This window comes from Thunnus thynnus, chromosome 9, assembly GCF_963924715.1.
Source record: "Thunnus thynnus chromosome 9, fThuThy2.1, whole genome shotgun sequence".
Classification (NCBI taxonomy): Eukaryota; Metazoa; Chordata; class Actinopteri; order Scombriformes; family Scombridae; genus Thunnus; species Thunnus thynnus.
The window spans coordinates 1346099-1418187 of NC_089525.1; the positions used below are offsets into that span (position 1 = coordinate 1346099).

Genomic DNA, 72089 nt, shown 5'->3' on the forward strand with positions numbered 1-72089 from the left:
TGCAAAGAATGCAGTGACAACTATTCACAAGGTTACACAAAAGCTACAGTCCCTCTCTCCTGATGCCCCCTGTCTCACCCTTGGTGACATCAACCATTGTAACCTGAAATCAATGAGCAACTTTTATCAATATATTTCTTGCCCTATCGGACTGAACAAAACTATTGACCTATGTTATGGTTCAGTCAAAGGTACCTGTAAGTCTGTAGATTTCCCCCCTCTCAACTCTTCTGATCACAACACTATCCTTCTTATCCCAATCTAAAGGTAAAGTAGCCACCAGAGAAGTGGAGATGTGGACTGGAAAGACTGTTGAGGAGCTCAAGGGAGCCTTTGAAAGTGCAGACTGGAACGCTTTTAATAATTCTGCTACTGATCTTGATGAGAGGGCTGAGGTGGTATCCTCTTTTATTCTTTATCTGAAAGACTCAATTATCCCAACTAAATGTGTGAAGGTGTTTCCAAATAATAAACCCTGGTTAGATAAAGTAGTGAAAGATGCACTGCACAGGAACACAATGCCTTTCTTCATGGTGGGGTTAAGGATAAGGTACAAGCTTAAAAAAGAGACCAGATATGAAATGAAGAGAGCTAAACTCCAATATAAAAGTAGAATAGAGTAGAAATTTTATAGTAGTGACCTAAAGGCAGAGTGGGATAGCATGAAAGCCATGACGAGCCAAGACAAGCTAGGACAACAAGAAAAATAGGTCAATTACCATTTATGGTTTTGACTCAAATCTAAAGCTTGAAAATGCACTGAATGATTTTTATTTATGCTTTTATGATGAATATGATTTTACAAATGTGCACAGTGATCTGTTTGATACAGTGAGTGACTGTGCTGCCACCTCTCAGCCTACAATCAGTGCCCATTCTGTCAGATAAATGTTCCATAAATGTGATATAAGAAAGAGCCCTGGGCCTGACATGATCACTGGCAAATGTCTTAAAGTTTGTGCAGATCAGTTATGTGATATTTTTACTGATCTTTTTAACTCATCACTTACCCAGCACAAGATCCCAAAACTGTAGAAGAAATCTATTGTTGGCCAAGAACAAATCCCCAAAAGAGCTCAATGACTTTAGGCCTATGGCCCTGACCTCACTAGTGATGAAGATTTTTGAGCGTTTGGTCAAACAAATCCTGACTGATAAGGTTCAGAGCTTCCTCGACCCGATGCAGTTCACATTTCGGGTTATTAGGGGGGTGGATGATGCAACTACTACTTTATTTAATCATCTGTACAAGCATCTCGAGGGTACAAAAACTCATGCAAGGCTTTTATTTGTAGACTTCTCCTTAACTCTGGTGCTCTATCCCAGAAGCGGTTGTCATCCACAGGCTCACCCAAGAGGTGTGTCCTATCCCCATTATTGTATATTCTTTATACAAATGATTGTAGGAGTAACTACGATGACAGGCATCTCCTGAAGTTCATAGATAGCACTATCTTAATCAGTCTGCTCCAGGATGGAGAGGTCGATCATGGGCCAGTTGTGAAAGACTTTGTAGAGTGGTATGACAACCACTTCCTGAAGTTAAATGTTCACAAAACTAAAGATTTGCCCATCGACATCAGGAAAACCTCCCACTCCACCTTCCCTACTATAATTAAGGGCTCACTTGTTGAGATGGTTGAGTGCCTCAAGTACCTGGGAACAGTAATTGACAAGAACTTGAACCATGACCTCACTACATCGGCAATCTACAAAAAGGGCCTGCAGAGACTTCACTTTCTACGCAGAATGAATACTTTTAATGTGGACAAGACACTGATGGCTTTATTTTACAAATCCTTTGTTGAGTCCATTTGAACCTTTTGTTTAATTTCTTGGTATGGGAATCTTACAGTGCAAAACAAAAATCTGTTCAAAACAAAAACAAAATATGTTCTGTCTGTTCAATATTGTCAAAGTAGCCCGCAAAATAATTGGCACACAACAGCTTTCTTTAGCAGATATCTATGACAGACAAGTTTTGCGAAATGCACGGCCGATCTCGGCCATCTCTAACTACCCACTCTTAAAAGAATTCGTTCTTCTCCCTTCTGGGCAGAGATACAGGTACCCCAGGGTAAAAAGCAATAGGTTTAAATTTTGCTTTGTTCCAAGTGCAATAAATGTGCTTAATTTGCACTTAACCTGAACTGCACTGCTAAACAGCACTTTATTATGACCACCATTCCAATGGTTTGATACTTTTAATGAACAGATATCTCCTTTTTTGTTGTTGTTGTTGTCTGTTGTAAGTGTCAAGATTAATGTCCTATGTCCTCTTGTATGTTGTGTTTGTGTTTTTACCCTCTACTGCAAATCAAATTTGCCTTTGAGGGACAATAAAGATCTGAACTGAACTGAACTGAACTGAACTTGTGAGTCTCCAACTGCACACTATTATTTGACATGTTTTTTTTTTGTCCTCCCGAAAACAGATCATCTTTAAAGTATTTGTACGGAATAAATATTTGTAAAAAAACTACAAAAAAAACAAAAAAACACTATTTTATGCTTTTCTGAACACCGTATTTGGATTTGGCTCCACCCCTATCACCTTGATTGTTAACATGACAGTATGCAACAACATCACGCATTCATGGATACACAGGCTGCTAGCTTTTAAAACTCCCGGCAGCCAAACCAACTCAGAGTGTTGGGGGCCCAACTAAAGGGGTGGAATCAACAACAATACAAACAGGCCACAGCAGCCCCGCTGGTGCTGTTTGCTGCATAAGACGAGAATTCCTTGGCAGTGGTGGCGGCTCGTCTCTGCTCTGCAGAAGTCACAGACATGGTCTGAGTCTGACTTTTTTTTATAAAGCACTCAAAGAAACTTCATTCAAAATATTCAGCTGATCAGGTAGATTGGGCCTGACTGGACTTTGTAACCACACGTTGATGCACATGCATATGTATGTGCTTATGCATACATCTTAGCACACTTATCTAGTACACCTTTCAACACCATGAACAGCGTTTACAAAAGAAATATGTTTTGTCTCCCAAAATCTACCAAGGTATTTGTCAGTGTGCATAAGCACAGGTTGCTGGCTGAACGGCCAACTGACACATTCCCAGCTTTTTTTCTTTTTTTCTTTCTTTTTTTTTAAACAAACAAGGTATAAATATCTTTGTGGCCTATAAATAACTATAACATAAAAATAACTGCAACTTACATCTTCACAACACTATGCCACGAGCTGGTGGCAAGTTTACAAAACAAGTTTACAATCGCTACAATTGTTTACAAAATGTAAAAATGTAAAAAAGTGTTGAAATGTCAAAACATTAAATGCACCTCATTAATAACAAAATCTGAGAAAGAATCTTTAAAGAACGTTACCTTTCAGAAGATTAGCAGGTACTGTATGCTTTGCAGTCTGTCTTCTTAGTTAAGAGTTTCTTTTCTGGAGATCTCGGCTCTCAGGGAAACCACAGCTTATATTTGGCCATCTTAATATGATCTTTTATATGGACATTTCCATCGTGCATGACCGAAAATGTACTCTTGCAGTGTGTGCAGAATGCAGCATTTTGGTACTTTACACGGGAAGGAATAAGCTTCCTGGGGCTCTTTAGAAAAGACCAACTCTCTCTTCAGCATGACAGCTAACTGTTAGCATACTGACAGGCTCTGTCAGAAAGAGCTGCAAGCGTCATAGGCTGCAACAGCCTTGACAACAATACATTGATTGACTGACACACATACAGACAAATCAGTGTTGAATTCAAATCCTAATTTCAGTAGTGGCTTTTCCTGCTTTGTGACTCTAATGTTCAAAACCAAGACTGACACTGTCATCTGTAGCTTTGTATAATAGTACCTTATAAAAAGGACTGTATATATAACTTCAGTATTGTAGGAGAAGTGACTGAAGGTTTTTGTGGAATCCTGCTGAGTGTTGATCATTACAAAGCGAGGAATTAGAAAAGTGTAGCTGGGGTCTGAGGTTTGAATGGCAAATTTTATATTCTGCAGGGAGTTTTTGTTTTAGTCAATTGCTTCAACATGTTAAGGCCCTCTTTTCTATATTGAGTTTCTTTTTTGTGTCTGACATGATGAACAGTAATGGCCTTTTAAATAGAAGCATCCAGCAGCGTTTACTCAGAGAAGAGGGCTGCTGGGATCAGACCTTATTTGAGGCGTCACCTCCCCTGTGTAGATCTGACAAGCATCTGAACCGCTCTCTTCCTAATCCCATAAAAGTCAGCTGAGCTCCGTGCTCTATCGCCAACAGCCTGCTTCACATTCATACAACACACATTCATACCAGGGGTGCTGGCCAGAGGTTGGCAGGGCCCTGGAACATGGCAGGGATTCTAGATATTTTCTGTTTTAACATCATGAGCAAGCTGCCCACTACAACACTGGCTCTGAATATTCAGCGTTTTTGCTTGATAAATGACTAAATAAATATCTGGTTTTCCAGATTGCTGCAGATGAATCTAAGATTGATATATTCATGAACTAATTGGAAAGGAAATGGTGCATCCTGTAGCACATGATGATAGAAATGGTTGCCATGATTAGCATGTCAATTTCATGTTGCTTCTTTCCACAAATGAGCCACACCAGAGCTGGATTGGAAGCAGAGACTCAGCCTTTTAGACGATCTGTTTAATGGTTGTTTGATCCGAGTAGGAATGACACCAGACTCTGGTCTCCTTATTAGGTTGTAAACAAACCAAACTAAGCAGACAAACACTCCAGATTCTGTCAGTTAACTGGTTAGGCGTGATCACAGTGTGCCATACAGAGTTTCAGAGACTTTCCCCTCTCAGTTAAACTGCAAATGGAACCACTCAGTTTTTTAGGGCACAAAAATGAAAACTGGTCAACATACAGAGAACTTACTGCCACTGTCTTTTCTGTCTCTGCCAGGATGTGTCTTGCTTGTGTGGCCCCCAGCCCTGTGATTGCACAGTCCACTGTGAGGCCAAAGGGGGTCCACTGCAGTTGCAGTGGATGTATTGCCTTCAAGGGGCAGCAATAAGGCCAATCCAGCCAACACTCAATGACATTGTTGGACAAGCTTCACAAAGCTTGAGTATGTTTTACAAAAGAAGAGATTTGAAGGATGACAAACTGGGCAACTTTTGATGAAGAGCAGCTCATAGCTGCTTCCCTAATCCTTTCTATGGGAGGTACACAGAACCGTCTCCTACACAGTGGATGAGACAGTCCCAGACGGGGCTAGTCTGACATGTGAAGCAAGCACAGCAAAATGTTTTGATCATAGTGATTCCAAACTTGTTGCTCAAATTGTAAAGTTGGTTGTTATATCGCCATCATCTGGCCAATTCTGTAATATTTGTTGCCTTGGGGAAAATAAGCCAGACAGTTTGTCTGCTATAGGAAAGAAGCTGTCAGGGACTTGTATACCAGCTCTGTGCTCTACCATGCAAAGCAGACACTCTAATCAGACAACTATCTCCCTCATTTCTTGTAATCATGCCACCTCCTTGTTTGCAGTGCTGTAGGTGGAACATGACATGATAAAAGCTCTCTCTGTAGAACAACTAAATGCCAAGATAGAGAGAGAAACACTGGTACAAATATTCAAGTAGAGAGAGCGAGCGCTGTGAGATGATGAAAGAGAGGAATGAGAGTGAAAAATGAGAGGAATGATAAAAAAAAAAAACACAGTGCGAGCTGTGGCAAGCTCTAAATCATGACAAAGTTGGACAAGGAGGGGAAAAAGACAACACAATTAAAGCTCCTAACTGATGTGCAGCTTAGCAACAGGACAGTTGGATGTTTTTATCCAAACAAACAAAGAAACAAGAAGCAGACAAGGGAAGTCTCGGCAAGAGTTGGAGGGAGCTGATAATGAGGACTCGCCTGTAAACAAAAGTTGAAACACTTTGAATTTGATCTGTGACATACACAGAGGGGATACAGACACATTCTGTTAATTAGAATGGCTAATTAGTGGCAATGCAACAATAATTAATTTAAAAAGCGATATTTAAATTAATTATTGATTACATTAATTAAGTCAGAGGGGGTAAGAGGGGGTGGGGGGGGTAATTAAGATAAATGTTAAATGTGTTGGTAATTAGGTTGAGTTGGGAGCGAGATGATGATGATGATGTAAAGGCAGGAGGCCAAGGGAGAGAAGCAGCCGACTGTTCATCATCACCGCACTGCTAGGAGGAAGAGATGGAGGAAGACGGATGGATAGATAGACAGGGGAAAAAAGAGACACACTTCCATTATTCAGAGGCTTCTTGCGGATCAGCTGTGCACTGTGTGCAGTGTTTCCGTAGTGTTCTTACTAATGAGTGCCTATTGATTGGTCTAACCTCACTCCCAGCCCCACTCACCTTCTCTTTGATCACAGCACTGAGTCACTAGTTAACACTGGACTGCTGCTGTATGGACACAGACAAGCTGCTGCTGATAATTACACAGAGAGCACACACAACACTCTACCCTCTGCCGCCTCTCCAAATCAAGCACAGGAGAAATTCTAGGGAGCCTGAGACCACATGTGCACTGTTTTATGTAAAGAAAGGATGTTATAAACTGATTTCTCACAATTACAATAACAATAACCTTAATCCTACTGACTGGGTTACCCACAGACCCCAGAGGTTTACTTTTCATCATATCTCACAGGTGCTTTATGCTGTCAATCAATATGTTCCTAATGACTTCATGTCATTGTTTTCTGTTTCTGTTTCAATTGGTGCTTTTTAAAAATATCAATGTATTGGGGTCCTGGGGGACCCTAGTCAAAAGAACCCAATTCCGCCTATAGATGGATCTATTTATTGAGTTCAAGTTTGCCATGGGTACTAATTTTTAAGTATCACACACTAACAGGATGGGGTAGGAGCATTCTGTCAGTCATTTTGAAGGAGACAGACACAGATGCAGCAGACACAGGTTTTCTCATGTGCTCTGTCAATGACCCTAATTTTTCATTTTAGACAATATGTGAATTAACTGTAACTTTCCTAAAATAATAATCTGTTTTTTCAGGTGACATTAATTACATAACTATTAATGTTTTTAAAAGAAATAAGCAGAAACTTCACAGTTATTTGACATGGACGCAGGCCAATAGAAAAGAGCAGGCCAAAAAAACATAGCTATCTCACAATTTTTGAGCCGTTATCATGACACTAATATGTTTTGCACTGTGGCTGTGGCCAATGTAGCTATGACACATTTGATGTGAGACTGGGTTGTCCACAAAGGTTGAAAGTTCTTTGGTCCATCTAGCAGTTCATTAAAACATTACAACATACACACACACTCATAACAACACTGCCAGCATGAATACTCCAAATACAGTGGTATAAGTAAAAGTAACAATACCACTGTGTACAAAAACTCTGATAAAAGTAAAAGTTATGCATTCAAACTTTAAAAGTAGAAACATATTAACATTAACACCAAAACTAAAGTTTTCATTATGCAGAACGGCCCATTTCAGAATAATGATTATTATGTTATTGGATTTTAATAATTAAAGTATTAATTATTGTTGTATGTATTGGATCAATAAAGTTGATCTTTTCTTAACCTATATTAATCTATCATAATTTATCTGTTGATTATATTTAGTATTATTAATCTGAATCTACAAAGTAACTAGTAACTAAAGTTGTCAGATAAATGTAGTGGAGTAAAAAGTAACATTTTTCCCCTTTGAATTGTAGTGAAGTAGAAGTATAAAGTAGCAGGAAATGGAAATACTCAAGTAAAGAACAAGTACCTCAAAATCGTATGTATATGTTCTTTGTATACAGAAACACCCTGTGTTTCAGTCTCCTAGAGATTATGTTCATACATGACTAAATTGCAACTGCAAATATGTTCTGCTAGAAATACAATGCTGCTGAATTACATTTTCCCCCAACATAATGAGAACATGTTGTTAATTAACATATTTGGCAAGTTGCAAAAATATTGATCTGAATATATGAGTGAAATGTTCAGAGACAACCTATTTAATTTTTTTTCAGCCAAAATTTCTGATCTTGCAGCACAGTCTCTACTAGTAGAAACTACAGCAATATTAAACTTTTCATGGTTATGTTCAGACTCAACATCAATCAATCAATCAATCAATTTTTATTTATATAGTGCCAAAACACAACAAAAGTCAATCTCAGGGCACTTTTCACATAGAGCAGGTCAAGACTGTACTCTTTAATAAATGTAACATGTTTATTAATATTTAAGCAATGTCACAATCTTTCACTAACCTTCACCAAAATGCTTTTGTTGTGTAAACCTAACCACACACAGGACTGGGGTTGGCTCCAATGCATTCTGCTGACAGGCTGGAGAGCAGCCACGTGTTCCAGATATGCCAACATCTCATTCATACAAAAGCCCATATCATCTCCATATCTGTATAAATATCTATAAATATGTATAAATAATTTAGTAATCTGATTACTTATACATTGGTTAGGGAATTTGTAATATCGTGGTCTTGCCTTGTAGAGGCACCCTGTGCCAAAATCCAGTTTTTCATCTAGTTTGCATTTATTACTTCAGTTTCTATTGTGATCACATGCTGCATATTCCTGAATAAAGTTGTATTGATCAAGTTACCCCAAATTACCTAACATGCAAAAAATCTGGGCCAGGTAGTGTTCCAGTATAATTACTGGTTGGTCTCTTTAAATATGATGTGCTGTAAGCTCTGTGCTTGATGGGAACTTGGAGGGTCCACGGAAGTTATTATTTATAAAGAATATTTAAATATTTTATTTTACATGTTTTACAAGCCACCATAGCAAGAATTCAGATACAGTTGTTTTGAGTGATGCCCTTACAAAAGCTTTTGTCTTCTTTTTTATACCGTGTCAGGTGACCAGGTATTAGGTAGTGGTTTCCCCATAAGTGGAGCGACCGTGGGGGCAGAGGGGGCGACTAACTTCCTCTATTCATTCTTTATGGTAGTTCTTATCACTATGGGTGTAATCCCCCTCTGACCACAATGTGGGTTGCAATAGCAGATGACTTTATCAGAAGGGCCTCTTGCTGCGCCTGGGTTTCCCAAATGCACTGTGTGTTAGTTAGTGGCAGATGACTCCACCATTCTCTCTCATCTTTCTCTGTCACTCAGTCGCTCTCTCAGTCTACCTCTTTATATTTCTCTTCTATGGTACATCTTGTACAGTTGAGCACACCTCCCTACAGTTTGGAGTGCGTTAGCTACACGCACATGTTCAACAGTACCCCAGGAGTTGCCTCAGCATATGGGATAGATTTTTGATCCTAGCTCTCCCTGTTGCTTGTTGCCTGCAGCATTGCCCATAAATTGCAGAATGTATCACTACCCTAAGCTCAGCCAACATCAATAACGAAGGGAAATTTATGCTTTGTTAGCTAAATCTAGATATTTTGCTAGTGCCCTTTAAATATAAAAAATAAATCAAATGTATTTTGAGTCCAATATTATATATATTTGCAGTGCATGTTTGGTTAATATTGGCTTTGTGGCTTGCTAGCTTGCTCATGTTTGCTAGCAAGCTAAGTTTGAGCTTTTTCTAAGCTAGGCACGATATAAAAATATCATCATGTAATATTACTTTCAGATTGTTTCAATTTGAGCCAAAAAGATAGCAATGCTCATGAGTTTTGGCTGGTAGCATCCTAGCTAACTGTTATCTCACCTATGCAAGCTAATGTTACCTTAAATCCATGGTGGAAAACTGCTAATCTAAAAAGCAAATATACATTTTAATATAATCATAATATAGCTGTAGCAGAAGTCTAGTGTAAAGGAGTAAGTCAATTTTAAAATTTTCATGTTGGATGTAGCACCCTGTAATTTATGCCTCTTTGCACAGCCATTTTACCCTCTAATATATCTATTTTTTAATTTTGCAAGCATCGGCAGCAGGGCTCGCTCTGATGACATCACAAATATTGATTGGCTGAGGCAGTTTTTGGCCCAAAGGGGCAACTTCAACTACTGATGAAGGTCATGTAATTCAATCAAAAGCTCCTTAACAGTTAAACAAACCTTTTGGTGAGTTTTTTTTTCTCTACTGCCATTTCTAATGTCAAGGATGAAGTCATCATTATTCTTGCCAGTATCAGACAATCCACTGATAGTTTGATATGTGATAGCAAACTTTACAATATTGTGAGGTGAAACAACACAGAATAAGGTATCATTAGCTAACATTGGTCACTCTCCAAGGCCAGTTTCAGTTATCTACTGGTTCTCCTAAGTGTCATAGACCAAAATTAGCTCATGTTTTGAGATCTGACTTGGACTAATAACAATCAAACTTATCTATAAGACTAGTAACACTAGAAGGGAAAGAGAGTTCATGTGATTTTTGAAATCAGGGTCAACTGGCCCTTTAAAGATTTAAAGAAGTGGCATCATCTGAAGCTCAGAGGGAATAAATCTTGAAAACATGAAATCTGAGCCAAAGACATGTACAGTACATGCACCTGCATGTAGATGTGGATGTTGGTGGGTGTGTGAATACAGGGTGCTGTTTGGACAGGAAAGCGCTCTTTATTTTTGACCTTGCATGTTCAGGTTTCTGAGGTCTCCTCTGGTGGAAATGAAAGGTTTCTGTATGAGGCAGAGTCCAAGTGAAAATGAGGAGAACTTTGGAGGCTTCACCTCCAAATCTGTTGACAAGCCAAATGATAATGTGATGGAGCGAGAGAGACCAGGAGAGTGGGGGAGAAGGAGGGTGATCAGATCGGGTGGGAATAGGGAATAGATATGCAAGGTAACTCAATTAAGGGAGGCAATTTCCACCCTCCCCTCTTGCCCTGAAAGAACTAGAGCAAGTGAAGCCACTTACAATGGTGTCAGAGGACAAATGGAACACAGAGGCAGAAAAAAGGATCATACATTTAAAGAGAGAGGAGACAGAAATACAGCAGAGAGGTGCACAAATAGAACTATGTCTTGGCAAATGAAACCATCTTGTAGATTGTTGGACACTGGAACAGAATTGTGTTGTAGAAAGAAAAGCCCGGTAACTGCTTGAAAAAGAATAATTTAAGAGGAAAAAAACCCATATGATAATCAGTGAGAAATGGCAATTTCTCATAAAAAAAGCTATTTATCAGTCCTATTCCTCTCTGGCATGGAGCTTAATTATCATCCAAACACTATTAAAAGACATTACATTCTACATTTTGGCATAATGAAGGAAATATCAGGCATTCACCAAGACAGACCACCAGAAAAATGACAGCATTTGATGTTTGTTCATATCAAGACCCCAGAAACTGTCAGGTGTTTTTGGTGCAGTTGCAATGTGAGAAATGTCTGCAACATGATGAATACATTAAAAATAAATTATGTGACATGAACATACCCAAATGACACTTTGTATTATCAGAATTTCATTGTTTGGGTAAAATTCCTGCTCACCTAGCATTAGCATTAACATTACCACAGCTACCCCCGCTCTCCACTGCAGAACAGCTGATCATTTACTCACCTGTTCACTAAAATACTGTTCACTGTCTGAGTTCACCTTGAGAGGAGAAGCATTGTGATATTTCTTTAGTGACCATCTAGAGAAAGATTTAGATGACTGACATTAATCCTGGAACTGACTCATTCCTTCTGATAGCAGCAGGAAAAATATCTGATTGAAAGACATGAACTTGATAATGTTACATTAGTTTAGCTTTTTATAGATGTGGCCATGCTGCCTGCATCGTCTTCTAGTTTGTCAGCTGTTTTGTTGCTTCTTGTCTAATTCTCAGAGGATTGTGGATGAATTTTTGTTTCTTCCAAGAAGTACTCAGATAATATTACTGACAGAGACAAAATGTTACAGGATGCAAGATACTCAGTTCATACGGCTAAATCAGCCTCCAGAGATGCTGCAGCTCCTTCAATAAAACTTTGCATTAAAACAGTAAGAGTACCAGTTAAACCAGTTTGATTATTTACACCTGTGCCTGTCACATTTCAAAGTATCTGCTGTTAAAAAAGATGTATTGTGTGGGTCTTGGTGGATGATTGAATTTACAAAGTGTCTGTCTCCTACTGACAGTCAATATTGATTTTTTCCTTTCCTTAGTTTAGTTGTCTGACCCAAACCAAACCTTAACTATAGAGGTGACAGATCAGAAAACTACCATATGGGTTATCTTGTATTCTGGCTCTGACAAACCACTTATTGTCTTATTGATAAGGTATTAGAATTTGCCCCAAAAACATCGTAATTCATCCTCTGTGGAACATATCAATTCATAAAACTGATATCATACACACTTTACATACATAGCAGAAAGGCAAGGACTATTTTTTTAAGTTTGGTTTCAAATAAAATGATAATAAAATGTAAACTAGCATTTACATTAATCACCACTATCGCTACTGAAGGAACTAGGGGTGTTCAGTTACATCGCTATCTCAGTCTCTCTCCTCTGCTCTGCTGTTACATCTATCAGCAGGTCTCAATGAGGGGAGTCACATCCACCTGTTACATGACGCACATTTCCTAATTTGGACATGAGTCCCAGATTGGGGGTGTTCCCCAGAGATAAAGCTGAGCTACTGACACACAGGATGTGCTCCCAAGGGACTCTCCATAACCTGTTGTTCCCCTTCTCCTTTCCACAAAGTCAGGTTGTAAAAAATAGGCAATAAATGAAAAGTGCAAAGCAATAGTCACCTTTGAAGTTCTTCCCTACATGTCTCTGTGTTATAGGTGTATAAATAGGTAGAGGTCTGTCTGCAATGAGGCGATGAGTAAACTTTTAGCTCAGTATTCAGCGCAGTCGTCTGTGATCTGAGAGACTCCAGTTTAAGACTTGGTGTGGGGACGTCCTTCATAAGATAGCTTATTCATGAACACTTAATGTAACACTTCTATTTTCTAAAATTAAAAGTGTAATAAAAACAAAAATGAGATTTTTAAGCCTCTTTCCAATTTTATTCGAATACAAATACAAATAATTTTGCTGCCTCAACAAATACAGATACAGATACAAATACTGGGCCCTGTGCACATCCCTAGAAGGAACACACGCCTACAAATCTGAACAGGTTTCAATTTCATGCCTTCATCTGACTCACTCTCTCTCTCTCTCTCACACACACACACATCCTCCCATCCATCTCTTCTCCTTTCTCCTCGGTCTCATTTTCTCCTCTAAATAATGATGCAGCAAACTTAAATCTCTGCCAGTGAATGAGAATTAATTTCTCTGGCCTGCCTCACAGATGGAGCCTTTCAGCAGGCCATTCTATTTATGTTCCAATCCGATCCAGCCGTGACTCACTCACACCATTACATTCATTCAGGATTATTGCAGTATGCCTGTCTGCACAAAAATATACCTGGCTGAAGTTTCTAACACAATTTCAAACAAACTAAATGCATCTTTATGCTGTGCAGACGTCACTGCAAACACACACCTTTACAAAGGAAGAAATAATGACTTTAGTATACAGCAGTGAGCTGTCTGACTCCTCTGTCTGTCCACACAGTCAGACATAATCACAGGGTTTCACCTCAAAGAATTGTCTTCTATAATGAATATATCTAATCTAATTTCCTCTTTTAAATATTATTCTGCTAAATATTTCCACAATTCCATTTTATTACAACTTTGTGCTTACTCTTGCATTTTTAGATATTATTTCTATCAGTTATGATAACATTGTACAGACCAAAGTATTGCTAAAATGTTGAAGCATGAGGAGTGAGCTGATCAGGAACACATCAACATTTTATGCAAATTTAAATTTCTTTATTTGGAGGTCAAACTGAAGCTGAGTGTACCTGCATGTTGCTAATACTCCACATGGTACCTAACACACACACAGCTACCTAACACCTGTATTATTTTATCTTGATGAATCCTCATGTATATCTATTTTTACAACCTTTATAATGTCTGTTTATGTTGCATATACATGGTATATAGCTCATTTTTGAACTGCTTTAAAAATCCTATTCACAAAAACCATCACAATGCCAGCCGATCCCCCATGTAACTCTGTCTCCTAGAAATTCAACTCAATTGTAACAGCAAATATGTTTTGCCAGCTGAATTATGTTTTCTCTCAACATAATGGGAGAATGTTAATTAACATGTTTGGCAAGTAGCAAAAATGTTGATTCTGAACATATGAGTGAGATGTTCAGAGACAATGTACTTAGTTCTTCTCCACCAAAATAACTGATCTTGCAGTAAAATATCCATTAGTAGAAACTACAGCAATATACAACTTTTTATGGTTATGTTTAGACTCTGGCAGCACTTGATTAAGGTAAGAGACAGATCATGGTCTCCATTTAATACAGAAAAAAGTCCACAGTGACTTGAAGCATGCACAACATGTCTATTAACATTTAAACGACACAACGTTTCACTGACCTGAATCTTGATGAATAAACCTAAACACTAGAAAGCTTGCATATTGTTCGCTTCCCCCAGCCTTCTCCCTCTGACTTCAGGACAATATATACAGTGAATGTAGCTTCATTCATTCAAAAAAATGTTGCCTGTCATCATAATCCTGCCAGAGATTCTGTAAATGTTGAAAAATATATAAAAACTATTTATTGACCAGGAGACAGCGTTGCCCTATGAATGGCACTGGGCACTGAAGCGATTCTGGCATAGTGGCCACACTGGGTATTGCAACTTCTGGGTTCATCACTTTGACGCACACTGGCCCAACAAACATTTTTCCCACAATCACAACACTCACGATCATGAGAAAAGGAGTGGCTGTAAAATGACGAATCAAACCCCCTGAAATGACTCTTTTTATGAGTTTGAATGATATAATTAATGAAATTATAAACAGATTAAATTTTTTTTGTCCAGTCATGTATGCAGGGAGCCAACAGGAAGTCAGCCAGCTTGCTTTGAGAAGGACTCTACTGCACATGATCTATGGGACCAAAAACAAGGAACATCCGCAATTTTTATGCCTGAAAGCATGATTTTTTTTTTTTTTGGCGTATGCTTCACTGAGCAATTTGCATAGGAATGAATGGGGCTCCCTCTTATAATGTGGTATCCAGGTCTCCTTAATACATCCATGATGCAGGCAGAATCAAGATAACAAGATTACAGGTTGATAGAGATGCACTGAACTTTCCGTCATACATGATATCTGAAGAGCACTTGCCTGCAGTTGAAACTTTCTGAAGATTGTAAAGTTAAAGTGATTGATGTGAGACAGGCTGGCTCGGCCACTCTGATTCTGCTGCCTGACGTCCATCTGCGTCCCTGTCACTCCTTCTCCCCCCGTCCACGCTTCTCTCTCCATCTGTCCACTCCTTTCTGTCTCTCCCTCCGCTCGCCTCTGTCTTTCTCCTCATCCCTCTCTCTCTGTTGCTGTGGGGAGGCTCGTGTTGGCTTCACACCGTCTGCCTCTCGCCAGCTGACTGACTGACTGAAGCTCCCACTGCTTGAGTGATGCCACCATGACAGCACCATTCTGGACAGTGTGTGTGTGTGTGTGTGTGTTGTGCAGGCATGCATAGATGTTTTCTGTTGAGTTAGCAGATATATACAGCTGCAGCAGCAGATGAGTTGTTGACAGTGGCTATTGTTTTGATTGAAAAGCAGCCTCTGTATTAGTTTTATTAAATATTAAAACACCTGGAAGTATGCGTCTTTGAGGTGTCACATGCAGTCTATGAAATGGGATTGGGAGTGGGACTAAATGAGCTGAGGTGACAGGTGGAATCTGGGAGAGTAGACAAGCTTTAACAGCTTCCAGACAATGCTGTCAGTCTGTGGCACAGTGTTCCAGCTCCAAACGCCATCAGTTACATGATGCCATGTTCCACTTCTTCTAAAAACTTTCCCTTTTGTATGTATGCACGCAGGCAACACGCTGCCCTTGGTCTCTGTTGAAACTTTCAAACTTTGAAGAACATGCAGCCAGACTCGGGTTTGTTTTTCAGGGTGGAGGCCAGCCTGTCGAGGAGTGTATTACTTCAGCCCTTGCTCTTCTCTGCTGTTTATAATGCAGTCGCCTCTCTGTGAAAATGTCCATTGCATGCCTTTAACAAATGAGAAGGAGTTAATTCAAGGTTGACAAACAGCACTTTTCTCAGCTGCGACTCCTAACAGCCTTGCTTCAAGTTAACAGGGTATCCAGAGGCTGCTGGAGGTCACGCACACACCCAGGAACACACACACACACACACACACACACACACACACACACACACACACACACAGAGGGGAAAGTAGAAAATCCCTGAAAATGGAGAGGAGTTTAAATAATAACACAAAGACATGCTCTGAGCGCTCAGAGACACCAGTCCTCTATATGTTATTTACTCCACTCTGAAGTTTGGTTGTGATTTTTGCAGCACAGAATCAGTGAATTTGCAATAACTTGCAGTGGAAAAATTCAATCCAATTGGTATACCTTCTGTGTTGTAAATAAACTGTTGTCATGTCTCAAAGTTGCATAATGTAATGTCACAAAGTATATAATGACTCCAGCAAGAAGACTCTGTGAGGCTGAAGTGCTGTACTCACTCTTGGTCCTTTGAGCTAAATGCTAACATAACAATAGCATGCTAACATGCTCATAATGGCAATGTTACCATGATGTTTACTAGGTATAACATTTACCATGTTCACAATATTAGTATAGAGTGTTAGTACGCTAACATTTGCTAATTAGCACTAAACACAAAGTACAGCAGAGGCTGATGGGAATGTCATTAGTTTCACATGTATTTGGTCAGCATACAAAGCATTGGACAAAATTAAATTCTGACCTGATGATGGCGCCAGATGAGAAGTCTGAGGATCACTGATGTTGTCTGTGGAAAATGTCACGGCAACACATCCAATAGCTGAGATGTTTCGGTCTGGAACAATAATAACATTCCTAAAAACTGAAAATCAAGAGTTTTCGTGCAGGACCTTTCATGCAGCAGAGACGGTGGGGGTTGTAGAGAGAGATTGTGATATTGTTTTTACAGTTCAAAGCAGTAGCTTCCATCTTTTCATAAACATGTATTTAATATGTCTGATTCTCTGCTCTCTATATCATCATTTTCTCCCACTGTACTGTTTCCTTCTCTCAAGCTGACTCTCTTACAGTGCAGGTCCTCTGGTACAGTAATTGTTTTGCCAGACCAGTATTCTAGGACTAACATTTTGGTTGATTCTGCCGCTCATGATTTATGTCCACTGCCTGTCCACTGTCCTCGATGTGGAGATGTGGAAAGTAAAGGTGGAGAGGTTGGGTTGTGGATGAATGGTTAGCATGACTGTAGACTGTGGTTCATGCACCTGAAATAGTTTTCTTCTTTTTTTAAACTGTGATCATCATCTTTTCCTGACCTGAACCAACTGTTAGTTAGTTGCCTAACCCCAAACATACCTTAACCATGTGGTAACCATGATCCCTGCTTAACCTTAACTGTACCACAGTTTCCATGTGTGGACACTGCAGAAAGAAAGAACTTTAAAAATGTTAACATTGGATGTAAAAAAAAAAAAATGACTGAATGTAATTTTTGTAGAATCAATATCATTTTCTGGAAATAAGGATTTTCAAATTACAAGAAAGACTTAAACATGAAGTCCTGAGTTGAGAAATTAGGTGATTTTAAACTTTGTGATTTGGGCCTTAAACATATCATTATTAACCCTTCACCAAATTTAATGCCATTTTTTAAAAAAAAAAAGTGGATTTATTACTTTCAAATAGACTTAATAACATTGAAAAGACACAAAACTCAAATGTTGAGATGATGGTAAATTTAATGGAATAACAACATTTCAGTCAAGCAATCTTCATCAGACATTCAAAACATTTTACAGTAAAGAACTGATTTTTGTTCCTTGGACTCATCACTTACTCATTTCCTGCATAACATTTAAAGGCAGAAGTATCAGGTGTACCTTTATTTCAATGACATTATAACTGAGCTGAATGTTTGCTGTGTTGCTGTCAGTTTTTTGTGGACACAGCAGAGTCTTTGCATCTCAGTGTGATCATCTGTGATATCATCTGCTGCACTGATATTCTCAACTTCATGTCCTGCTGTCATCTGTTGTCAGGAAAAACAAATACTGCACAATTTAATAATATAATGTTATTAGTTATTCCAGGTCAAAAGGTTGAAGGCCAAGTGATGTCACAAGCCCTTGGTGTTAAAGTCAAAAGTGGAGTTTTAATCATCATATCAAATATCAAATATTTGGGGTTCTGTCAAGTCTAGAGTCAAGAGTAAAATCCATGACTGGAGTCCACTGTTAGAACTGTTAAAATGTCAGAGATAAATGACACATTCATTGTATACAGTTTGCAATCTGTGTGTTATTTGTCAGAGAAATGTAGCATGATTTATATCAGACTATATTGTCCCTCATGTGACCAGTCTGTGTTTGTCTTCCTTAAAATCTAAAATTACTTTGAATGTGACACCACAGGATGTGACTCCACTTGAGTGTTAATTGATAGTGTGCTTGTTAAAGCTAACAGGAGGGAGAGACAGTGCTTGGTTTCAGATTAGATGGTGCACTCTGGTCCCTGTAGCTTTATAACACATGATGATTACGGGCTGTTTCTCCTGCTCTAATTATCTTATGGGAGGGTTTGCTTTAGGGCACCCTTTTTAGATGCTAGACTTTTTTTTTTTTTTTGCCCGCTACAATATGTGGGAAACTTTTGATGTATGAGACAGCCGTTATTTTTACCCACCGAAAGACAGCAATTACTGGTCACTCTGTTGTTATTTTTATCCCTAAAAATGACTTGAGTAAAATGTTAGGAGCATGTAAATCGGGATAGGAGGACAGTTAGCTGCTCTTGTTTGGGTGCATCTGTGTGTGTGTGTATGGTGAAGTGATGTGCATGAGGAGTGATGACAGTAAAACAATCATGTTTATGTAGTTAAATCAGTTATTGTTCATGACTGTGTATGTGGTTTCTGTATCAGCGCTCACTCTGGATTACTGTGTGCATTTGCACATGCAGAAAGCTCTGATACCCTCCCTGTCCAGACTCACCCTGGCTAGCTGAGCAGACAGTGATGCATGTCTGACTGCACCACTGACTTGATAGGACTTGATTTAGAAAATCTCTTCTTGGAGCCAATTGATGTTTCTCCTCCAGTGGCCTGTTCTGTGCAGCTCTGACAGTCTGCAGACAAGGTGAATCATGCTCTTATGATGGTCTCTGTGTGTTTTACTCACTGCAGTTCATGGATGTGAAACTGTGGACACTGTGGGTTCCAGCACAGGAGACAGAGGCAGGCTGGAGAGAGGAGACCACACTGCACTGGGTGAAGGGTGTAGTGTTATAGTCTTTCACTAGGGGGAGCACTTGGTCTGACTTGAGTTGCTCTCCTCCTTCACGCAGCTGAACTCACACACAGTTACTTGGCTCAGAGCGAAGCATCAAATCTCCTGTTTTGTTACATACATAAGAATGTCTTATTATTCAACTTTTTTTTTTTTTTTTTTTTTTTACAACTCAGCACATAACAGAGCAACTCAGATGAGAATATTTAAAGAGGAAATAAATGATTCAGAAGATACAAATTTAATAAAGGTGAAAAACTCCTGAATGTGTTACCCCTTACTGCTGGTATATTTGCTTATTTTGTCTGATTTTCATCAGGTATATGAAGAACAATCCCAGAAGTTCCAGATATATACTGTAGATGCTGTGAATGAAACATCTTGAGATATATTTTCCTGTCTCTAAAACATCACATTGTCAAATGGCAGCTATGAGAAAATATTGCCAGTATTCACCATAAATGGGAATCTTTCTATTTCATCACTCGTCAAAATGATTATATTGACCACATCCATATAACAACCCAGACTGTCCGAAAGTAAAAAGAATCAGAAACATGTTTTTAGAGAATTAAAATGAAAAATGGGTATATAGTTTAATGGGCTAGTGCTCATCTCTTCATGTGTAGGTAAGTAATAACAAATAATTAATGAATGTAAAAATAACTATGCAATGTTGCCATGTGCACTACTGATATTATTAACAGAGCTCTTGTATATTTCTATACTTTTCATTTTCAACATTTTTGTTTCCATCTATATATCCTTATATAATGTTAAATAATAGTCTGCTGCAAGAATTGACTTTCCTGGTTGTTACTCAAATGACAGATAACATTCATCTGCTGATGATGACCATGTGATACGGTAAAAGGCTACAGAAGCCAGTAATGGACCTCAAGTTTTGCTGTGACTTTGTCCATGACTTAAACCATCCTGAAAGCCGTCTCTCTATTGCTTGGTATATGTAGTTAGTGTCTGTGACCAGGAGAATCTGATCTTTTTATTTTTAAATGTCTTTATTTATGTTCATCATTTTATTTATTTATTTGCCATTTGGAGCAAAAAGCCTGAGAAAGTAATTCACTTCTACACATTGCTTGATATATTATCAGGGATATAATGATAAAGAATAGAATGTTCTGGTTAAAGAATCAGACTGATATCTAAATCACACTTTTCATAGATAATAATAATATTATATGCATGTTAAAGTCAGTGTTATGTTATGTTCCAATGGAGGTGTGCTCAGTGAGTTTCAACAAAGATATCACAACTCTGCATCAGATGTAAAATGAAATATAAATACAGTGACAAAACCATTATTGAGAAAATTTAATCTCACATTGTGTCGGTCAAAATGCCCTTTCTAGTGGGTATGAAAATATAATGTTGGTAGGTAACTTCATTTCTGGGAGAAAGGTGAGAAAAATATTTTTGAGTAGAACAAAGTCAGTTTTTGAAGAATATTGGAGGTCTGTTGCACAGAGGTATAAACTGTATGACCAAACATATACGTATGGGGCATAGTTCCTTACTTCCTGAAGAGAATTCTAGTGGTTTGCTGCTCTCACAGAAAAGGCTGGCTGTCTTGTTTTACTGCATCCACCCAACCATCTATCCTCCAGCTCTAAAACAGCCTCTTATCACTCCAATCATTGGATTGATCCATCCAAAAAAATAACTCTCCCTATACTGTAATAACCAGAAAATGATGCTAAACATAATTTTCAAGCTATAAAAAGCTATATGATCCTGGGTTTGAATCAGACTATGATTTGCATTTAAACCGCTAGGGGTCGTATGAGGTCCGCAGATCTGCCGCTCTGCCTGACTCTCTGTCCCACTGCTGTGTGGCTGGAGGAGAGATAATAACGTTACTACTACTGGGTGTAATTATAGCGCACAGCCTTGAGAGCAGCACATGAATGGCGAATGATTCACTGCATACATATCACAACATTTGCATGCATTAACCCGGTTCGCCAAGCCTGTCCTTAGGCTCACACAGGCCCTGCCACCAAGTCAACAAGTCCTCCACTCACTCTAACCACACACTGCTTCATTAGACTAACATCAGGTGAGGGTGTAGTTAAGATTTAGCAGCTGATGGGTTAAAGTCATAAACGTCCAGTTTTCTCGTTCTCTCTTTTCTTTTGCGTCAGGTATTCTAAAGAGAAGCCAGTCCGAGCTCAGAGGGAGGTAGAGAGAGGTAGAGGAACAGTGAGGGAGAGAGACATGGGCCGAGCAGACGTTGACAGGCAACCCCGCTAGCCAATCAGGAGAGAGCTCTCAGCGTGATTTACAGCCGCGGGGGCTGCGAGGAGGAGGCGCGATGCGGGGAAAAAAAGCAAATAGTTGAGTGAACAGCATCAGTAGAGAGTGGAGTGGAGGAGACCGCAGAGAGGGAGCAGGGTGCCAAGAGGAGACACAGCCAGAAAAAAAAAAAACAAAGAGGACAAGTCTGAAATGTTCCTCCTGCTTAGGGGTCATCGCAGAAGATAACATGCATATCTTGTTTTTCTTGTATGGATTATGATTTCTTTTTTCAAACTCCTTTCCAGACTGCTCTCATCACTCCAGCAGCACTGCGCTTCATTGGAATGTGCGCTGTAGCTTCTCCGGGACGCATCTGAAAAGCAAGACAGCGGTGCGAGAAAAGAAAAAGCTTCAGCTGACATTAAAACTGTTTCAAAAATTCCAAAATGCCTCTTTTTTAATGGGACCACTTCAAGAAAATCGGACAGATTTCTCCGGACGCCTTACACATTTTTGGAGACTTTTACGCATTTTGGAGACTTTTGCCTCCGGACTTACATGGGTGATGGAAATTGATTCTTTCACTCACAGGGGATAATAAGGTTTATGATATTTTTTCCCAAGTGCACTTGTTTTTCCGGCGATGATTGTGCTTTTGATTGTCCTGTGCATCACGGATGGAGTGCTCTCTCAGATACGCTACTCTGTGCCGGAGGAGGCGGACCATGGCGCCTTGGTGGGGAATATCGCCGAGGACCTGGGACTGGACCTTACCAAACTGGCCTCCCGCCGCTTCCAGGTGGTGCCCAGCTCTCGGACACCATACCTGGAGGTGAACCTGGAGAACGGCGTTCTATTCGTTAGCGAGAAAATCGACCGGGAGCAGATCTGCAAGCAGAGCGCCAGCTGCCAGCTCAACATGGAGGTGTTTTTGGAGAATCCGTTAGAGCTGTTTCGGGTCGAGATCGAGGTGGTGGACATTAACGACAACCCACCCAGCTTCCCAGAGACAGACATCACGGTGGAGATCTCAGAGAGCGCCACTCCGGGCACCCGTTTCCCCCTGGAGAGCGCGTTCGACCCGGACGTGGGCTCCAACGCTTTACGCACGTATGATATCACCACTAACAACTACTTTTACCTGGACGTGCAGACCCAAACGGACGGGAACAAGTTCGCGGAGCTGGTGCTGGAGAAGCCGCTGGACCGGGAGCAGCAGGCGGCGCACAGGTACGTGCTGACCGCGGTGGATGGTGGTCAGCCTCCCCGGACTGGCACCGCGCTGCTGGTGGTCAAAGTCTTGGACTCTAACGATAACGTGCCAGTGTTTGAGCAGCCTGTTTACACAGTAAGCCTCTCGGAGAACGCACCAGTAGGCACGCTGGTCATCCAGCTGAACGCCACCGACATGGACGAGGGTCTTAACGGGGAGATAGTTTATTCCTTCAGTAACCACATCTCCAACCGCGTAAAGGACCTGTTCAGCATCGACCCGCGCACCGGGCGCATCGAGGTGCGCGGAGAGGTGGATTTCGAAGAGAGCAGCCTGTATCAGATCTTCGTCCAGGCTAAGGATCTGGGGCCGAACGCCGTGCCCGCGCACTGCAAAGTCCTGGTCAAAGTCACCGACCTGAACGACAACGCACCGGAGATCACCTTCAGCACCGTCACCGAGTCTGTGAGCGAAAAAGCGGTTCCGGGCACCGTCATCGCCCTGCTGAGTGTGACGGACCTGGACGCAGAGGAGAACGGACAGATCCACGTGGAAATCCTCGGTGATGTCCCCTTCAAATTAAAATCCTCCTTTAGGAATTATTTCACCATAGTGACCGACGGGCCGCTTAACCGGGAGCAGGCGGACTCCTACTCCGTCACTGTGGTCGCGCGGGATAAAGGTACGCCCTCACTCGCCACCAGTAAGTCCATCAGAGTCCAGGTGTCAGATGAGAACGATAATGCGCCCACATTTACGCAGAGCATATATGATGTGTATGTGACTGAGAATAATGTGCCAGGGGCGTACATACACGCTGTGACGGCTGTGGACCCGGACATCGGGCAGAACGCGCTCATCAGCTACTCCATATTAGAGTGTGACATCCAGGGCATGTCAGTCAAAACCTATGTGTCAATCAACGAGGAGACAGGTTATCTGTATGCACTCAGGTCCTTTGATTATGAGCAGCTGAAGGATTTCACATTCATGGTCCAGGCCAGAGATGCGGGCACCCCGGAGCTCTCCTCCAACGCCACAGTCAAAGTCATCATAGTAGACCAAAATGACAATGCCCCCCTGGTGCTGGCCCCCCTGGGGAAAAACGGCACAGCCAAGGAACCCCTGCCCCGCTCAGCTGAGCCAGGCTACCTGGTGACCCGCATTGTGGCCATGGATGCAGATGATGGTGAGAATGCCCGGCTGTCCTATAGCATCCAGAGGGGGAACGAGAATGGTATGTTCAGGATGGACTGGAGGACGGGTGAACTCCGGACGGCGAGGCGGGTGTCGGCCAAGCGAGACCCCCACCAGCTGTATGACCTGCTGATCGAGGTGAGAGACCATGGCCAGCCTCCGCTGTCCTCCAGTGCCAGTGTGCTGGTGATGCTGGTGGACAGCGTGGCAGAGGGCCGTGGCGGCGGGGACCGAGGAGGCGCCACCAAGGCCAAAGATGGCACCCTGGACCTGACCCTCATCCTCATCATCGCCTTGGGTTCCGTCTCCTTCATCTTCTTGCTGGTCATGATCGTGCTGGCTGTGCGCTGCCAGAAGGATAAAAAGCTCAACATTTACACCTGCCTGGCCAGCGACTGCTGCCTGGGCTGCAGCTCCTGCTGCTCACGGCAGAGCCGGGCTCGCAAGAAAAAGCTCAGCAAGTCGGATATCATGCTGGTGCAAAGCGCCGTTAACGTCAGCGGGGCCGGTACGGCTCAAGTCCCTGTGGAGGAGTCAGGGAGCTTCGGCTCCCACCACCAAAACCAGAACTATTGCTACCAGGTATGTCTGACTCCAGAGTCTGCCAAAACCGACCTCATGTTCCTAAAGCCGTGTAGTCCATCTAGGAGCACAGACACCGATCACAACCCGTGCGGGGCCATAGTGACAGGGTACACAGACCAGCAGCCTGACATCATATCAAACGGCAGCATTTTATCAAACGAGGTAAGAGTCCTTCTCATACCTACAGTGTAACCTCCCCTTCCATTCAAAGACCCTCAGCATGTCTAAAACCTGATTCATATACAGGACCCCCCTCCTCCCCCCCTTAGACACATGAAGCCTGCCTGTTTGATACAATTTAAATACATCTCTAAACGACAGATCAAATGTTTCATACATGAGCCATTTCCATCCCCTAAATTTGTTCCCTCAGTTCAGTGGCATGTCAGGTCCAGTGTCTGAACGGACCTCTTCTAGAAATGGCTGTTGTTGAGTGCTTATACATATGCTGCAACATCCTCTGACTTATTCCCGTAAAGGCATTAAAGCAAACACAATGATGAGACTACTGGTTGCTGACATGTTGCCTTTAGCAGTCCTCAGGGAGGTCGGCCCTGGAACAGCAATGATTGCATGTTTGTGCTGTGCTCCCAAGTCTTTGAAATTAAAAAAGATCAGAATCAGAAGCAGAGAAGTGTGTAAAGGTAATGTCTGGTGGCTCAGAGGCTGCTGGTTGCTGTGTGTTTGTAAGTGTGTGTGTGTGTGTGTGTGTGTGTGTGTGTGTGTGTGTGTGTGTGTGTGTGTGTGACCCAGTCCCCAGGGAGAGGAGCGTTCACATTAAGCATACTGGTCACAATGTTGCTGAGTCGCACTAAAACAAAGACGTGTCTCTTGGCTGTGCCAGCCTGAATAGGTACACTACTTCATCTTGCGCCTTGGCAACATATCTGTAGAGCCGTGCTCCCTCCCTCCCTGCCCCCCTCCCTGTGGGAAAACACACACTCCTCACCCAGTATGAGTGATATGTGTAATGGTTGAACACAGCTCAGGTTCATTTCATAGCTAACATCAACATGGCACTGTGTGGGTTGCATCATTTCTGGCTTGGTGGTGATGTTTTTTTTTGTTTTTTTTATCTGTTGCCTTTTCCTTTATGCTAATCATGTTACATAAGGTGCTTGAGCAACACATACTGAAAACCGCCCCTTCTCTTTCAGACCAAACATCAGCGAGCTGAACTCAGCTACCTGGTTGACAGGCCGAGACGTGTCAACAGGTAAATATGGAGAGATACTCTCACTGCAGTCTTTCTGCTGCTCAACTCTGTCACATCCACCTGTAATGAAGCTCTTATCTGCTGACTGCTTCTAGTTCATTCACTGATAACTCTCATTACTGTGATGATGCTCTAGATGATGAGATGGGATCACAAAGATTAGGAGGGGGGGGACTGTCTGTGCTATTAAAATAACTGATGTTGGTGGAAAACATCAAAATGGTAAGTGGAGCTTTGATTTAACAGTCCTCTTTTGTTGCAGTTCGGCTTTCCAGGAGGCAGACCTGGTCAGCTCCAAAGACAGCGGCCACGGAGACAGCGAGCAGGGAGACAGCGATCACGACGCCACCAATCGAGGCCATTCCTCCGGTAAGACGTGTCTCTGTTCTTTGCTTTTTTTCCCCAGAGAGCTCACTACAGTAGGTCACGATGGGTTTATTTGATTTTTCTTTAAAGCTGCTCAAAAGGGCAAATCGAATGTTCTCTGGTTTCTACAGGACAGGAGTAGTCTTTGCTGATTAGCATGTGGTTACTATGCAGTGTGGGTCCAGCAGCAGATTGCAGTGCTGAAATCTGGACTCTTCTTGGTCAGTTACAGCACATTGTGTCAGGCTGGAAAGATGACAACTGGTTTTAATTAGGGCTATCATCACACATGGCTGGAGTCAGCATCATCTGAAGCGTTTCAGTGTGTCTGACAGTCAGCTTGTATATGATGGTGTTGTCCTTTGAGACGTTCTGATTTCTCTCTAGTGGCACTGTGGCTCATGATTTCCTGTTCCTTCCAAAAAAAAGAAAGAAAGAAAGAAAGAAAGAAAGAAAGAAAGAAAGCGTAGGATGGCTTGTAATGGAATCCCATCCTGTCCCTCTGAGCTGTATCTCATATGCCCTTAATGGGAACCTGTCTCTCCTGTCTCTTAATATTTGTTGCTGTCTTTTCTGACACGTGATGATTTCATGTTGGCGGGCAGAAAATGAACCCCGGCGCTGTTGTTTGTAAATATGTGGCAGTGTTAATGAGGAGACTGCTCCCTCTGAGCTCAGTCACTCGGTGCTGGAGACCACTCGACGAGACGTGACAGGCTTTTTAATGAGGCTGCGCTCGCACCGGAGTGCTGGGAAGCGGACCAAATAGGTTGCGGCCGTAGCAAACAAAACAGGCGATTCATTCGTTCATTAAATTAATTAATGCATTCATTCATGCACTTACTCTCCGACTGCACTCCCTCTGTACTTTCCACCCCTCCTCCCTGACCACATTCTTCCATACCCATCCTTTTTTTTTTTTTTTTTTCTTTTTTAATCTCCCCTGCCTAAAGGAACCCATCTGAGCTTGTACAATAGGGCCCCACTGAGTTATGAATGCCTGTTTTATGTCTTCATTCAGCGGCAGGCTTTCTTTGGTGCGGGCCCTCTGTGGATGGAGCCTGTCATCATGTCTGGTCAGCCGCAGCAGGGGCCCTCGACATGCCAAATGGAGCTTGCCTGCCACTTCCACTGTCACTCCAGTAAGCCTGGACGGGTTACACAGACCTCAGTAAACAGAAAGACACAGGCCGCGTTTTAGCTCTAATAAGCTCAGAGTCAGACTGCTTCAGTTTGGTCTTTTTCACCACTGTGGAACATTTTTGTTCCTCGTCAGGCCTGAGCCAGCCAGCTGCTGTATGTGGATGGAGTTGTCCTATTTTGAGTGCATTAGCATTTCATGCTGCCAGCCCTGAGTTGATATTCTGTTATGAATAGTCTCATATTAGAGATTTATAACAAAACTTTTTTTTCTTTTTTTTTTTTTTTTTATTTGAGAAATCTAAAAATGTTATATTTTCATAATGGTGAAAGAAACCAAACTCAAATAGTCATATTAGAACTTACTACAGTATAAATGAAGTCTTAAGTGATTGAATTCTTTTGATTTAAATTAGAAACTGTTGGATCAAGAACAAAACAAAACAAAACAAAAGATGCAAACTCGGAGTACTTGACAGTTTTCGATAGTCTTTTTTAGGCCGTAGCGGCTGCTGTATGTGGATGCAGTTGTGCTGTTTCTAATATATTATCATTTTGTGTGAATTTCTGCTAGTTCTGTTTAACAAAAGAAACCAAAGCTCTTAACTGTTAAATGTTGTCTAAACCCAAGCAAGAACTTCAATCATTTCCACCTTAAAACTGTTCAATCAGGAGCTCTTGATGCTCTGCGCTACAATCAGATCATAGACAGAGCAGCATCATACAGTACACACATACAGTCCCAACGTATGACATGTTGTGTGTCCAGCTGTGACGCCCGACAGCTCTTAGCTGCTGACTTTGAGTACCCTTGGTGTGGCAAATAGGATACAGTTACTTTGTTGCAGAGTTATCAGCCAGCTTAGTGCCTTTAAACAGATTATTTGCCGTGCATTAAGTCTTTGTTTGATTAGGATAATTGATAGCCTGGCTTAACGTCCTGCAATTCTGCTCCTACAATGCTGGAAAAAGAACACAGGCTTTACTCTCTGTGTGCTAATTGAGTTTGTCAGCAGCGAGGGTATACTCGAACCGTGTCAGTATTAATAAATGCTAATGTTAAATAAACACATGTCTATGTCATCAATCACAGTAGCGTGTTAGCCTCTTCTCTGGGCGTTGACAGGGGACTTCATGAATACATCAGTCAGGAGGAAGAATTTCCATCTTTTCTCTTCTTTTTTTTTCTCAGACAGATATTTTTGTGCATGTCAGATTTGCAGGAGCATATTGGTTTTTATCTGGGGCAAAATTTGTTTAACAATGAATTAAAGTACTGATACATTTGCAGATAAACACTCCAATAAGATTTGTTTGAACCCGTTTGTGACTCCTGGAAAGATGGTGCTGTTTACCCTCATTGCCCCGTAATGTTTCTGTCCTCTTTTTTACCATCGTGGTTGTTTTATTTTTTTGTCGACACAGTGATTTGTGTCCTTTTTTTTTTCTGCTGCCGGCTGCATCGTTTTGCCAACATTTTCTGCTGCTTCAGGCTGTGTGCTCGGTTGTTCCCTGATCAAAAGCCACTCAGTTTCTCCTCATCAAGGACACACTTAAAGAGTCACAAAGAGTCCAGGAATCACCTATGACGAATATATGAACAGGCTGAAACACTGAAAAAAAAAGTTATTACAATATCAGGATTTTTATTATTTTTTTACCTCTGGTCTTATTTCACGGCCATTTGATAAACTTTAAGGGTGTTTTAGTTGAATTCTGATAGGTTATATGTGAGCAGTTTGGATCTAATATGGGGAACAAACCCGTTGCCGGGCGGATCAGTGCCAAGATTATTTTCAAGACAGTTCAGTGTGCGGTGGAGGATGTGAGTGTGGGAAGAGAGGGAAGGATTTGCAGTAAAGGTCAAAATCAGGATTCAAACGAACCAATACTGCACATTATGTGTGTGATATTTGATATTATTAATACTGTAACTGCCACTATTACCATTACTAGTACTACTATTGACTACAAATGTCTAATAATAACCCATCTAATGTTTATGGAGTCGAACAAATATGCCCATGATTGCTTCATTGTGTATTTTTTATGATATAAATGGTCAAAAATAAGAAAGAGAGAATGTGCCACAGCCCAAAGTATCCTCATCAAATAGATGAATTTGTCAAAAAAGCTGAAAGTTGTTAATTTTATAGTAAAAAATGACAGTGGTGAAAGAAATATTCACAACCTTTACTTAAGTAAAAGTAGCAGTTCACAATCCTGCATCTGAAATGTAATTCAAATAAAAATTTCACTACTACTTCACTCCTAATGATGTACATGTCTCATACATAACTTTTCATTTTGAGACATACAAAATGAACATTAGATGTGTAGATTATGCAAGATGATAATGTAAGTATGTAAAATCTGCACAGTATACTGGATGTATTTTACCCTCATCTTCACTCTTATGTTTCCTCTCATTTTGTACCATATACTGTATATATGCATTTTCACTTTTGAATGCATGTATATTAAATGTCATGTAAAGCTATTTTATATGATAAATAATATATATATATGTAAGATAAGAATGTATGTATGAATGAGCTGCAACCAGTTAGTCTTTGCTCATTTTACTTCATAAATGATTACTATGATTAGTCAATGAATCCAAACTGCCGTAGCTTTATTTAACGAATCATTTTATCTCAACACATTAGGATCTATATTTGATCATATAGTGTGTCTATATGTGGAGATTGTTGTTGTGGGTTAGTATGAGCTTGTAGAGCAATTGTTGGTGTAAGTGCTCAGAGTGAACTTGTGAGTTAAAGGTCACTCTATACATTATGTAATGGGCACATTTCTTTTTGAATTAAATCCCAGTGGAATTAAAGTGCTCCTCATATGCTGCCGGACCCCCTGAGACCACTCCAGCGGCCCCAGGAGTCCCCTCAGGGACCCCATTTCCAGTCCTGCTACCTGTGTAAAGTACATATTATCAATATAGCCAATGTCACGCACTTGGAGAAGATTGAGTCGAGGCGCTTATCCACTTTTCTATCCCCCCCCCTCATCCTTCAGCCTCCACCCCAACTCCACTCCCGTCTCTTCCCTGCTGCCGTGATGAATTCCTCCTTAGGCCTGCGGTTCACGTTATCACCGTGGTAACAGCTCGCTGATCAGTAATTCATTTTTCAGACCTCTGCATACCAATTACCAAATGAAGGTTATTATCGAGACTTTGCGTTTGCCCTGCGCGAGCGCCGTGCAGAATGCTAAGATGAGATGAGGCGCTAGAAGAAAACCAGGGTCAGCACGCTTCCCTCCCTCTGTCCTCCTTGTTGGCCTCTCTGCTGGTGTTTGGCTTAGTGCGAGACATGTTGACACAGTTCTTTCTCATCCCGTGTTGAAGTGGAGGGCAGATACTGTACTCGGCAGGCTGGACGAGGCCTCATAACTCACGCCGACTGTTTGCTCTGAGAAAACTGTTGGAGAACGACATAGTGGAGAGATAAGGGCATTACCCACGAGCTTTATTCACATTTTAAGCATGGCTCTGATTGTGTGTGTGTGTGCGTGTGTGTGTGTGTGTGTGTGAGTCTTATCTCTCTGACAAAGTCTAAATGCCACATTTCCCGTTCCCATTTTGAGAATTAACACAGCATCCATTTTGTAATGGAAGGAGAGCTCTTAGTTTGTGTGCAGCTCCCTGCATGTCCAGGTGCATTGATACAGTATGTCAGCGCGCAGCATACGCTCTGCTTGCTGCCCCATCAAAGCGTACAGTAAGTTGTTTCCGCCCCATGTAAGAGGCCGTATTAAAATGTAATGTGATGGTGTATTTATGGCATGTTGGTTAATATTTAATAAGAAACCCTCTCGTTAGGAGACTGGGCACTTTTCCAAGCTGTTAGTGACGGCAAGCCAAATTAATCCGCTTTGTAACAAAGCAAATTCCCCCTTTGCTGACCGCTACAGACACACACAACAGAACGCACACACGCACACATACACCCACTCTGCTTACTGGGACGGCAGCAGTCTTAGCCTAATCAGTCTGTATTCAGAGGGATTAGCAGCAGATAGCCTGAGCTGGACAGTTCAGATTTTAGCCCCAAACAGCGACTCAGACACACATACACAACAAGCGGATTTAGATTTTAAAAAAAACATGCATACACAGGATCCAGGCCCTACTGCAAAAAAAAAACATATGGGGCAATGAAAACACAATTTGGCTTAAGGCTTACACTCAGCCTAAATAGCTGCGCTGAACGGCTAACATTCCCCGCTAACTGTGTTCTGCTTTGCTCTCTGACAAAAGGTGATTTTCTCACAGAGAATTCCTGCCATTAAAATCCCTGACAAAGAATTGTTCCACATGAAAGCGAGCACACACAAACTGGTTTTCTGTCATACCTGCAGCCAGCCTTTCACACAGGACAATAGCTTTTGAAAAGGGGGTGAGACGCAGGGCCTGGGACACGGGGAGGCTGGGTAATCCAATACTATTGAGTTTGTGGTTTGGTTAATCTAATGCCTAAAGAGAGCACGGGCAGTTTGTTGGCAATGGCTTTGAAGACTGCACCCACCTCTCAACCCCTACAAACACACACAAACACACACACACACACACTCTCTTGCTTTATTTCCGCCCCCCTATTTCAAGGGAACTTTTGTTATTTTACAGTTGCTGTTGATGCATGTAAATGCCTGCAGCTCTCTCTCTCTCACACACACACACATGTATATTGTGTGCCAGAGTCTTGAAACTGTCCAAAAAAGAAGGTTAGGGGTTTTGACATTTTGGAGGCCATAAATCTTGATCTTAATCGGTCATGTTGTCTGTTACTGAGCTACAATTTTCTTAAAACAAGTTAAAGAAATCTGCCTGTTTTCGATGCAGATGAACTTGTTTCAGGGATCATTTTCTTGTTGCCAGACACTTTCCAGAACATTCCAGAAACAAGAGAACAAGCAGAATTACAACATCACACCCACTGGCTGAACTCATTCTCCTTTGAAGAAAAATAGGTCTTGAAAGTCTAAATGACTCGTTGAGAAAATGATTTTTGCAGCTGTTTTAAAACTCTTTGCTTCTGATGCATTTACTGATTAGATGAAATGTTGCACATGTAAAATTAATGCTTTTATTGCTTGACAAACAGATAAAATGCTCGGGCATTCAGCCTGCTATGAAAGGAAAGAGGTTGTCACAGTCATGTACAGTGGTGGAAGAACTAGTCAGTTCATTAATGAAATGAAAAGTAGCAACAGCACAACGTAAGAATACTGAATTCAAAACCTTACTTAACCATAAAAGAAAATGTGTACATGAAAAAGTGCACTACTGCCAGAAACTGATCATATGTTTTTTGATTTTTTTTTTTTGGAATTCGTCTGATTTTTTTAATTCGTTCCCTGACTCTCTGTGCTTCCCACCAAACGTGTGTGTGTGTGTGTGTGCATTTACGCAGGTATCATGTGTCCTGTTAATCTTGCTTGTTCAAGATCTGCTAAAGACTTTAAACACCTCTCGTGTTTTTCTCCTCCCTCCCTCCCTCCCCCTCTTCCATGTCCAGGCGCTGATCTGTTCTCTAACTGCACGGAGGAGTGTAAGGCCCTGGGCCACTCCGATCGCTGCTGGATGCCGAGCTTCGTGCCCTCCGATGGGCGCCAGGGCCCGGACTACCGCAGCAACCTCCACGTGCCCGGCATGGACTCAGTTCCGGACACAGAGGTATTTGAAAGCCCCGAGCAAACGGCTGATAAGTCATTCTCCACCTTTGGCAAAGAGACGCCTCTCAGTCACCAACACCAACACCTCCACCACCACCACCTTCTCCAAAACCATCACCTCAGCCACCACCACGGCTCCTTAGAGAGGAAAGAGTTGGAAGCATTTCTGCCTAGCTCCAGAGCACCTTATAACCCAGCTTATTTAAGTGAGTATTCTGTTTTGCTCCGGCCTAAGCGCCTGCCGCACTCTCTGATCTGGTGATCGAATTAAGTGAAAAAGAAAAGATTCCAAATTCAATTTTCTCCCTGGATTGGCTGTCGGAAGGAAGCGTGAAATTCATTTCAGGTCTGACCCTTGTTCTCTCAGCCCTCTTGTCAGAGTGTTTAACTAACTCTTCCCTCTTTCTCAAGCATCTCCATTATCTCCGACTGTGATGATCTTATCTTCCCTCACCTACCGTTTCAATTCATTCCTGCACACACACACACACACACACACACACACACACACACACACACACACACACACACACACACAAACCTCTGGCACTGATTGGCCTGTGGGCCTTTTCAAATTAAATATGCCAAAAGCAATTATGATCCGTAAGGTTGTTTTGATGTGGGTGGAGATGTTAGCATTAAGGAAGTTCTGTCTCATTATAGAAAAATGGCTGCAGTAATATAAGAGACACTGGCCCTTTCACACAGCCCTGCAAAGTAAAAAAAAAATGTCTGTTTTTAATCAGTGAAGAAGAAGAACGGCAGGCAGTGAGTTTAACATCTCATTCTCATTCGGGGGACATTATTGCGTCAGAGCCGAGGATCAAAAACCAGTTTTAGATAATTGAGGAGAAAAAAAAAAGCAGGGAAAAGGCGCATTTCCCAAGGAATTACTGTTTCTAAACTCTCATTCAAAGGCCACAAAGAGATACATCCTCAATCACTGCAATTTGGTGATAATGCTTAATTATAATTTTGTCAAGCAGCGCCTGAAGAGGCCCCCTCTCTCATCATCCGACACAGCTAGCTGGAATTATCAAACTGTCAGAGCCCCGCTGCTTCCCTAGCACCATCATTTAAAACCACAGCATGCTGTTAGGAACAGCAGGAAAAATGCTTTTTTCCCTTTTAATTAATGTTTTATTCATTTGCTATGCTCTCTCTCTCTTTTTTTTTTTATCCTGGATCAAAAAAGTCGTGTCGAACAATTGCAGACATTAGAAATTCTTTTTCTTTTGAAAAGACTGTGTTCTAGTAGAATGTGTATCATCAGGTTGTAGTTCAGGTCATAACTTCCAGGCAGGTTATGATAAGATTTTTATTGATTAAACGATCAACAAAGAGAACTATAATGGTGTTAAATAAAAGAACACATACAACACTTGTGGCCTATGAGTGGGATAAGCTAAGTTGCTCAGTAACAACTATATATTAGCACCATTGAATGAAATATAGAAATGACAAAAGCTTTCAAATGCACTAATGATTTAAAATGTTGTAACAATGAATTACTGTAAAAGGGCTGTGATCACAGACAGTTATACATACCATATATATAGTTAGAGTTAAATACCAGTTACTTAATGTGAACTGAAGCAGGTTATTATGATAATATTCATTCAGATCATTACAGTAGTAAGATGTGCATACCTTAACACATTAACTACTGGGATCAGTATATAATCATAGTAACTGTTGTGATCATGATCAGAGCTGTATTCAGTTGAAGTAAGTAAAGTGACGAGTTGAAGTTAACACAGCAGTCATGTATTTAGATGCATTACAGTATCAGAAGAGCATCATACCTTATTATTATAAAACATCTGCAATAAAACAGTAAAAAAAATATCAACATAATTTGGGAGATTTGAGGCTGTTGCTTATTGAAAAGCATATATGAACTTAATCTAATGGAAGTTCAAAATAACAACATATGAAATAAATGAATTAAATCATTAAGAAAAATGATTAATATTAATATTGCAGCTGTGATAAAAGGGTTTGATGTGATGCACATATGATGATCATCAGATTCTATTTGACTTGAAATAAAGCAGGTTATGATAACATCGTATTCATCATGGTGGGAGTTAATAATCACATAGAGTAAAGATTAAACCAGTAAAACAAGACTACTGTATGTTGCTACATTCAAGCATATATCAACACTATTTAGTGGAATATATAGTCAAAACAACTCAACGTATGAAATGAATTAAACAGGCTATTATTATATTTCTATTTGAGATTCCAGCAGTAGACATGGTGTAAAGTTAACTTCTCCTGCAACAGTCATTAAAGAAGTTTCAAATTATTAACATTCTGTAAAATATTTTCCCCCCTCATGCTGTTCAACCTTCAATTTGATGCGCATTGTGTTTGTTATGTGCTGCTTTGGTTATAATAGTTACCACGGATGTACTTTTTATGCGCTTATGATGCAGCACTCCAAGTGAAGGGCTCCCAATATTGCTGCGTTTCCCACGAACACCGCCACTCATTCCTCTCTCAAAGTAGATCACTGTGGCCCTTATGCTAATGAGTGCGGGGGCTGGCAGTGTGTGTGTGTGTGTGTAGGGGGGGATAATGGCAAAGAGGGAACAACAGTCAGAGAGAAGGCTGGGTGGGGATGAGGAGGAGGGAGGGAGGGGGGGAAGAGGAGTGGAGGAAGGGATAGAATGATGATACCAAGAGGCTGAATCTCCCTAATCTGATCAAGTCAGTGATACACAGAGACTCTTTGTCCCGGGAGGTGCAGGCCTGGGCCTGGGGTCGGGTCAGGGGTGGGGTGCAGAGAGGGAGAAGAGAGGGTGGGATGATAGCCAGAGCTCAGTGATTACCGTCATCAAACTCAGACAACATGGAGGCGGGGGCTAAAGAAGGAGGGAAGGGGAGGGGGGGGCATGAATGAGAGGTTAAAGTCTGTTCTTTCTGGCATGTTTGAGCTCAGCCTCCCTCTTTTGTCGTTGTCCTAAATAAATTGGCTATGCAATATTCACCAGCCACAATTCCCATACCCCCCCCCCCCTTCACATACATAGTCACATATATTATCCATTTCACAAGAGTGAATTGAAGCGGCCCAGCTGAGGAGCATGGGATGTGAGACTTCCTACCCCTTGTTGTGCATGTGTGAACCCACAAATTCTGTGTGAATGAGGCCATACAAGTCCTGTTTTTCTTTCTTTTCTGTTTTCTGTCATCCGTCTCAGACAAACTTGACACCCCCCCCCCTTCACACACACACACACACACACACACACACACACACACACACACACACACACACACACACAGAGCTAACCAGGATATGTGTTGTTCTCTGCTTCTTTCAGCGAGGAAAAGGGTTTGCTAGCTCTTTTCGTGTGGACATACCAGAGACCGCGTGACTTTGCACAATCACCCCCCCCGACAACTAGGCTATAAAAAAATCATCAAGTTTTCAACCTATTTTTTTGTTGCCCCCAACCCCTCCCTTCCTCATTCCTCCTCACCCAGCAAAAAATAAAAAATAAAAACACACACTACTACACACGAAATGAGGAACCTTGTGAGTAACGAGCCCCTTAAGGAACTTCCTCCCCCCTTTTCTGGAATTCCTTGGAGCACTGCCGGGCGTTGAGGGCACCCCACCCTCTGGATAAGGAGACGTGGAAGGGGCGGGAGGGTTGTGGGATGAATGGGTGCAGGTAGGTAGACGGATAGCCTTACCGGGAGGACCCCATTATCTCAGCCGGACTGAGAATCTGAAAACAAACAGAGGAGGAGGACGGACAGCGATGGCGGAGAGATGAAAGGGGACAATAATCTCTCCATCCTTTTCCAATCTGTGTGTGCCTGTTTACAGCACTGATGTATACATCTTTGAAGAAACTAAAACCAGACGAGGACTACATATGTGTACTGAAAGACAAATCAAAAGGAGAGCCACCCACAGAAAAACCGCCACTGAGCCCTTTAGGCGTTTGTACTCGCAGAGAGACGCCAAATTGTACAGGAGAATCTTTGTGCATTTCAAAATGCAATACCACTGTTTTAGATTTTTCTATTCTGTTCGTGTGGTCAGGTGTCTCTATTCCGATCTACTTCAAACTTTGTAAGAAAAGATTGTGGGCAGGATGTATTTTTTTAATTTATGTTTTTTTTTAATTCTGAGTTGTACTCATTTTTGTTCTTTTATTTGGCTTTGGGTTTGGTTTTTTCACCACATCGTGGGCTTTGGACAGTGTTTGGCCTACACTTTTCTGATTCTGAAGAGTCAAGTAGTTTCTATCATGTGTGAGAAGTGTTTACTGTACTCTTTTAAAAAGTTTCAAGCTGAATATAAAACTCTATATATAAATCTATCTATATCTACTTGTTCTGAAGGCGTGCTATCCGTTTGCTGGGTTCCAGATTCTGATTCAGAGGTTTGACTCTTGTTTAAGTGCCCCTGAAGAAGGCATGTTGTTTTTTTCCCAGTGGGAGACATAAAGAGAGACAGAACAGCCTTAGCAGATGTAAAACTCAAGTTCTCATTGTTTGACATTATTTCATCATTTTTTTTCCACTTTTTGATATTGATAAAGATCATGTCTATAAATAAAAGGAGGTAATAATTTAGATTGAAATCCATGGTAATTCTGTGTCATTGTAACCAAAACTTTAAGGGTCCATTTATAAAGAAACAGAAGAAAAACATGGCCAAATGCAAAAAGGTGTTGTACACAATGCAGTTGGAATCCAGTATACACACATTTCTTTCTCACACATTACAAACACAAACACACCAATATGCCAACAATAAACTGAAAAATGGTGAAAAGGAAGGTCTCGTGTTTTTATTTTCATTCACATAGTCAGACTTGAAGTGTCCTGATATGAGGAACACCGTTGTTTATCAAGGCTTGATATCCCTGAGCACAATGAGAAACTGCCCTGGAGCACTAAAAGCCCCAGCTTCACCGTATGATCATGTTTTTTGGGTAATTTGATTAATTGCAAATTTGTTAGGGAATTAAAGTATAATATCAGCGAAGGCAGATTCTGTATTTGTACCTAACTGTGTGGCCATGAAGAGAAGCCTTGTGTCAAAATGTAAATAAAGCTGTGTTCAATCAAATGACAGCACTGGGACCAGTCAGTATCATTCCATCATAGGAGTACTGGTTGCTTTCTGGGTCTCAGGGCAAAACATGAAGCTATTGTATTCTGCTGTGTGCACTGTACCTGTACTTAATGCGAACTAGAGGGCATAAACACAATGCACAATGCTGGTGGGGGGTGGATTGGGTCCCTAACATGTTAATCTGTTCAGGACTACAGCATGTGATCAGGCTTTTTTTTTTTTTTAAAGAATAAATTTAGTGACTAACGAAAGATTGTGTCGTAGCGGCCTTTCCCTCAGCTCACTGCTTCTCAGTTCAGTCCAGTTTGTACAGTACACACACAATGATATTCATGATGTTTTTATACAACTAAACAGCAACAGCAAATACATTTTGCAGGCGTTTGGTTCTGTGTGTGTGTGTGTGTGTCTTGCATACTACTGGACCCATCAGCCTAATATTTTTTGTGTACATTTATGACTGTATGCTCAAGGACCTCTTGTGGCCGCAGCGGTTCACAGTTTTTGCAAAAGCTATTTTATAACGTCATTCCTTATAAGCCTATAGTAAGTAAAGCTTAGACTCTCGTTGTATCAGCAGTCCTTACCGTTTTACCATATGCGTTACGACATAGCAAAAGGCATTTCTGGCAGTGGGCTAGGCTAAAAACAGCTTGTGTGTTACAACAAAACATTCTAAATAAATAACAATGTTTACTTTGAGAAGTTTGGACTTATTGTCCAGTTTTTGTTTCCTTACTAAGTTCATACAGTGAAGCGAACCCAGGAGGATGCTCAATTACAATTACACTATTCTAATCTTTAAGAAACTATACTATACAAAATAACTTTATTAAAAAGTCTGCATACATCTATATAAGAAAACTTAAAAAACCTGGTTGAGGTCTGAACTCTAGTGAGTGCATTCTTCTAGTATTTATTTAATGTTTAATAAATAAATGTAAAATGCATTTCAAAAATGTTGATATTGAATGTACGAGTGAAATGTTCCATGACGACGCATCTCATCAATATTCACTTTAATTCTCAACACAACCTGTTCTCCAGGCACTGATATTTGGCACCCATTGATGTAATGTCAATATTCGGTCGTACTGACGTTACCCTACTTGAAACACAATGTGTTTATTAACTAATCTTTAATAATTAACGCACTAATCTCAACCAAAGTCCTTTTGTTGCATCTTGTATGCCTCCCATTCATGGAGCTTTATTCATTTAACAAAACGTTACCTGTGAACATAATCCTGCCAGTGATTATGTTTGCCAACTCAACGTGATTTTGGCAAACAATTTAGTAATATATACACATCATTTCTAGGAGACATGGGTGTTTGTGAGGGCATGTTCTTCAAATTTGTTCAAGAAAGGCACTCAGCTGTAATGTGACACTTTGCAGAGGTAGTGCAGCTACTAGATTACTGTGAAATTGTAGCTACCTGTGTTTTTATTTTACGCTACTTTATACGTCTACATCATTACATTGCAGAGGAAATATGGTACTTTTTACTGACGCACATATATCTGACTGTAGCTGTAGTAGCTGTAGTTACTGTGAAAATGAGGATTTTGGATACAAAGCATATAAGCTTATAAACGATTGTTATAGATTAAACAAAACAATAGAAGTGGTGGAACTGCTTTCAACAGTGTCTTACATAAAAGTGGATCATCAGAAAAAAATCTACATAAAAATTCAAGTTAATGCACTCATGCAAAATTTAAAGTGTTAGACTATTATATGTTGTATAATACATTATAGCCTTACCATCACTCATGCATTACCATGAAAGCAGCATTTAATGTTGTGGCTGGTCATGCGTTGTTACAATAATAATGATATATACCGTGAGAGAGCGTGTGTGTGTGGATCCTCGTGTATCTCTGGTTGTATTGGACCGTTACGGGCAATTATGCAAATCAGTGAGCACATTTATGGCAATACTGTGTTGAACGTAATTTTTGCATCAATGTGATAAGATGTATCGATAGGAGACACAGACATTCCTGTTTGTTTTCTTCTTGTCTCGTCTGTTTGTTTGTTTTTTCCATAACACAATATATATTGATACTGTGATATGAAATGACATATAGAGTGATTGAGGATGTTATACATATCACACAACACTACTGTTATAATCCATAACATCATGTCATATTTTATATTATCAAATACTGTGTATGTCAAATCTTTAGCTCCAGAGTAACTAGTAACTAGTTGTTCAATAAGTGTAGTGGAGTAAAAGTATAAAGACACATTAAATGGAAAAATTCAAGAAGCTCACATCTAGTACTTTCCTGTACTGATTTCACAGCCTCCATCATATTTTGTCATATATGGTCCTTTATGTTCATTCAACATTTAGCTGTGATACTAAGTTTGGATTCATGGTTAAATATATTTTCCTAACATATAACTCCTAATGAGGTCATGCTTTTTAGTTTGTCTCATGTCACTGAGCTGCTCGGTGTCATGGTGTATTCAGCCTCCTGTGACGAGTAGTGTCCTCAATGGAGGACAAATTGACTCTCATTAATTCTCAATAACAAATGAACATGTGCAGGAATGTGTACAGTTTGGGAGATATGCGGCAGATTATGCGCATGACAAATCAGTTTTGGTGCTGGGTGTAGCTGTGGGCCTTGGCAGATGATATTACAGCACTCTGCACCCCTCTGCACACCACACCACAGAGGCAAACATATGGCAGGCTTTTATTACAAGCCCAGACTTGTCGTTTGCGTTATACGGTGGCGCTTCTCGAGACTGTAAACCTTTTACAAATTGATATTTTATTTGGAGCCTTCCAGGCAAGTGGCAGGTTAAAGAGCCTTTTGGCTTTCTGTATGAGATAGAGAATAAAAACACTTCTCTCCGTCAGTGCCATCAGTGTGTATTGATTGAGCTGAGTGATTAAAGCTTTCCAGCAGACTAATCTGAGCATGAAGTGAACACTTGTGATTACTCCATCACAACATGTGATAACAGGCGAACATGACCTCAATATGTTCAGTATGTTGAATTACAAATTAAAATAAAAATCAGCTTTATCGTCCTTCACTGTCTCCTCTGTTGTGTAGACACACATTCTGTAATCCACTCATTCCTTTTTTACAACAGCTATGTAGATTTAGGAGATCTTGATGTGTGTTTTTATCTGTCTGAAGTAGATGTTGTGCCCGTAATCCGAGATAGATTATGGTATTTACAGATGGTGATGAACCAATAACGCTGTGGAGTTCAGATATACACGCTAAGTCATCTGTAGTCCTGCTTAATCTTCCAGTACACTGTGAATATTCATTGATTTGTTCATCTGACACTGACAAAAGCTGCAAGTCTTTGTTGGTGCACACTATAAATATTACAAGCAAACAGGAGGGATAAATAGCAACGATGAAATTTCTCACACTTTCTTTTTTTTTTTTTGGCCTCAGAAATCCCATTCTGATAAATACAGGATGACAAATAGTGAGGAGCAGCAGCGTGAACCGGCGGCCCGAGCCCTTTTGTTGCTGTGTAATGAGGGCAGAGCTATCGGAGCAGCACCGTTTAGATTGAGGACAAAAGTTGAACGGAGAGCAAGTGCAGTATAATCATATCTATTTTCTTGTTAAATGGGAGCTATTATGTTTGACCTCCACTCGACGCTAATCTCTGTCACAAACCAAAAAGTTTTAATTTCCATGTGCGTTTATGCACACGAGGCTCCAAATGAGAAAAACCATTAGAGTATAATGAAAGATAATTTAAGAACAAAAAAAGAGAGAGACAGAGAGAGACTTACAATTCCCCAAACAAACGGGAGGATTTGAAGACAGGCAGACGGTGAAATGGAGAGAGCCAGTTCTCTATTTCCGGTGAGTTGAAGGGAGGAGGAGGAGGAGGGGAAGGGAGGGGGAGGGAGGGAGGGAGGGAGGTAATTGCGATAGCAAGTTTCAAAGTCACTCACTTCACAAAGGCAAAGCAGATTATAGGAGGCTGAACTTTTTCATGTCAGAGCGCTCCTCTTTCCAGATGCCGCTGGACACTCAAAAAGAAAAAAAAAATCATGACGGTGAATCGGTGCTTGAATTCCCCACTGATTAGTGCGCACAGAAATAAAACCGCAGGCGGGTGTGAATGGTGCGCGTGAAGGTTGATTACAGGCTCTTCAGATGTGGATGAATGAATGATGGACTTTGAGCAAATCGCAGAATAAAGGAAATAGAGCAAACTGTGTTAAACATCCGTTTTGTGTTTCTTAAAGGCTGTAAAAATATATTTTCTCCATCATCTTCTTACTCTTTACCATGATGTCCTACATGAATACTCTATTTTCTGCCAAAGGTCAAAATGATTTTTGTTCTTGTTCTTTTACAGACTTACACTGTGGCTTTGTTATAGTGGCTGATAGCTTGCCATATACAGTGTCAGTAAACAGAACATTAGCTAACACGATATAAATTCTTCCCAATATTCACTGTGACTGACACACCAATGAAAACACACAAAACCACCACTTCAACACTATTTTGTTTATGTTTATTGTGTATTGAATCATCGGTTGCGTCTTCCCAGCTCACTGTTGATGGTTTGAAATTGAATTGTGAGGTTGAAGTTGAGGCTCAGAGTAAGCTCAGAGGGCATTTGCGGTGCTGTTGGGTTCTTTGTTATAGTTACAGTAGAATCACTGAGGGGACAAAAGACTTTTATTTAATGTAAGTTTGTTTGAGCAAATTCATTTTTTCGGATGATTGCAACTTGGTTCTTATTTTCATAATTATCAGATCTTTGGAGAGTAGGTTGGTACAAAAAACACAAGCAGGCAGGCAGACGATCAGCAGTTCATCCAGATGATCTCAACTACTTTATTCTGAAGGTCAAACTGAAATGTCAGTAAGTACTGTCACAACAACCATAAGTACTGTAGGTCAACATTGAAGCTTAATAAGCTGTATGATTGTCTAACTTCTCGTATTTCTTGACCTGAAACGTATTTTTTAGTGATCTCTACCACTGATAAAAGCCATGGTCACAGCTAGAAAAATAAGACTTTCCCCTCAAGAAAAACTTGAAATTTGAAATTTTCACTGACCCTTTTTCTTTTGCAAAATACTGTGGAACAGCCATTTCATCCACTCCAAAACCTGAGTAATATGTGGCCTACAAAAGAGTACAATTCACAAAATTGAAATTACAGCTCTTTCACTGGACAATAGACACACACTCTCCAACCTCTACTCACATCTGGGTTTCTCTCCCTCTTGTCCAACTGTGTCTCCTGGGCTCTTATCACCTGTGCTGTATGTGGAAGGTGACAGCTCTGTCTCACTGCACTGGGGTCAGGGAACACATTTCTGAGGACATTTAGGCTTCTAGACACTGCTCTCGCTCTCAGCATTGTGTGTGTGTGTGTGTGTGTGTGTGTGTGTGTGTGTGTGTGTGAGAAGAATGGAACTAGAACAAAAGCATTTTGAAACCAGGACTCTCCACATCGGAAAGCAGCAGACTTCTGAGTCCATATAGTATGAAAAACAGGAAGGTGGAGCAGCCATTTAAAAGTGTGGGGGTTCTAGAGGTGGGACGTGAGCACGGCAACCCCCCCGCCTTCCAGCCCTGTTCCAGTCTCAACGTGTCAAATCAAAATGAATGCCATGAATTTAAACAATTTTTACTACTACTGTAGTTGTAACCACTGCTTCAGCTTACCATCAAATAATTACTGAGACCATATGAGTGTAACAACTCAGCAGAATTTCTTTAGGGTCTCATAGCAGTTTACTACTTACATCCAGTTATTTGTATGAATTGCTGTAGTGGAGCATAGCTAAACTTATACTTAAGATAATCACAGAGTATCTTTATCCTACTTCCTTACATACCTTATGGATATGAAATTAAAGGAAACTTACACTTCCATTAAAATGAAATGGATGATTATAGATGCAAAATAAAATGAACCTTGGTAACAAATCAGTATCAGTAAAGAGTCAAATCAGTAAAGAGTCATTTCTGAGTCCATGTCTCTTTCAGTAAGAATCCAAAGGGGACCTTTAATTGTCTTCAATTGGGAAATTAAATACCAAAAGTTGTCCTGGAGGTTTTGTATCAGTAAGCGTCAGTTCCTCGCTAATAGCCACAGGGAACAAGCTAAAGCAACATATTGCTTTGACATTTAGCTTAAAACAGCATGAACTATGTGAGTTTACATTCTGGACACACAGGTAACTTGTACATATTCTTGCCAAAGTCCGCCCAGCTTGGTGGCTAATTAGCGATGAGCTTAACTGATGATTAGTGATTAGCATGCTAATAAACATTCATTTGGTCGTTAAGACTAAGACTAATAAGGCAACACATTGCAATAAGACAGACAGATGTTACACATCTTAAATATGAATGCTCACCTTTGTCTATGACTAATCAAAAACGACAATAGAAGTGACTTTAAAAAACAAACTTGCCACCTGGCCTACATTTAGGATAAGTTAGCCTATTTCATTTATGTCAATGATGTTAGCTGAGCTGACACATCACATAACAAGACAAAGTTACAAAGAAAATTCTACATTACTAACTAGTTAAATATCTGTTTCATACCTCTGATCTGTTATTCCCTAATCTGTTATCACAGCCGGCAGCGAGTAACAGAAGCACCGTCGCTGAATGCACAAACATAACTTTACTATACTTCAACTGTTTACTCTTCCCTGGCCTGGTGGGTTGGTCAAATGGCTGTGATTGGCTGGATGGCTGTTCAATTAATCTAAAACTGGGGGGGATGGAATTATGTTTCTGTGAAAGTGCGGGTGTCACAACACCCGTAACACCCACAGCTGTGACGCCCCTGAACCCAACCCTCTGGAAACATCTTCTCTAATCTGACAGATTTGCTGAATCTTTGGACTGTTCTAAGCGTTTATAGACAAGCCAATTCCTGTTGTATGTTTTGTTTGTTTTAATTTGGTCTGTTTCTATTTGTGCTGTGTTGTATGTTTTTGTTTATTCTATTTTGTTGAATTTCTCATTTTGCTGTGTTTTATATTGTAATTCTTTTTGCTTTATTTATTTATTAATTTATATATTTTTTGTGTGTGAAGCACATTGAATCTGTGTGTTTTAAAAGTGCTATATAAATAAAGCTTTTACTTACTTACTTACCCATGGACATGCATCTCTTCAGGACATTTCAAATGAAGAATACAAGGCAGGCTGAAACCTGGGCTTTGTCTTAAAGGGAGTATTTTTTAAATAAGTTCACCTCAAATTTTGGGACTTTGACCATTTTTAACATCCAACATCTTAACAGTATATAAATCACAAAAAGCATAACATGTCCCCTTTAAGTTTTACTGCAGTTGCATGTTTACAGGTTTCAAAAGCAAAACATGTGTTTCTTGCTTCTCTTCTCAACATGGTCATCAGTGTGTTTTACCACCTCAGAGAAGAGGGAGCATGCTTGGAATGTGTACGGGGAGAGCATCTATATAGACACGTAGATGACTGATGGGACCACACACTCATTATCTAAAACACAATTAACACTGTATTTTACTCCATGTTCATATGTGTGTAGGTGGTGAAGATGTGCCGGTGAGGTGACTGGAGAAGGCAGCGTGTGTGAGTTATATATGAAATCTAATTCAAATTGTACTTGGTGATATATATATGCACAGTATTAGAAGGTCTAAAAAATCTACAGCTCCGTTCTCCAATTCTTAAAGATATTTGATGTCATCTTGGATTTCTTGGGTGATATTTTCATCAGTTAGTTAATGTGGTTGAGTATAAAGGAATCAGTATATTTACACTTAATATTGGGGAAAGGCAAGCCAGACTTTCCAGAATCCTGCACCTGCCACATCCTGACATCATCAGCATTTCAGTAGCTGTGCTGCTCCACAACTGACCATGAGTGTGAGCCCCACACAGCCCCGCCCTCTCCTCTGCACTCAACATCATCTTCCCAACTGGGAATTGGAAACGCAGTGGTGAGGCAGCGCATTGCATTTAGTAGGGGTGCACCATTCAGGAAATCTCACGATTCGATTTGATTCTGATTCTTGGGGTCACAATCGATTCACAATCGATTTGCTATTCAAAACGATTCGTGATTCAAAATCGATTCGATTTGCGATTCAAAATCAGTTCTCAATTCAATACATTACTCTTTCCATTTGACTGCAGCAGACACTTTTATAGGTCTCAAAGAAAAAAGATCACTGAATCAAATGTAAACATTTGCTACTTAATGTCACCCTGAGTAAGATTTATGTTCCTTTAGTCCAAAGGGTCAAATGAATACTTAATACAAAAACAAAAATGATTGCAAAGATAAACTGCTAAGTGTAAAACCTCATATAACTTAAATTCCTCCTTCAATTCACAAATTCAAACTAACAATAGCTGCCTGCTACATTTAGCTGCAAAGTGCAAACAAGAAAATTGATCACTATTAGCCGGTGATTACTATAACTGATTTTGTTTCTTTTTCTTAATTTCTCATGCAGATTACCATCTAATTGATATTTGTATATTTACTACATGAATATAAAGTAATGAATCGGGCAGCTTCGCTATTTACTGAATTTTATTGACTGTTTCAAAATACAGAACAGCTGTTAAAACGCTTGTTTTGCTGCTGCATCTTGTTGGCTCGTTTTTGGCAGTTTGTCATTAGCTTTCATTAAGAGAAAATTAATTTCTCATTCCCATCTTCAGATAACCAGCTGGCAGCAAACCTGTTGTGCGTTGTGTGTTTAGGCTGTGGGGGTGGAGGGCTGCAGGGGCCGCAGCGAGAAAGTTGAACCAGAATCAACTTTTGGAGAAACGCAACCTGTAACGCTGTATAACCCTGTCATATGACAAAAAACATTACGAGGAAGAGGGGAGGACATTTCTCTTCATTTGATAACGTTAAAAGTAAAGTTAGGCTTTGCTGACGGTTTCCCGACGAGAGAGAGAAGCAGTGGTCGAGCGAGCTAGAGAGTGAATGAGGAGAGGGAGCGCTGGTAACGTTAGTGAGAAAGCTGCTGAATCAGATCAATAAAACATTATTTTCTAATTGTTTCAAAGCGGTTACAAATAAATAAGCCCACAACCACACAAACCTGCAGAGGTGTGCTGCATCGCCTGATAATGGTGTTAGTCTTGTTAAGCTCCTTCTTCCCTTCGAGATAAGAAAACCCAAAATATGTTCAAATGATCGCCTTCATTGCTGATGGGGCAGGTTGTATTTGTTTATCTGTCAAGTACTCCATTGCTCGCGGTCTCTGTCTCCATGACACACACTTCACTTTCTTCTTGCCCCCGGAGTTGGGTCCAGCGCAGCATCATTGCACCATGTATGGAATTTAGCAGGCTAACTCATGTCAGGAAAAACTGGAAAACAGTGTTGACTGAAAAATGTGAATTGATTCTTGGAATTTCTGAATCGATTCTGAATCGGCAGAGATAGAATCGCGATTCTTATGTGAATCGATTTTTTTGCGCACCCCTACTATTTAGTGTTTCAATTATAAATAAAAATAATAAATTACAAATGTAATTAGTTAAGATTTGAATTGGCTTGTGTCTTTTAAAATTGAAATGTGCTTATGGAATAGTAATGGCTCACTACATGCACAAACACCTGTAAGACTGCTGGTTTGAATGTTTATGATAACAACAAAGCTCCCTTCTTGGAGCTGTGTTGTCTTTGTATGAAGGCAGTTTTGTGGCAGTGCAATAATTAATTGATTAATCATTATGAATAATTACTGAAATATTAAAAAAAATAAATAAATGTATTAATATGTGACTTAAATTCTTATTGAAATTGTTTAATTTTTTTTAAATAGATTTGCTATAATTTGGAATAAATGCTACCTCAAGTGTGATAACTGTGCAATATTTCTCCTACAGTTGCAGTAAGATATTTATTATATTGCTATGTATATATTTTGTATAATACTTTTTCAGATTTAGCTAACTACTTCATTTTATTTTACTTTATTTTCTATTTATTCGGTTTTATCCAAGCTGCTACACTAAAGATTGCTGCCAAACTATTTCATTGTGTATGAATCCAATGAGAATAAAGTATCTATCTATCTATAGATTTATAAATGCAGTCCACATAAGAAGCTTTGTGTGACATCAAAGTCAACAGACCAATGAGAGCACCTTTTACTCTTCTGTGAGGCAGACACTGTTTGGTTGTAGAAACATTTTTTGTTTGCTACCTTCTTTTTCTCTCTGAACACACCTCCATTAAAACAAAACAAAACAAAAAAATATATATATTTCTGTATTAAAAACAACAGAATCTAAGTGATTCTTGAGATATTATAAAATATATATTTGAAGAAACACCAAAGAACAAATTTGTCTTCCTCATTTCATTTGACTTTCATTTCTTTTATCCTTCGTTATATTTTATTTATTATAATAATTTCAAATCATAATGTTAAATATGTTATCAGTGCTGCTGTATTTCTTATGTGCATGTTTTCTACCTGATGTGGACATACGTTTATTTTGTTGAATACAATTTTATAAAAAAAATAAATTAATTAGTGAGCTGGTGGGACAGACTGGGATTTGGAGGTGCTATTCTCATATGTTTAATGATCAATGTATGACGTCTTACTACATTTTTTCTAATGATAATTAGACCAATTAATAATAAGGCTGAGCTAAAAAACTTATGAAATTGCTAAAACTGTAATAAGTCTTTATTCTTAGTGTTTTAATACAGTTTTTTGGAATCACTCATTTTAACAATTACAGTCATTACAGTTTTAATTTTTAAAACGAATCAATTAAATAATCAACTAGAAAAAACATCTCTGTCTCTAGTCAGTCCACTGGCACATTTTGCTTCATATTATACTTCATATTATACACATTATGCTTGTTTTTATGCATCATTGAAGATGATAAAGTTTAATCTGACTGAGTGTTCAATGAAAACTTCTGAAGTAGTGAAGAATTCCTATCTATCCTTTTCCAAAACAGCATCTGAAAGTCACTTCTTTAGAAGCTGCAAAAGAGGGGCTGTGAATAAAATGCTTTAGCTTGTGTCACTCACACACACACACACACACACACACACACACACACACACACTGAGAGATGACCACAGCAGTTGTAGCCCCCAGTGCTGATATTATCTGTGGATCATCCCCACCCCTCCTCCCCACTCCCCAACTTAAAAGAAAACACACACACACACACACACACCTTCACACACACCCTCCCTGCTGACCCTGTGTGTTCCCTGCTGCCCCAACTTGCCCCAGTCTGGCCTGGCTCCAGCCAACATGCCCTCAGGGGGGAGATTGTGGAGGAGTTGGTGGAGCAGAGCCACCCAGGATGGAGGCTGCTTAGTGTCACAGTGATCACACACACACACACACACACACACACACACACACACACACATATGCACACACATCAGAGATAAGGGCTGACTTGTCTAAATGGTGTTGTCCAGTGGAGGCCTGCTGTGGATGGTCCTGTGGCCTGAGGCGAGTGAGGACGGCGGCACACAGATTGCGTTCACGTCGGTGGCATCAGTCGGTTTGCTTTTTTTTTATTTGATGAGATCAGTTTCAATTGAGTTTGTTTTCTCTGTGCTTTAAAGGGGTTTATTTTTACAGTTTGTTTCATTCAGATAAGACTTTTAAAGGGTGTATATTCAAAGATGATCTGCAGTGAGCCTCCTTTAGACAAATGATTAGATAACTGAAAGAGAAAACTTCCGTTTATTTCATTTTGTAAACATCATTTGTAAATTCATAAATCAGTGAATATGATCTTTTTTTTTTTAATATGTATTCTTTTGTTTTTCTTTTTGTGCCCAGGGCCGATTGTCTCATAATCTATTCATGCATTTCTACTTGTTTTCTTGCAGTAAGTAGCACCGGTGGTCAAATAAAAAAGCTCAATATCTGAAAAGAACGACCTGCTGTGAAGATCTTCTGTTTGTCTAATTGAACACATATACTCAGCATAACCACAATGAAATATTTTTGCCAAGAAATGCTGTTCTTAGGGTGTGCAAGGTCAATCTTTGGCCACTTTTATACACAAAGCCAGTGTTTGGCACCCGATAATAAGCAGTCACAGGTTAATCCCTGCTCAACACTGGACTTCCATGCACAATCACTGCCAAATCTTCTCTCAGACCCAACAGAGATATGAACACAGTTGTTGACCATTAAAAATGTCCACTGCAATAGAATGTCTTTATTTGGTCTCCTTATGAAAAGTTAATGCAGCAGCCTACATTCTACAGTCATGTTCTCTGTATCTCTGCAGAGAGGCAGGGCAGCAGTGATGTAGGTGAGGGATACGTTTAGCATTGTCAGGCTAGGCTAACCCATTGCTACTAACTTTGGAGCTAACCCCCTTCACTTTTCCAGCAGTTGGGGAAACAACACACGTGACTTTTCATGGTCTTGAGAAGCTGCAACATTTATTAACTGACACACTGTAGTCTGTACTGTACATTTACCACCAGACTGATAATTTACTGCTAACCTTTTCCTCTGCTCCGCTCGCATTCACCGCTTAACCACTCACTCGCTTACGCTGTGCCCTATTCCTTAAAAGGAGTTACGCTACCTGTAGTTTCCCAGGCAACGACACAGACGTTAACTCACGTTTTGAGACAGCGCTGAATAGATATTTGGTGTTATTTTTGACATTTAAAAAAATATTTTTTGGCCTGGCGGGGATTCTCGTCTGTACTATTATAGGGGAAACACTGTATATAGTAGAATTACCTTTTTTCAAAATTACCTTTATTAATCAACAATAAGTCAGTCAGCAGTAATGTAGAATAGTGTAGTGGAAAAAAAGGACAATTATGTATTATTCAAATCTTCCTGTGCAAGGCAAACATTTGCTGCTGGGCCCCTCTTCACCCTCCTCATTTTAGGAGTAACTATCAAGTAAACATAATATAAACCAACATAATAAAAGTGTTAGGTCTTGACACAGGGCCCCCACATGAGACAGGGCCAAGAAACTACCAAATCATGCAGGCACCTTATCAGTAGATAAAAGATACTAAAAGCCGCATGAGTGAGTGAGAGAGGAGGTGAGATGCCTGGCTGCTAGATCACATTCTACACTTCTGATAAACATCAACCAAAAGATTTACAACTTTTTTTGGACACTACCAGACTTTTTCAAAATAAACACAGGACAACACAACGCATTTTCAGAGTTGAGGAATTCATTGATCATTACTACTACAAGTGTGCAATGGAGGAGGAAAAGAAACACCTGGACAACCAGACCAGCAACCCTTCAAAAAGGAGAAAAACGGACTCATCCAAGCATTTCCAGCAGAAAGATCTTGTAAAAAGCAAGGGACGTGAACTGAAAGGAAAAACATTCAGCTTCAATGACCAGCTCCCCCAGAGAAATAAATAGTGTAGCAATGTAAAATACTATATTCCATTCTCAAACAGAACAGACAGAACAGCAGACATCTCTAGTGGTTGATAAACTTTACACTGAAGGGCAACTATTCCAAAACTCCACCACCACACCCTGGTTGAACATTGTTCAACCTTACCACTTCTGCATATATTATTCACTAACACTCTCATTCTCCCTCTTCCCTCTCCTCTCTCTTTCTATCCCAGAAGAAATATGGACCTTAAAATAACTCATAATATCAATACACAAGTTTATTAGTTGGAACATTTGGGGCATTGGTACCAAAGTTCTTGATCACCTCATTTGAATAGGCCCCAGCTTCTGCCCTCTACAAGAAACACATCTCACTGCATCAGAACATATTTCTGCATTGTATAATTCTAAAAAAAGAGGTGTTGCTATCTTAATAAATAAAAATGTTCCATACTAAAACAAAAATATAGTTATAGACCCAGATGACCGCTTTGTTATTATTAACAGACTCATTAGGAATGTGAAAATAACAATAGCCAACATTTATGGGCCCATTGACGACAACCCAGATTTCTTCCACATGGTATTACACATCATGGAATTCTCTGACACAATAATAATAATAGAAGGAGACTCCAACGCAGTCCTCAACCCAAATGTAGACAGATCAAACACCAGAAATAACTACAGGACAAATTTATCCAGTTATTATCTCAGACCATGGACCAATCAGCTTCAACCTAGTGCATGAAACAGACCCAACTCCTCCAAGTAGGTGGTAGTTCAACACCTCACTCCTAACAGACAAAAGTTTTAACAATTTTCTTTGTAGAGAGTCGGCATCCTTCATCGAATTGGAAGTCTCTCCAGAAACATCACAACATCAACAAGCAAACTACCTACAGAACATTATATCATCTCTGTTGCATTCTTGTTAAGAAGATAAATTCACACAACAGCCACAGAGACATTTAACCATCAGAGATGAAATTAGTGACCAAAGAGACAGAGAGAGAGAAGCTGTATCTCACTCACATTATCTGATGTCTTCTTATTTCTATCATAGAGATGAAGTATTCATGTCATAATGTCCATTTGTGGCTGTTGGTCATCATGTTTGTTAGTTAACAGAACTTTATGGCTGCTGGTTAACCAGTCTGATATCATTAGCAACAATGACAAACAAGCTAACTCTCCTGGTTGTTTCTCCGGATGCTTTTCTCTCTCCAGCCTCCCCGGCTGCGTCCTGTCACTGCTGTACCGCACAGTCCAGATCCATTCTCACCGTTAGCTTAACAACAGTCCTTAACAGTCCTTCCATGGATGTATAAAGAGTTCTTCAGGCTGCTACAACAAGCTAAAACTGTGTCTCAAATCACATACTTCTGTTAGTACACTTTCATGTAGTACACTGTGTACACTATATATTACTGGTGTAGTGCGCGAATTTTGACAGGGTAGTGTTGTCTCAAATCAAACACAGCCGTTGTGCGCTTACCGGAAATGACAAACGCAAATTAGCATTAGCTAGCGTTAGCATTCGCATTATCGTTCGTTCTACCAAATCATTACAGACTGCTAAATTAACCTAAAAAACATACTGATGGCTTATATCTGACAACAGTATAGTGGTGCTTAGTGCTAAAAAACACATGTATAACTTAAATTTGTATAATGTGGTGATGTTCACTGTAATTACAACATACCCCGCCGCCAGTTTGAAAAATGGTCCCTCCCCTTCTGCTACGTAGCCAAGATGGCGACCATTGAGGACGAGAAGTGTCCATAGTTCCACACTCAACTTTTTGACCGTTTTGAGTGCACCATCCGGGTACTCACAGTGCACTGCATTTCCCATACTTCTCAGTGTGAACGCACTTATGCACTCAAAATGTTAAGTGTAAGTACAGAAGTATGCGATTTGAGACACAGCATAACTGTTGCATTGGCTAACGCAAGCAGCTATCTACTGCTCATTATCTACTGCTACTACTCTGCCTTACAGTGGAGAGAATTGAAGATGAAATCTGGAAACTATCATTGGACCAACAAGATGTCAATATTGCATTCTGGTTTTTGATTGGTTAGGGAGGACGTCCTCCCTTGGAACGTTATTTTACGTGTCTTGGCCAATTCATAGATTTGCATGAAAAAAATGGAGTACATTCAATCGATGTAAGAGATCCCGCCCTACAGAGGCCAGTATTCCCCACTCCCCCTCACTCCCCCCCACTCTCCCCCACCACCACTTCACACACTGCTCTTTCTCCTCCTCTTTTCCAAAGAAGAGAGAAAACATATTTTATAAATAATACTGAGATTTGGTAATGGTTTATTTCAACTAAATATTCTTTTTTTATATTTTGATCTCCCTCTTGCCTCTAAAAAAAATAGAGGAGGAGCAACCTCCTCTGCCTCTATGGACCAGCCTCCACTGAGACCAACCCATAACTCCAAAAGAACTCAAGAAAGTTCTGTCCATGCCTAACAGTAAATCACCTGGTTCAGATGGATATCCCCTATAATTCTACAAACAGTTTTAGCACCTCATATGTCCTTTGTCTGGAAACTTAACCATATGACTAGACACCCCCCGACCCAAAATAAATTTACCCCTGTATGGCACAATCTGGACTTTCAAATTAAAAATAAACAATAATATTCAACATGTGGAAAAAACAGGTTTTACACATCTGGAACATTTTTTTGAAGATGGCTCACTGATACCACATGAGCACTCAAACAGAGGTGTGATATCAGTAGTAACAGCTTCCTGCAATACTAAAATCAACCTATCAAACAACACTCTTGAACCACCTCCATTGGACGATCAACACAAACAACTAACCTTTCACAGAAAAACCCTCTCAAAAGATTCTGTTAAAAGGTGATGAAAACCTCACTATTCCAACCCAAAACTGAGAAAAGACCTAGCTGTTACCACAAATTGCAACAAATCTACAATGACACTTTTACAGTGTCTCCAAACACTAAAATACAACTCACTCAGTATAAAATCCTACACAAGGTACACTACACTCAACAGAAAATGTTCAACATGGGATTCACAGACAACAACATTTGCACTCACTGCACACTAAACACCACGGAGGACTGCTATCATGCCACCTGGCTCTGCCCACCCATTCAAACATTCTGGACAACACTTACTCAGAAATTATCCTCCATTCTGGGTTTCAGCATCCAGTCTGTCCATCCATATGTGTCTTGAGAGAACTCTCTTCAGTTGAACTGCCACTCAGCAATGATTGTTAAGGCGATCCAACATCCCTGAGTTGAGACTGTTCTGTAAGGAGGAATGGGCTAAAACTCCTCCAAGCTGATGTGCAGGGCTGATAAACAGTTACTGGAAATGTTTGGTTGAAGTTATTGCTGTAAAAGGGGGTCACATAGTAACTGAAAGCAAGGGTTCACATACTTTTGCCTTACACAAATATTAGATAATTTTCCTAAATAAATAAATGAATAAGTTTAATGTTTTTGTCTCATTTGTTTAATTGGGTTCAATTTATCTAATTTTAGGACTTCTGTAAAGAACTGATCACATTCTAGGTCATATTTATGCAGAAATAGAGAAAATTCTAAAGGGCTCACAAACTTTCAAGCAGCACTGTATGAATATATCATGTTTCTTTTTAGAATTTATTAAGTAATTTATTTATTTATTTGTAATATTTGTTTTATTTATTTACTTTTACTTTGAGGTTGTGGGATGGCACCTCTGGGCTCCTCAGTAGTCTCCACAATGTGCTACAGTAGACTCGGGGGAGGAGGAAGGGAGGGGTCGCCGTGCAGGGTGAGGTCAAGGACCAAGACCTCCAGCTGGGAGAAAAACAAAGAAACAAACAAAGAAACAAACAAAGAAACACAACACACTTACCAGTCTGTCCTTACAGACATGCCAGTTCAAAAAAGGGATCATATGATCTGCAAGTGGACCAACACCCTCCTAAGGGTCTGGGTGCAGCCCTTAACAGACCACTTAGTATGCGGTGTGTGACCACCAGACCCAGTCTAATTGACCTCTACCTGAGTCCTGGCAGCCCCTCACATTCCAGTGATGGTGCCCAATACTGCTGCAATCCTGATTTGTCTTTAGCTGTGTTTTTTAAATCTCCTTTCTTACTTATTTACTTCCCTCTTATTCCCCTTTCCTAATTGATCTTTAATTTAATAACATCATTCCTTTATTTTGTTTTCCTTTTTGTTGTAGGTGCACACACACACACACACGTGCCCCGAACAATTGACCCAAGCAGCAGTAACTGGTTGGCATTATTGTATTTTTTTTATTAGTATGGTGATTTTTGTACTATTATTATTATATGTTCTGTTTTGGTTTTTATTTTAGGATTTTGTTGGGCATTGTCTAGTTCTTGTCATATTTTCTCACCTTTTGTCTTCACCTCTGTTCTTTGTTTATGCACTCTGCGCCAATAAAAGATAAATAAATAAATATTTTTTTATTATTATTTTTTTTTTTAAAAAGCCACAGGACACACAGTAAGGTCTGTGGGCCTGTTAAACAGTTTCTGGTTGGTTGGTGGTGCTCATGTAAGGGTTAAGAATGACAAGACGTTAGATTGTGACTCCCATTTATTTTCCTATTTGCTCACATGCTGAATATAAAGCCTTTTGCAGCATTCAGACAGCACACAGTGAAAACTGGAAATAGGCAGACTGATTTGCTGACTTTTCTGGCGGTTCTTCCTCTTTTGCTCTGCACCGTGAGGGAATAAGGTGAATGAAAATGTGTGTACAGCCTGATCTGACTTAAGGAGTCTCCTCAACAACTTAGAAGTGGCTCATTCACACTTCTTCACAGTTTCTCATCAAACTGATTTTATTGTCTTTGTGCATAAGTAATGGTGAGGTGACAGATTTATCGCAGTGCACATTTCATTACTCTCACAACATTGTGTTGCTGCAGCCTTTATATTAATGTGACAACATTCATATCGGACCTGTCTTAAAATGTTATCTCCCCTGGTGAGATTATTGTCATGAATTTTACAGGAAAATGACTCGGATGTTTATTCAAACATGAAACCAACATGTTAAATTGCCACCACATTTATGTAATGACGTGTCTGAAAGGGACTTGTGTTCAAAGTTTCACGGTAAATGAGTCTGAACTTCACTGGATATACCTGCATTCAGCAGTGCACACTGTAAAAACAGTGCAACATAACAGTTTAAAAGTCATTTTCTTTAAAGTAGCAGAAGGCACTGGTTGACTTCTAGTTTCCTGTGAGACAGAAAGCTCTTAGAAACTGTTCACAGCTCAACACCTTAGGACACTGTTCTCTCTGTCTGTACCTCCATCTCATTCCCATCAGCATTTCATACAGTCATGGCTTCCATCAGTCTTTACTCCCTCTCCTTGTTCTCCCTCTGATTACCCAAATCTGATCAGTGTCATCAGTCACAGCATGATACAAACACAAACACACGCATGCATGCACACATGCAGGCCTGCATACAGTTACATGTCCAGAAGAAACAGCCTCTAATTGCTAACAAGTATGTCACTGAGCCTTTGCAAACAAACAGTCTCCCCCCTCACACATACACACACACACACACACACACACATTCACAGCCATTCCTCAGGACTGACCGCCATATGTGTCAACAGTTGGGGAAGCATTTGGCCAGAGTTGAAGGCGATGTGGGGGGAGGACAGAAGGGATGGGGGGGGGGTTGCTGCTGTAAGAAGAAATGGTGTGGAAATAAGGAGCTGAAAAACACTCAACCTTACATGGCAGAGAGGAACAGTGCATAGCTTTTTATGGAGCTTGTATGTTAACAAGATCCATTTACTGTTGCTTCAAATGAGGCAGGTCTCAGCCTGTTGTCTTGTGTTTTTGTAGGGTTTCAGCTTCAAAACAGATAAATATTCACCTCTGGAATTGGCTTTGATGTTGTCTAAATTGTGTGATGTAGCAGATAAAATACAGTTTGTACCAGAGATGGAGTGGTGTGTATGTCATAGTATACCCACCTTCCAATACACCACTACACCACTGGTTTGCACATACATACATTTAAACTATACTTCAATACAAGCATGAAAGATTATGTGGCAATAGAACACTTTCACATGCCATAAATTCTCAAATGGCCGTAGCCTTTATTCACATTGACTGCAGAGAAACAAGCTGTAACAAGAAAGCGGCCTATATAAGAGACAGACTTTTATTTCTTATTTCCCCCGTTCCCTGGTTAATTATAACTCAACTCTTCTTCCATGTTTACATGTTGTCTTGGGACTGTAAATGCAATATAATGTATGTTTCCACAACACTAATTCCATCAGTACAATAACAGTCATGTCATACTCACCATTCTGCCAAGAACACCTTTTCTTTTAGCACAAATGCTGTTCTCATTCATTATTGCTCTTCTTCTGCTCACTGGTCAATGAAGGTGAACGCTTGCAGTTTGCAAGTGTTAAGCATTAAAATGTGCATTAATGTGACAAAATCTATGGGCAGTGTTGTATTTCATTGTAGGTAGAATAACATCCATTAAAAAACACAGCAAAGTCAAAGTGACTCAAAGTTAAGTAAACTAGAGCTTTATTTGGGTTTTTATTTCCTAATAATGTCTTATTTATTTACTAGAAAGTTTACTGGAAATGATACTGCATATGTGATCTACTAATTATAGGGAATTCATTCATTGTTCAATTATTATTGGAAATATAATATTCTTCTTTATTCTTTATTCATATGTGTTGACTTGTATGTTTTCCTGTAGACAAAGTTCACATGTAGTCATGCTGTGCTCTAACTAAAAGTCTTTATAGGTTATTTAATGGACAAATTGACATTTTATACAACTGTATATGGAATTATTAAAGCTGGGACTCTCTTGTGATTGAGTTGGAGTAAAGAAGGAGTTCTCTTGCAGTTCATTCAGCCAATAACAGATTGGAACGTGTTTCAAGGACAGGATATGTAAATTCAGCCTCTCTGCTTTTCCCCCGTCATGACACAAATGTGCTGCAGTGAATACGATTCATAGAGTAAAACAAACAAAGATGTGTGACAGTGATGGAGAAAATAAATGACTTGCATGGACAAATGTTACTTTCTCTTAATATGATTTTGTTAATTGATGATCACAGTTTGTAGAAGAGTGAAAAACATATTTCACACCTCAGATGTCTGCAACACTAAACACTCTCAGGGACGATGGTCTGAAGCTGCTTGGCTCAAAATCTGAACAAAGTTATTAAACCTCAACACCTTTTAAAATTAAAATGAAAAGATTAAAGGAAGAGATTTGACTCGGCTATTGTAACTTTAAAAAGGAAAAGCATGTATTGTGTCCATCGTGAACAAAATAAAATATCAAACAAACAAATAAATAAAAAACATACATGAAGTGAAACCTCTCAAAAAATGTGAAAAAAGTAAGATAAAAATCATATAATTGACCTAGTATCAGGTGAATGAAGTCAAACAGCTGGATTCATTGATGTTATAATATGTGTGATAATCTTTGTATATAGTACAAATCAATAAATGAATCATTAAAAACATGAGTGAGTTTTTGAGTTTTTAAGGCCCTTCTGATCAATCATTTCACATTCAACAGTTATGGTTGTAATAAAGGTCGAACCAAAATAAATGAATATTACATTGAAATGTGAGCACGCAGGTTACTTAAAAGTGATCTGTATGGATTGTATTGTTTACATATGGAGATTATAGCTGGGAGTTCCATCCATGGATGATTCAGTAACGCTGTATTCTACAGGTCCTTTCATTTTATACACATTTCCTGGAAATGTGCTGAGTAATTTGCAAGTATTTAATACATTTTATGACACTTTGCAGAAAGTGTGGTGCAATTTGGTATAAATTATTAGAGAAAACCAAAAAAAGTGTTAAGTTGGTTTAGTTTTTTTTTTTTTTTAAGTAAGTTTTCTCTGTCTGTTAAAGAATTGTTAAGTAAGACTGTTTGCAAATTAAGAACTACATGTAAACCTAAATATATTGAGTGGGTTCTTACCAACTAAACCAACTTAACACTTTTTTTCCCCATTTCTAAAATTCATTTGTACCAAATTGTACCATCCTCTCTGTAAAACGTCCTAATAATGAACTGTTTAATACCTACAAATTACTCAGAAAATTCCCAAGACATTAGTATAAAATGAAGAGACCTGTAAAATGAAGCACTACCAATGATTCAGCACCTCATGATTGATGTCCAGTGCCGATGTTCAGTGCCAGTGTGGGAAGCACGAGTGTGGAGGTCTTGGTGGTGAATAGGTGTACAGGAAACACATTACCCATAATAAGTTTATCTTTCCCTTTACTATACTGTAGATGCCATGCATGGATATTGTAGAAAGCAAGAATCTTTAAATTGACAATGTCCCCAAAAAAAGTGTTGTCATTGAACATTATGTTGGGTAAGGTGATAAGGTTGCTCCCAACATAGTATGAGCAGAATCATGCCCCTAGTTTAGACTACATATAACTCTGCACTGCTACTGGTTATGTGTTATAGATCCACAGATTTAGACTGTGAAGGAGAAGGACTGTGTGGGAGAAGTGGGTCTGTTCATTTTTTTCACCTCAAATTAGTATTTTATTTCAACCTTCCCTTGTGAGATTTATTTCAAGAATAAAACACAACATATGTTTCGCCATATGCAGTTCATTCATGTATGAGATTTATTCATTTTGGCAGGTTTACTTCTTTGTAGATTAAGATTATACGCTGTAAAACACAAGCACACACACATCGTCAAACTGGTGTACATGTATTTGAACAGAGCGGTGCAGGACCTCAGTGAGAGTTGAGTGTGTTCGGGTCAGTCCCTGCTCTCAGCCAGTGTTCGATGTCACATCCTGTTAGTCCTCCCCTGGTGTCACAGGATTTCACTGCTCAAATGGTCTCAACTCAGCACATGGCCATTTGGAGAAGTGAGACCAGTAAAATACACACACACACACACACACACACAGCAGAACAAACCCAAACAAACAAGCAAACAGTGTATCAAAGCCATCTGCTCTCGCTATCAAGCTCTACAACTGTGGAGGTGATCCATAAACAAAGACACCAGAGGAGGTGTGCGTGTGTGTGTGTGTGCGTGTGTGTGTGCATGCATGCCTCTGTGTGTGCATGCATGTGTGTGTGTGTGTGTGGAAGGTTGTAAAAACAAAACTATTTGCTCCTCTGACAGCTCAAACACTTTTGCAGTTGTTTGGTATGTAACTATAATTTCCATCTGATGTTAAAACAGCCTGCAGTGTATCTTTCTGCTGTTTCTCAAATCATTTGTATACCATAGATTTGTGTTTGTGGGTGTTTACATGCATGGAGTCAGTTGTTTGTGTGCGTGCATGCGGGCTCGACGTTAAAACTGAGTTGATGGGCCCCTGTTAGCCCCTCGTTCCCCTCTCTCTTCAAATTGTTCATCTATCCTAGGACGCTGCCTGGCCTCAGATATAATGTGTACTATACTCATTAAAAAACATCTCATTTTAACACAAAGCTAGAAATTACCAGCTGCTGTGACACCTATGCATACTGTACCAAAACCACTTTTGTCTGTCACCCAGGTCAACCAGTTGTGGCTCTTCATGTTTGCTGTAAGAGAATGGATGTACTCACTGAGGAAGGAGGTCTTTTTCTGAGAAAACTGAGCTATTTTAAAGGCATTCTTCTTTAGGAATCAAGTATTGTGACTTTCAATGTGGCTTGTATTTTTATATACTATCAGTGGCGGACTCAGGCTGTCTGAGGGGCAGGGGAGGAAAAATATAAAGGGCACCTGATACATTCAATGGGCCCCATCAGCACAGAACAACGATGCATGTTTGATAAAAAACATCCCCAATTAAGATGAACATTTTATAGGGTGACCCAGAATATAGGCAGACAGCAACAACTGTATTAAAAACGATTTACTTTTTAAACATTGATTTTGTAAACATCTCTGTAATACAGTTTACAGAGAATAGGTAACTATTAATATTTTGAGAATTAACTGTTTTGAGCAGTGTGGTCAGGGAAGCTAGAAGCAAAATCGGTGAAATAAAAGGAGAATTCTTTTGGCCATGACTTTAAAAATGTTAATAACCTTGTTATGGTCAATTCCCTCTCAATGGACAACAGAAGATCTGAGAGCCTTCCTTCTGCACATCTGTTTCTCAGGCTGAATTCATACCAAAACAGGCGTTGCAGCAAAAACGCCAGTCCTCCCATTCATTTGAATGAGGGTAGTGTGTTTAGGCTGTGGGGGTGGGGGCCACATTGGCACTGCAGTGGCCTGCGGTGAGAAAGTTGACCCAGAATCAACTTTTTGAGAAACGCAACCTGATGTCATGCTGTGGTGGCCAATCACAGCTGGCGATCAGACTGATCAGAGCTGTATGACCCTGCCATGAGGGAGGACAAAGATGTTACTAGGAAGAGTGGAGGACATTTCTCTTGAAAGTAAAGTTAGACTTTGCTGACAGCTTCCCGACTAATTTTAAAAAAGACGAGAGAAAAAGAGAGAGAGAGAGCTCAAGTGAGCTGAGAGCACCAGCGAGTGAAAGAGAGAGAGAGAGAGAGAGAGAGAGAGAGAGAGAGAGAGAGAGAGAGCAGTGGTGATAGTGAGAAAGCCAGTGAATAAGAGGAATATAATGTTATTTTCTGATTCTGATTCTATTTCACGGTTACAAATAAACACGTCCACGCCCCCAACCTGCTCCACAACCCTGTGAAGGTACACTGCAATGCCTGATTTGGTCTACAGCCTATGCTGGGTCTTAATCAGCTTCAATTTGGAGAACGATCGCTCGATTGATGCAGTTGTCACTGGAAATGTAGCATTTATTCTGAAGAGTTTTGTCAGCTTTGGGGAGACTGTGTCCACATCATTTTCTTTAAGAATAGCTGTAAGCATATTTTGGACATTGCTGGTAGGGACGGCAGTTGGAAGGGTGGGGCACCTTAAGTTCAGTGAAAATACTGTCTTCCTCCATGTCATAGAATTGGCAACCATCCTTGAAAGACTGGGCAGCTCTGTCATTTGTCATGCATTTCCAGTTACGTGGGATGCCTTTGTCATGTATTTTTCCTTTTACCAGGGAAGTTATGTTCAGTTTCAGCACAGGATCCATTTTTTAAACATTTTTAACATTCCTAGGCTTATGTTCTACTGGGCATCCCTCTAATTGCTAATGGCTAATGTCAACGTACCTTTATCTCTCTCATCTCCTCCCTTGCTGCCTCTGGCAGTATCTTGCAGATCCCTTTATATTGTCTTCAATTTTCTGTCTCTCCTTGGCATTTTGTAATCATAGGGTAACTCCATGCTAATCCCCTTCTCTACAAGTGCAAGCTAATCCAAGCTAAAGGGCTGTAAACACATTTTGAATAAAGAATACTCTAATGATTTCCTTAAAGGTTAAAGACTGAAGACTACACCACAAGATTGATTTCTAGTTTGTACCAAATATTTAGTATAGAGATGGCTAAGGATGAATTTAGCTAGCTAGCTACTATCCATCTAGCATATTGTTTAGCATGTTATACAGCTTTAGAAGGGCCTAAACATAAAACCAACTTAGAAAATCAATTCTACATACATTAGTGATGCATCCTTAATAAAAAAAAATCTATACACTTGTTTTAATTGCAAAAAAACCTTGCTATGTGACCTACCTCACAAATTATATTAGTATCAGTGTTACAGCTTAGACTGCACTGACCCAAACAATTTAAAGGGGATGTGACTGAGCAAACTAGTGAGTAGTACTGTGCCCAAATCTTCTGAATGGAATAATGTCAGCTACAACAACTACAATATGTTTTAAAGCCACTAGAAACCCAAATCCACAATAACCTTCTGACTATGTCATTTAGGGTCTTATGTACATAATAGTGAGCATCTAAAAAGTATTACAACTTAGTTTCAGTACAAATTCAAAATATTGACATTGAAGTTTTTTGGGGGGCATAGTTATGCTCAGACATTTATTGTGAAAATTATGTAATTAATTCTGTGAACCAATCATTTAATGTGGACACTCAATTCTGCTCTCCAGTATGTTAGACTTAGGGGAACCTGTTCACTAGAAGGGCAAACATACAAAACCTCCAGCTCACCCCATTATGGCAGCTCATAGGGCACTGTATTACATCCGTCTCATTTCAAGGGCACATCATGTTTTCTCTCTCCTAGGGGTAATATCACATTTTATCATATTGTGGGGGCACCTTAGATAGCAGTTTTTTTTTCCTCTGGGGCACTAGGGTGGGGCAGTGTGGAAGGGTGGGGGGGTTGTTACTATTATATGTTATATAGTATTTTATGTATGGATGGGAGGCATGTAAAGGTGTGTGTGTATGAAGTGTTGTCCAGAAACATTTAAATGTATTTATGGCTGTCCTGAACAGCCACACTTGCAGGTGGAGTGAGAAGCCTGTCGTCATAGAGACAGATGAGACAGATGAATAATTGAAGTGAAGATAAAGTAGCACACAGTCTCTCATCAAATGCATTTATGGTGCTGCACTCATTTGTTCACATGAAGAAGTGATAGTAGTTGTATAGAGGACAAAAGAGAGCTCAAGTTCAGCAGCTTTAGGACCTGAGTTTATTCCCCATTTTCATATTTTCATTCCATCTAACTCAAACACACAACAGTAAATACAAAGAACAACAGGATGACTGTATTGTCACATGTGAATACTGCGTTTCAAACATCAACATTGCTTTTTAATTTGTCATGGGCCTAATTTGCATAATCTACACAGTTCTTCAGATGAGGTGGAAACACAAACAGGAATGTGGTTCCATAGATCCTGGAACTTTTTGGTCCAAAGGGGCTAACACATGGACAGGTGTGGGGGAGGGGTTACACTATTCAATAAGCACTTCATTTCAAACATACTGATGCCTTAGCTCACCAAAAAGGGTCTCAAAAAAACTCTAAAAAGGTTACTAAAACATTATTAGGATTGAAATGTGAAACCTTCCTTCCAATTTAAAGAGAGTAGTATAGGTGTGTTGAGGTGTGAACAGAGACTACACCACCTGTGTAGTCTAACAGCTACAGCAGCAGCAGATAAGCACAGGAGACAATGGAGCCGAGCACAGATTGAAGTCCTGATGGAAACCCAGTGGAGATAGATAGTCTCAGATGGTGCACACAGAGCCAAGCCAAAAGCCATTTCTACTTTATCCCATCCAATCACATCCAAGGGAGAGAATGGTCAGTGAAAAGGAGGAAAGAGGATACCACAGGGGAAGGCGATACTGATTATTTTACACAACTAATTCCTGAGTGGCCAGCTCTGTCCTAATGTAATCGGAATGTAGTTGACCCAGCCTATATAGAGCACAGGACAAAGAGGTCATTGTCATATGCTAATAGAAAGAAGATTCTTTTCTGAGGTCAAGCTATGGAATAATTTCTCCAGGGGACACAGGGACATGTCCTTTCCACTCTTTAAAACTCTGGTTTTACAGTTTATACTTTTAGCATAAAGCTAAAAGTAAAGAAGGTGACAGATACATTCCATTTCCTTTTGCTGCTTCATAATAAAATAATAAACTAATTCAGTCTGGCTAAACCAGAAACATGGGAAAGCAGTGTATGGATCCTGAGCCAGAGCACTGCCTGAGACGTGAAAATTCATCTACTGTGGTTCATGAAGGTCTTTGATTGCAGGTTGACAATGGCTTAGATTTGTCCATCTGTTTTTTTTGTTTGTTTGTTTGTTTGTTTGTTTGTTTGTTTTCTTATAATGAGATTGATTTATATGCATCTCAACATCTCACTCTCTACCAGTGAGAAAATATGCCCTCCTCCAAAAAAATGTTAAGCTATTCCTTTAAATATTATATTGAGCACAGTGATGTTGATAGAATTGAGAGCTGATGACACAAGACTGCATATCATAGTCTGAGTTTCAGTCTTATTTTATTCATGATGTGACTTCCTGCACAGCAAGATTGCATCTGGACCTGCTGATGCTACTTTTCCTAGAAAACACGATTTAGAGCTGTGCTGCTAGATGTGTGAAGCCTATTGGACAGTAAGAAATAAACACCCTGAGTATTCTTCAAATTGATGCGAGCAACAGGAGGAAAGTGTTCAAAACAGTCTAACAGTGTTTGATATACAGTAAATGACAAAACCCCCTTTTTTATTTTTTTGCAGAGAAAGAAGCAGTTAAGCTTGATTTCCCCTTGATGAACAATGATGCCTGACCCTGAATGACCCTGAACTCAACCACAAGCAGGCATCCTTTGAGAGAAACAAACCTCAGATGGATCTGCTCAGTGTCAAACAGTAAAGAGTTGTTTTACTGGGTAGCTCCCACTTTGAATATGTGGATCTTTTTCTAATTCATCTGTCAACTTTTTGCATTTGTGCATAAACTGTGTACTTGCACACCCTGCACTAATGCAGTAAACTCATAAAGCATCATTATTTTTTTATTTTTATGTAATTGATAAATACCTTTCAGCATAGAAATTGCTACTACTACTCTGTTTGTACATGCAGTAGTTGCATTATGTGTTGCTGCAGTGGCTCAGTTTCCATCAAAAATGGAAATGAATGTTTAAGACTGCTCTTTCTGTGTTGTACCAGCAGGTTAAAGCAGCATTTTGGATACTACATTGCTGCTTCGGTTTCTTAACCACTTCATAAGAAAACAAAGCCAAATGTTATAAAGTTTGGCTTTGAATCAAAGCATTGCCTGTTCACACCTGGGAATGTTCCTGGCTCAGCTCAAACCTCTAATGATGTGTTCTCACTAAAAGACATTGCAGAACATGTTGTGTTGTTAAGACAAACCACAAATAACAAGTCAACAAGTGACACATACCATGAGACTCAACCTGAGCTGCTGCCTGAGCCTATTACTTCCTCCTTGGCAAAAGCAGCAGCATCTACAATGAAGCACTATTTGAATGAAATTAAGAGAAAGTCAAAATCTTTGACATTAGAGAAACAACAGTGGTGGTTTTAGCTTGAGGCTCATACCAACAGCTGAAAACACTATCTAGATATGTTTTCAGGAGCATAGAAAGTTGAATTTAGTCATCTATCCACATTCATTACACAACATAGTTCTTCTGTTTTAAGCTAAGGTAGCCTGGTTCCAGACCTCCATCTTTGACATCTAACTGATGGCTATTTCCATCAGCTGAAAAAACAGCCAACCAATCAGAGCTTTGATGGCAGCATTAAGAATGGGAATGTCATCTTCCTATACAGCAAGCTAACCTCCTTAGTATATTAATATGATTCTGCAAAACCTGTACAATGGGGCAACTAAAAAACTTCAGTTTGGGGAAAGATCGTGGTTACAGTTAATAAAAAGATACTTGGTATGAACATGTGATCTGGATAATGACATTCGATGAATGAGCTGAAACTAAATGCAATCTGATTAACAAGCTAAACCCAATATCCTTGAAGTCCCTGAATCCAACAGTTTATGGTAGTGTTCCTGTGGAAGCTGCTGATCCAGACACTGAGTGCTCAGATCCAGCATAGCACACCTGTACACTGGGATGTAAGTTTCGTAAGGTTGTTGAAATTAGGTTTGCTTTGGCAGAAATGCTAACAATTTTACAATTTTAGAGGGCTCTATTGTTCACCAACCATCACTGATAAGTCAGATCCATGACCTAAATCAATAGATGAGCTGACAGTCAAGTCTAAAGTTGATTAACTACATCAGAAATGTGCTGGCATGGCTGTGGTGAGGTCGACACACACATGCACATGTGGCTTTTCCCTGATGTGAAGATGTTCTAGGAGGAAGTTATTTATTATCTGTCCTCAGTGATGAATGTGCAGGTTCCTTATTGCCGAGCCCCATGTTACTTGGGGAACAATATGAGAATATACAGCAAAAACAAACACAGTGCCTTGTAACATTTGCATTTCTGGTAGTAAAGCAGACAATCTGAATTAACTGGAAAATACAGAAAAATCTCTGTTAAAGTTTGGAGAACTGGCTCAAAGAATATATGGACTTACAATGGAGCAAGCAGGATACACGGCCAACAAAACCACACAGGAAGAAGTTAATTGTGGATACATGCAAAGTCATATATTATCAGTAACGAGAGAGAGTTGCTAAAAGCAAAGCCTGATTTGATTCAAGAAATGAAATTTATAGATTTATAAACAAGGTTCGGGAACAGAGACCATGCAGAGTACACATCCCACTTCCGCACAACAAAGTATTTAGGCACACCCCATCTGTTCTTCTCCCCTCGTCTCAGTTGCAAGTGACCCGTGACAGGGTCGCTTACCCCTCGCCCGTGCTCCATGGACCACGTTCCCCAGCAATACCATCCACGACTCGATCCGGCAGTACCAACAAGATACCTCCTTCACCACCACATCCACACAGAGGCTGTTTACACCGCTGCTCCTCGGAGGAAAAGCTACTCTCTCAGACGCCGCACTGCTGATCAGCCATACACACCCACACTATAGCCGATTCTGACGCGGCTCGTTTTCCTTCAAGCAACATCTTCAACTGGACGCTCACTCACCTACAGAGTGCTCTCAGACAGATGGACATACCGTTCCAGTGAAACAATAGCGTTGCCAAACTTTTCCAACTCTATGGAAACTTTTTCTTCACCTCTCCGGCGAGCAGCTTAAATCGTCCCGCTCTTCCGGGTTCACCGCCTAATGCCAACCCGACGCACACTGATGATGTCACCACGCTGCCCGCTACAACGGAGCCCTGACTCTCCAGCCAGGGCCAGGGCACACTCCACTTTCTTTTCTTCCCCCTTTTTTTATTTATTTTCCGAAGTAACCCATCATCCCATTTTCCTGCTTATTTATTAAGTGGTCGTGTAATTCTTTGGTTCATACTAACTCACTCTTCTGTTATGTTTCTTCGTTAACGCTCCTACTCCTCTTCAGGAACTCTCATCCTCTTCCCTCCAAACAACTGACCATCAATCATCCACAGCGTATCATACATGCATTCTACCCGACTCAGACGTCACCTCCTCGTCTCAAAAGCCGTGCTTTTCCCGCTCCACACAGCCTCCAGCTCATCACCGATGTATCCAGCTGCTCACCTCCGGGTTCTCTTATACGGGGCACACCCACGGCACCACACCGCCCACTACAGCGGAACAGCGGACGGCTTCCACATTTGCTGAGGGCCAGGTCGAGCGACCTCATGCCCGCAGCCATACAGCATCTTTTCGTTCTTCGCTTTCTAGCCACAGCTGATATGGCTCACTCAAATCCGTCTGTTTTCTTTTCATCCATTCTACCTTCATCTGAATCTCAAGGCATCATGGAGGGTGCGCCCTCACTCTGTCATTGCCGTCAACTGACTATATAAAATGCTTCACACAACGAATCATCTTCAATACAACCATTCATCATCATTTCAGTGCTCCAGTCAGCTTCTATTCCCTCACCACTAGTTCATGACATCAGCGGGCCACGGAGCTTCCTTCTTCCAACCCATTCCAATCGGTCAACTCCAAGTTCGCACTCAGCTCCCACACTCAACCCTCTTTGTTCCCTCTTTCTTCGACTCCCTTCATGCAGCAGGCTTTGCAGGTCCTGACAGTCTCAAGCCCCATTGCAGGCTACTAAAGTCTCGACAGCTAAAGCTCATCGCAGGCCACACACTTCTCTTCTCACTTCTGACGGCCATCGTACCCCATCCAGGTGCATCATGCCTGTCGATACCCACGTACAGTATCCCTCCTTCAGTGGTGCCTATGTTAGGTGCAGCGGCCCTCAGAACCCCACCAAGCACGGCCCATGACACCACTATATCCTAAAGCGCTAATTGCCATTAACTCCAAAGAACCATCTCGACCGCCAGACCAGACCATTTTTCGTACGTGATTGTACCACAGTTTCCACCAAGTCCTGACACTCGACCCTTCCAGAGACAACCACATTGCCTGTTCTCGCAACATACAGCTGCACTGACTCAGTGTCTCTTTCCATTTCCGGGGTTACAGCAGTTGTAGGTGGTTCACCTCCAGTCGGCCACTTCAACTGCCCCACGCCCCCCCTACCCTGCTCAATGAACCATGCCAAGTTATCATCGAAGCCCTTCTTTGGGGGCAAGAGAGGTCTTAGTCATCCTTGTTACGCATCCATGCTATATCGTCGCTGACCATTATAAACAAGAAATCCTCAAGGACATCATATCCAGCCTCGCTCAACACTTCAGCATGTTATCCAAAGGTCAGTAAGGCCGAACCCAGAGCCAAGACCATCTCAAAGAAAGTCCAACAGTCTGCACTCCTGGTTTGTTGGAATATTTTAATCTTGAATGCTGCATTATTCCTGCTCTGGTTGGCACACTGGACTACCAACACACTACACAAAATACCCTACATTTGCCAAATTTTTACTGCTGAAACTATAGTATGCAGATTAACTTTTCAATCACAACAACAAATATATAATTAAGACATTTCAATGAAAATGTTATTTGATAGCAGATAAAGAAAATAATGTTCCTAACATTCCCTCAATGACTGCTTTTTCACACAAATACAATGCATTGAGAGTGGTTTTGGAAAAACAGTACGGTTGACACACATGGCACAAGTACAAACAGTTTAGTTACTTTGTGCAAAATATCCATTGTGCAAAGACATCCATAGATACCAACTTGACATCTCCATTCAGAGGGCAACGCCCCCTCAACATACTGAGATTTGGCTGTGCTCAGAGAGTGTGCACTAAAAGTTATAACAAATAGATTAACAAATGAAATTATACATCTGAAATTGAAAATATGACACTCCTGACGTTAACATTCCATAATAAAAAAAATATGACTGAATTCATATAATTGTTTTGGTTCTTTAAGTTGACGTATATAGAACAATCCACTGAACTAATCAAAAAGAATCTGGACTGCCTGGTGCTACCACTACCTCCCCCCCCTCCACCCCCTGCTCCTCCTGGAGCATGCTTTAAGTGGTCAGACATGTCACACTATGTCGTGGGTTGTGCTGTCAACTGTCCATCTTTTCACAGCATCTGCAGAGAGGCTGTCAGTTCTTTCAACATTGGCACAGCAGCCATTTTGACATGTCACAGATGGGTAAGCAAAGGTTTAACCATATATAGAATAATGAATATTTAATGAGTGAAGGTCTGAAAAATGTGTATAAATGGCATAATGGTCACGGGCATCACTGCTCCATAACTTCTTAAACTCAGCCATGAGAAACACCAATACCACACCAAATGATATTACTTTAGAGTCATGGGTTACTGGGTTTGGTGCACCCTCTATATAAAAATGGAAAGGTACATAGTTGACTGGAATGCACTTTATGTTCTTCAAGAAACCAGATGATTAATTATACAACACGTAGTTCCAACCAAGCAATCTGATTGGTCAACTAGACCATTTAGAACATGCTCAAATCAGCATGACAGCACACCTAGCTGTGCTCGAATGAAAAAAGCCTCATCACTAAAAATATCCTTCCACCAGTCATTAGAACTACAGACCGTGACGTCGCTCTAACAACAACAGTTACTTCTGGGTAGACGACTGACGGTTGATTTGAATTGCGGAGATGTGTGAACTTGGCAAACTTGTTTTTTCCTGTTGTCATTTTCAGCAGTCTTTCTTTTATGTTTGTGAAACTGGATTGAACTCAACTGATTAGGGGTTGTGGGGAAAACAAAACAGACTCTTTACCGAGTGGATTGAACTCTGAGACTGTGAGACAAGTTACACACGTACACAGTTCTCCCCTCTTTATCGTTATTCGGCACCCACACAGCAAAACTAAGCCATTTTCCCTTCAGTTGGGAGTATATCTCAGCCTCCACTCTGGCATCCTCTATCAGCTGTGCCGGTGTCAGTGACACGGCGCTACTAGCTTAAAAATGTCTGTGAGGTTTGCAGACGTAGTGGCTAAATCTGTCCATAGAAAACTTATTTTTTCAGCGGATATCTTAGTAACAACAAGACTGAGCTAGCAAAGCAGTTTTGTGTTTATATGTGTGGTATTTATTCAGTTTGGGAAATCCCACGATCTCTAGAAAGCATTAGCTGAAGTTGGCTAGCTTACTCAACAAGGACTACAAATTGTCTCTGTTGCTAGGTTGTTACTAAGGGTCGGCCTACTTGCTGGAGTAGTTAACTAGGTTTCATTACATAGGAGTCTACTGACGTGAGTGATTGTTTTCCAGGTATTAGTCATCCCCCATGTATTTCCATGGAAATGGAAATAAAACAAGCAAAAAGTTTTTTTTCTTTTTAGAGTGAACTGCCTCAAAATATGAATATATTTTGTTTATATCTTTTATTTTGTTGGTAAATGTTGTATAATGCACACTCGAGGGTGTGCTTTACCTTAATTGTTGGCACTTCAGTGATGCTTACGGAACTCGGCACAAGCGCCTTGTTCCTGATCACATCACTGTTGTGCCAACAATGACTATAAAGCACACCCTTGAGTGTAATATTGCTTAATAATGGTTTTAAACTATTTTTCTATGTTCAGAACATTACAAACACTCGTCAAACAGCAGAACATTTCACAAATCTGAGTAACATCAAAATAAGCATGAACAAAATTAAGAAAAATCCTTTTTCAGTCCATTTTCCTCAACCAAATAAATATCCTAA

The 72089-nt window shown here is 40.2% G+C and overlaps 1 protein-coding gene across 3 annotated transcripts; it reads left to right on the forward strand.

Moving 5' to 3' along the window:
• The first annotated feature begins 21580 nt into the window (after positions 1-21580).
• On the forward strand, positions 21581-37735 carry pcdh10b (protocadherin 10b). Of its 3 annotated transcripts, none has more exons than XM_067598482.1 (5): positions 21581-24515; positions 25676-25734; positions 25997-26103; positions 32775-33137; positions 36267-37735. In XM_067598482.1, the coding sequence occupies exons 1-5, from the start codon at positions 22167-22169 to the stop codon at positions 36284-36286; spliced, it is 2898 nt and encodes a 965-aa protein (XP_067454583.1). In that variant the 5' UTR covers positions 21581-22166; the 3' UTR covers positions 36287-37735. The 3 variants fall into 3 exon arrangements, with proteins under 3 accessions (XP_067454583.1, XP_067454582.1, XP_067454584.1); XM_067598481.1 differs by having other exon boundaries at positions 21582-24680; XM_067598483.1 differs by having other exon boundaries at positions 21582-24680; positions 32775-32932.
• The last annotated feature ends 34354 nt before the right edge of the window (positions 37736-72089 follow it).

What these genes read in the sequence shown, in the direction of transcription:
- pcdh10b (XM_067598481.1), top strand. Translation starts at nt 22,167, where the DNA reads ATGATTGTGCTTTTGATTGTCCTGTGCATCACGGATGGAGTGCTCTCT. An exon ending in AGGCCGAGACGTGTCAACAG is followed by an intron (nt 25,735 to 25,996) that starts GTAAATATGGAG and finishes CTTTTGTTGCAG; the next exon opens with TTCGGCTTTCCAGGAGGCAG. An exon ending in CAATCGAGGCCATTCCTCCG is followed by an intron (nt 26,104 to 32,774) that starts GTAAGACGTGTC and finishes TTCCATGTCCAG; the next exon opens with GCGCTGATCTGTTCTCTAAC.